Source organism: Pleurodeles waltl, chromosome 11, assembly GCF_031143425.1.
Source record: "Pleurodeles waltl isolate 20211129_DDA chromosome 11, aPleWal1.hap1.20221129, whole genome shotgun sequence".
NCBI classification, from domain to species: Eukaryota; Metazoa; Chordata; class Amphibia; order Caudata; family Salamandridae; genus Pleurodeles; species Pleurodeles waltl.
In genome coordinates, this window is record NC_090450.1 from 550867973 (window position 1) to 550940061 (window position 72089).

A 72089-nucleotide genomic window follows, 5' to 3' on the forward strand; every position below is an offset into this window, starting at 1 on the left:
AAAGCCATGTCAATGCTACATCTTCAAGATGGGTGGCAATTTCTGCCATTGAAGCAAATTCCCTTGTGGCATGTAGCTCAGTGTAAAAATCTACAAGAGTTGGTGCATTGATGTTCCCCATTGGGATCAGCAAGTTTCACAATGTGGTTAGGTCCCCATCCAGTCTTTAGCTGTTGGACCAAGTTGCAACCAGGGCAGCCCCGCTCCCTGTACGCTCATGCCACGCAGCAATAGGTTTGATAATAGAGCTCACTCTGGGTCATTTCATTATATTGTGTAGATTTCTCACTGATATGCGCTAATGTGGCTGGTTGGGGTCTGTTACCATAGTCACGCTCCAGTCTTCTAATCATGTCCTCTAGCTTGTTTAGTTGTGTACGAACCTCCCGTAGTACAACTGCTTGTGTGCTAATACAAATCCCTCTTATGTTGGCCTTAAGGGCTTCCCAGAGTAAGCCCATCTGGTCCACAGAACCTGTGTTTTTTATAAAAAATTTGATTATGTCTGTGTGTAGACTGCACGGAATGCCCAATTAAACAGTGACAATGGCTGGAATTTCCATGTGATTAGGTCAGAATAGTGTGTGGGGCTCGACACTGTTAATTGCACTGGTGTGTGGTCTGAGAGCATCATCTCCAGGTAGCAGATATTAATTGTCGAGGCATTCGCCTCACAAGTCGTCAGCCAATAGTCCAATTGAGACCATGAGTTATATACCAACAAGATAAATGTCCCTTTCCGTTTGTCAGGATTTCTGCCAGACTTCCATCAGGCCACATTCCTTAACACCTTTGTGCAGCGTTCCTGCAGTGTTTTTGCCATGCCAGTCAGTGTAGGGCGGTATACAGTAAAGGGTTCATACCCATGGCCATGTGAAAACAGATATCATCTAAATAATAATCAAAAACAATTCCCTCCACCCACTCCAGCAACCCAAACTTGCTGAAGACAGTCCCATTCTTGAAAAAAAACAGAAGGTTACAAAAGTGAATAACAGTAAATATTAGGAACATCAGTGTGAAAAAAAATGCTGCTCCCTGAATGTAGAGCAATTCTTTCATCTTTGTGACAGTGGGCAGAAAAACAGATGAAAAGTCTGCTCCCAGTGAGCTGGAGCAGTTTTTCTGTTCCTTCCTGTTGGGAATGGACTTACCCGTTTCCTCTCACTTGCTGGGAGATATTAAAGCTCCTGCCATGAGACAGCAAACAACTGTGTTCTGGGACATAGGGAGCGGGTCCTGGGGGTGACAGTCCACTCGGCCACTAATGGCTCCAGAAGGGAGGGCATGTAGCCCCCACCTTTGTTATTGCAGGGTATTCCCTGGGAAAGTGTTGGTCCCTGGGGCCAAACACAGCTCAGAAGGGTGGCAGCACCTCCCTTTTAAAAATGTGTCCAAGCCCCGGGGAGGTAGTAGTTTCCAGAGCCATAAATGTTCTGGGAGGGGGCCAGTGGCCAACTACCCCTTTTTGATCAATAGGTCTGGCCCTGGGAGAGGTGGTGGTCCCCTGGTCCATAAAGGGCCCTGGAGGGGTGTCCATGCAGCCAACCTCCCTTGATTTTTATTTTATTGGCCCTGCCCTGAGCAGGTAGAGGTCCCAGAGGATGTGGACGGCCTACGTAGCCATGGCTCTGGGAAAGTGGTCATCGGGGGGCTCATATTGGCCCTGGGGAGGGTGCCGGGTGCACCCTCTCCTCAAAATGCTTAGTAATGTATGCCCCTGAGACCTGACCCACCTGAGAGATCATATAGAAACAAGCACAGGAGACTGGGCTTGTTTTTTTTCCAGAGATCTGCCGATTCTTTGCGATTTTCATGAGAAATAAAACAAAAATGCTATTTGGCCCTGATGGGGTACCTTGAGGACCTCACCCCCAGGCCTAGGGGTCAGGGTATCCCTACACTGCCCCTTCTCTTTTTTTTTTTTTTTTTACTTTTTTTTGGGACTTAGCTAAGTCAGTGTCCCAAAATGGATGCTAAAACTTCCTGATTGAAGTGTCGGCAGCCACTCAGATATCAGCATGGGACTGCAGAAGATCTGCGTCCTTAGATATCTATATTTGTTCTTTAAATAGCTCAAAAACTACTGAACGGATTTACACCAAATAACAAAAAGAGATCTTTCTGGACCAACAATCTTTCTGCCACATTTGGTACAATTCTGTTCAGCTGTAGTCATGTTCAAAATCCCAATGAGAAATTGCATGGGGAAAACATGTTCTGGACCGCCCCTTTTCTCAGCCTCTGCTTGATTAATTACCCCAAAACCTTCAAGGCAGCAGCTGAAGTGAGTGGCAAATAAGTTTAGAAAATGTTATGGCGATTCATCAAACTGGGCCGAAGTTATTGACAAAACAAAAAATGCTTTGAATGGAATGGGCTCACAATTTTCACTCATTAGATGTGTTTCTTGGTGTCTGTGGCCCTCATTATGATGACGGTGGGATACCCTGCCATCAACCGCGTTGATGGTCGACAGAAGACAACCAGTGTGGTGAAGCCCCTGCTGGCCCTATAATGATGTCCCAGGTGGTACCGGCGGGTGGAAACAGTGTTTCCGCCCGCCGGCCCAGTGGGAAACAGGGCATTTACATTGATGCTGGCTCCAAATGTGGCAGTGCAGCGGGTGCAGCAGCACCCATTGCGCATTTCACTGCCTGTAATTCGGGCAGTGAAATGCACGACGAGCTGTGCATGGGGGCCCAGAGTCACCCATTCCCCCAGCCTTTCCCTGGCAGTATAAACCTCCAGGTAAAGGCTGGCGGAATGGGATTCATAATCCCCAAGGCAGCGCTGCTTGCACCCAGACCAGCACCACTTTCCTTTCACCCCTTACCACCACCATGTGTGCGCCATATTTAAAATACGGCCCACTATGGTGCAGGGTAGGGGGCAATAGCATCAGAATTTTTTACACTATTGATGTACTGTTCCGGGTTAGTGCCAAAGTTTTGGTGCTAACCCTGAACAGTACATTGGGCCCATTGTTACCAATGGCGTGCCTCCTTTTAATGCCTGTACTAAGCAAGCATTAAAAATACAGAAACAAATGGTGCAAATAAATCTTTTAGATTTCTTTGTGCCATTTGTTTATTCCCCCCCCTAATGGGAGAACACCCCCTTGCATACATTATGCCTAGCTCAGGCATAATGTGGCGCAAGAGATCACAAAGTGGTGCAATGCATGCATTACGCCACTTTGTAAATCTGGTCCAGCAATTTTGGCCTCGTTGGGCTACAGGGTAAAAAAAATTATGCTAATGTGGCGCAAAGAGGCGCTAGGCCCTCTTAAATCTGGGTCACAATGTTTTACCTGGTAAAATGTTTTACCTGTTTTTGAGGACAACTGTCCACTATAGAAGTTTGGCAAAGCCACAAACTTTTTATCTTCTTAGAGGTCTGTGGTGTGACGCTGATACAACTTCACCTGTGGAAACTTCTGCATAATCCTTGTATTAGCTCCGCATGGTTGAAACGCACATCTGCTTAGTACCCCAGTATGTAAATTAACAGGAGTATTATGACTTTTAACTTTTGCAAAGTGTCAAGACTTACATTGTATCCCATATACAACACTCTTAATAACTGTTGATGTTTGTACCCAAACCTACTTCTCCTATTAAAATCTGGAAATTATTCAGAAGACGCTGGATTATGGTTCATGTGTGAGAAATCTACCATCTACCTGGAAACCACAGGAGTCATGTAATAATAATTACTTTATTTCAGCCAAAAGCCATAAAAGCAATAGATCATAAAAATAAACACCAATATAGTAATAGTTTAAAACAATAATCTATATAGCTCATAAGGCATGAAACCTTTCAATTCCAGGGCCTTCTGTATATTGCAGGTATTTGAGTTCTCTCTCTACCATGCTCCTATTACCAATGCACAATACATTTTAGGATACTGTAGTGTAGTAAAGATAATAAACTCCCCTACACTTTAGAGCACATCAATATTTCTCACAATTTGAACAGTGATATTGATAGCTATGCTCCTAGATCATTCTCATAAAGCCTTCTAATTTCAAGGCCCTCTGTTTATTGCAAATGTGTAAGCTCTCTCTTTACTAAGTTTCTAGGCTCATATAACAATAAATCTTAAAATACTGTAATATAATAAAATTCATAAAATCCCATGCATTTTAAAACTCAATGCATATCAATAAATTTCATCGTTTTAAAAGGATCTAGATAACTATGGGTTTAAAACACTCTTATAAAATATTCCAATTCCGTGGCCCTCTATGCTTTACAAGTGTATGAGTCCCCACACTGCTAAAGTGCTAAAGTATAATATAATTCATTTGAGCCCATACATTTCAAAACACATCAATGAATACAAGATTTAGACAGTAATCAAGGGAGCTATGCTCTTTGACCATAGAAGGTTCACTTCTACAAGGAGTCAATGAGGGATCCATTTTAAGTCTAAGTTTCTATGCCCAATACAGGGACCTGGAGATCACAAATTTAATTATTTCTTGGGTTTCAGTTTTCATAACCCTCATAATCTCCCAGTAATGTCTTACACCCATAGCTCTACATAATGGCAGTATCTGTTTTTTACGAGGTCGCTTGTACAATGGGCAGAAGAAGAAAAAGTGCACTTCAGTCTCACTTTGGTAAGAACACTAGGGGCACTTGGTAGACATGTTTGAGGCCTTATCCCAATTGACCATATGAGATCTCAACGGCAGCACCCCAGATCTGAATTGAACATAAAGCCGCTTTACCTGGGCAGGAAATAATCTATCTAAGTAAGGTTCAAAGTGTGGTGTGCATTTGTGCAGTAAAAAAAGAGCCTATATACTCCCTTCCTTTTGATTGCTCCAGGACCGTATAGTTATGTATTGCCAGTATTCTTCTTTCAGTTTCTGGCTGAAACTTCTTCTGATTGAGCCAGGGTCATCCCACAATTCACCCATATTAAGTAGTTTGCTAAGGTTTCTAATATATTTTAGCCAGGGTGTTCATGTTTGGGGGTCCTGAGCTACTAATTCTGCAAGAGAAGTCCTATATGGGGAAAGATCCCCTGATGACCAAACCCAATCCAATACAGGGGAGGTTTCAAAGAAATTGTTTGCTGAATACTATTAAGCTTAATTCATACCTCAGAGGAAGAAGGGGTACACTCTGTGGAATGTTATAAAGTGCCCTAAAAAATGTGTTCTCCATTTGCTGCAGTGCGTTACTTTTTGAATTGCCCCATATTTCTGCCCCATAGATGGAAGCGGTCACAGCTGTGGCTTTATATACATTTAGTGCTGGTGACACCGGACCACCATCTAATGCCTTATATATTCTAGCTATGGCCATTGGTCTACAATAGAGTGTGGTCTTACTTTTCTCCAGCTGTGGCCCCATCCCAGTTTTTCAGAGAGCCTTACTCCTAGGTAGTCAAAGATTTCAACTTGTCCCAACCTGGCCTCACCTAATTTCATATTGCCTTTAAAGGATTGGTGTGAGTTTATGGCCATGAATTTGGACTTAGACGGATTGACCTCTTACCCTCTTTTTATTCAGAAATCAGTAAATGAGTCCAAATCCCTCTATAGGCCCATTGCTGTTCTTGATATAAAGAGTGTCATCTGCGAACATGAGTATTGGAATGGGTATGCCCGCAAGCTTAGGTGCATCATGCCTGCATTTTAATAGCCACTTCACTGCTCCATTTATGTAGAGACTGAACAGTGTTGGGGCAAGAACACATCCAGGAATCATATAATTATAGTAGTCCTGCAAGTGAGTCATTCTGCAATCACAAAGGTCTGGTGCTGCTGTGTGTACACATACATTTCTTTCCTATTCACTGCTGAAGGTTTCCAAAACAAATCTGTCTTTTCGTGTCCCTGAATTGTAACATGAGATGGAACCAAAGCAAAGGTCATTCATCTCTAAGAAACTGCGGCCAAAGGAAAATACAATTGTTATGCAGTTGAAATTGTAAAAACCATAAGGAATTTCTAACAAAGGACCAGATGTAGCAAAGGATTTGCGCGTCGCAAACGGCGAAAATGCCTCTTTGCTATGCAGAAATGCATATTGCGAGTTCCCTTCCTATTTGCGATTCGGAGTGGCATGCAATACCATTTGCGACCGCGTATGCGGTCGCAAAGGGTGTCGCAGTTACCATCCACTTCAAGTGGATGGTAACCCACTCGCAAATTGGAAGGGGTCCCCATGGGACCCCTTCCCCTTTGCGAATGGACCCAATACTATTTTTTCTGGGCAGGTAGTGGTCCAAGGGACCACTACCTGCCCTGAAAAAATACCGAAACTAAAGGTTTCGATTTTTTTTTAAAGTGCAGCTCGTTTTCCTTTAAGGAAAACGGGCTACACTTAAAAAAAATAACTGCTTTATTGAGAAAGCAGTCACGAACATGGAGGTCTGCTGACGACAGCAGGCCTCCATGTTTGCGAGTGCCTAGACTCGCTATGGGGCCGCAATTTGCGACCCACCTCATTAATATTAATGAGGTGGGTCATTGCGACCCCATAGCGAATCGTAGACGGTGTCTGAGACACCGTACTGCATACCAATTTGCGAGTTGGAAATTGCGAGTCGCATGGACTCGCAATTTGCAACTCGCAAATTTTCTTTTTGCTACATCTGGCCCAAAGTTCTTTAAAAGTAGAGAAAGAGAAAGGTAAGCATTACAGAAAGAACTACACTTTAATGAGATCATGAATACTGTTTCCAGGCTGAGATGACTATATTGTGGCAAAGGATGTGGAGTGAGGCTATGATTTTTCTGGGGTACAACCTGCAACTATATTCTAAGTCTGTGTTGAGAATCATAGCTCTTTGCCACTAGCTCAAAGGGAGACAATAGGGCACAAAAGTGCACAACAAACAAAAAAAAGGTGCTGTATAAGTCAATAGTTTTCGCTTTTGTATAGTTAAACATGTAACGTAAGCTTCTCTATCGCACATGCAGCTCAAGCTTCGATCACAAGCAGAAAAGGTACAGACAGATGTAGCACTAGTTTGCTTACGTATACCGAACAGGTGCACCACAGGCAGCATCGTCGGTTCAAGTTTTGTTTACCCACATAAAACAGGTACAACATCAGAGTAGCAAACGGTTGAACTTATATATATATACATACTTCATGCAGTATTTTCTATCCAATTCCTGCGAAGAAGCATTAGACCAGTCCAAGGCGTGTAATAACACTCATACCCCTAGCAGTGATATACAGTTGTTGACATGGCGCAGACCCATCAAAAATAGACTTCCTGCCTCCAAATCTAAAGAAAGAACTTGCACTGATTTGTGCATACTTCGCTCAGCCCTTTGGTTACGAGAAAATGACATCAGCATTCGTCCCGCTTTCTGTGTTTTCATTGTTCATCAGTAGACCCACTATGCCTTTCCTCTTAATGATTCCAGGGCTCAGAGCTCCACATGTTAGGGTTTTTTTTTACACCCCATCATCAAATGCAGTCATTGGATGCCAGTCACAGCATTTTATTGGTTATTGCTCACACCTTGCTGCAACTTTTATTTGTGGTCTTCGTGGCAATTGAGGGCAGACCTCCCAGTTTTGGAGCATTTGTTACAGCCAGCTTTGACATACATTGACCTTACTGATGGTAGGTCAAATAATGTATATAAGGCCTTTTCTTTCTTTGCAAAAAGTCGGTATCTACTCATTACCAGGGAGGTGAGATTTAGTACATTAGAATATGGATCAGTAATTAGACTAAAGAAAGAATACTCACAAATGGATAAACACTTCTTAAATACTAGTGAAAGAGGGTCGTAGGGAAAATGAAATTAAATACTTGGTGATAGAGAACAGCAATGCCACCCCATGAAAAAATGATGCACTAGGGAATTTGATATGCAAAGTACAAAAATACGTTCTCAACAAAGGCCCATGCAGTAGTATTAAACAAAGAACTAGACTGAGTCTCGTTGACCGAAATGTCATCTTGTTCACAACCATGAACATAAATACAATTTTTAGCACATTTGAGATAATGTCTATATAAAAATTGATTTTATATATGTTAGTGGACCACATTAGAGTATGACTGTAGGATTACATCACCTATGTGGCCATTGCATTTTATGTAAAGTTGACTAGAGATTCCCTCAATATGACAAGTCCTTTGTAGCGACTTGGTAAAGAAGAACTTCCTGCATATTTCCTTGGTGAAAGGGGAAGCTGGCCGTGCAGTATTCTATGCAGAGAAGATTAGTGATATCCTGAAAGCCATAGTTTTTTTTTCAGACCTTGTGCTATGGGAGTAGTGAATTCCGACCCCTATATATTTAAAGATCCTGTAAGTGCAGGGACTTTTGGTACTCCATGTAAACACGCATAAATAGGAGTCAGGCAGGAGATGTTCCCTTCCATATGTGCAAAGAGAAAAGGGAAATATCTAAGTAAATGCGCCTGTTACAACAAAAATAGATAAGATGGGATCCCCGGTTCTATGTCAGTATCTTTGGCTGTTAGGGAAGGTAATAGTGACAGGAAGACAAGAAAACTAGGAAAAATATTTCAGTGAAGATCCAGATTGGGAACTGAGGGCCACATGTAAAAAGGCTTTTAACGGTCGCAAACGGGTCTTTTGCGACCGCTAAAAAACATTTAGGGATGTGACCAATTACCGAATCGCAAAATAGGGTTTGGCATTCAGTATTAGGAAGGGGCATGTTAAGGGCGTCCCTTCCTAATAGTGACTCGCAGGGGGATATATGAATGTTTTCTGCCCGGAATGCGGTCACAAAACATTTGAAGCTTACAGGCAGCTTCAAGTTGGTGCTAACCCATTAAAAAATGGGAACGGGTACCCAAGGGATCCCTTCCCCTTTGTGAATGTTGGCGCAAACATTTTTTAAGAGTAGGCATTGGTCCCACAGGCATGTGCCCTTTATCCTAAAAAATATTTATTTTATTCAACAGTGATGTTTTATTTCTTTTATCTCATACACTTTTAACCTAGGAACTATTTTCATTCTACTTAGTAGGACATTCTTGTTATGTACTCTACTCAAGGCTGTACTCAATAGTGTTGTCAGTACAAAGTGCAACACCACAATCTTTGCCACTTCACGAGAAACATACATATTCTTATGTTAGGACAGTTTTCTCAGAACACCAGCTGTTGTATTATAAAACATCCCTCTGCCCCCATATGATAGAGGGAGAATTCAAGCCAGAAGAATTGCCACTGCATGTCGTCACTTCCCTGAAGCTGTCTGCTGAGACTTGACATCTTTCCTGCCTACATGGGAAAGGACTCTTACTAGACCAACAACCTTCTTTGCTACTACCACATTCAGTATGGGGGAGGATGTCTTCCTAAGGATCCTGATGGGTGGATTAGGACTAACAATGCTATGCTCTAGTAATAACTTAGTAATGTAGGTAGGAATTCCAATCCTTAGCATTCTGACACTATGGTGCGACTTTCCTTATGTTTCACTTTCCTTGTCACCGCATTGCTATTATTATGTTTTGTTATCCTAATCATTGTAGTACATGCCATTTTATCTAGAACGCAGAGGATTCAATAAAATGTAGTGACTCAATTTTTGCTTCTGTTTGTCTTTGCATGTGTGGGACTAATGTAACTGAGAGAAAAGGATGACATCTGTTAGACCATAATTTCCCTGAGAAATCAGAATGTCATGCGCACAGCTACCACAAATCACCATCACTTTCAGGTGCTGGTGAGGCACTGCTAGCTGGCCAGGAGGGTTAGGCCGACAGCTGTCAAACGGTGTGGAATTGGAATCAGTTCCCCACAATCTGGTGGTGCTGCAGCCCAAGTCCAGCAGTGTCATTGGTACAATGAGAGCCAGCACAACAGGTCCATGTAAGCCTAAGAATATGGGTCACTGTCAAACTCCATGGGTCATCATAGTGAACACGCACTGCAACACATGTGCCACACCTTCTTGAAAGTGAATCAAGATATGCTGTGTTTCACGCTTCCTTACCTTACCAAAAGAGAATGAGGTCACACACAGCTATGCAGGCTTACTTTACATTGCGCAACCAGCATGAGCGAGAGTCCTGTGCACCACAACGTTCAAGAAAGGAAGTTTCATACGGGGCTAGATCCATCAGTATGATCAGCATAATGTCAAGAAATTTAGAACATTACTGCCTCAAAGGCGTACTAGTCTGTGTCAGCATTGCACCACTATTGTTACACATCCATTAGCCAACTGAACAAAACTACACACAAAAGCCAGGAAAGGGGCAAACTGACACCCCTTGTGTGTCTCAAAAAAATGCATGCAAATCTGCATAGAGTGCTGCAATGCGTCACATCTCATTCAAAAATGCATTACACATGGGGAACATAGCCATTATCATGCACCCATCCATGTCTTTCAGGCAATAACTGATTAGACAAGGCCTGCAAACCAGGTGTTGCTCTTTAGCACCACATCACAGAGGATGGTGTGACCATGAGAGCAATACGTTTGAGACATTGTCATTGACTATTCACATGCGTGGTATTATGCAGCACACATAGGTAAAAGGAAACAACTTCATTTGTTATCTTTTGTGCATGAAGAGTTCCCTTCTTCCACATAAACAATTGTGCAAACGGGGCGTGGCCTGGCGCTCATGGAGTGAGCAGCATCGATAGGGAGCTTCTGCCCAAGACCTTCGGAAACAGCCCATCCTGACTGCTTTGCCTGCCGAATCATCGATGGTGCCTGGTGCCTGAGAGGGGCTGGGGTGCCGGGCTCGGGAGCCGGGAGACATACAGCCCCGGGAACGGAGGTATCGGGACTCGGAAAGTGGCAGCCAAGCCGAGGGCGCGCCACCTGACCCTAAAATGGCAGTCGCAATGCCCTGAGAGAAGATATCCCTCTTCAGATGAACTTGAGCAGCACAGGAGTCTGGGGAAGAGGTGAGACTGCCCCCAACACTGCTGAGGCTGAAGGCCCTCGAAGACAAAGGGAGCACAACAGGGAAACGGAGGCAGCGAAGAGCAAGGGCTGCCGGACCCCAAAATGGCGGCCGCACCGGGCGCCAGCATATGACTGCGGGCCTGAGCTAGTTGGAGAGGAGAGGCTGAGACTGATCGCAAGCTTAGACCAGAGGCGCACAACGCAACCAATTTAAAAGCATTCTCAAGACTTTGTCACTGAAAAGGGCCTTGGGGACCGCTGGGGCTGCGATGGAGAGAGGAGGGAGCAGCTGGTGCTTGGTCGAACTGAAGGGAGCTTGTGAGGCTTGCCCATCCCCTCACTCCCCCCCCCTTGGGATCATCAAGAAGATGGTGGACGCTGGAACATTGCCTTGGATCCGGGGGGGTGACTGGGGCTGAAACGGGAATCCGACTGAGAGAGAGCTCAGTGGTGTCTTACCTGAAGGCAGCAAGAAGAGGCGAACAGCGCTGCACCTTGAAATGATGGTGGTTTAGAGTAGCCAGAGACGCAGACTCAAACATAGCCCCCTCCTATCCAACTCAAGATGGGGAAGACTGGGAAGAAAAAGGACGTGGTAGGGGAGACAGCGACACAACAGAGCGGCGCACCGCTCATCCCAGTAGAAACATCGCGCATTGACGGGAGCAAAGGCTTACCTGAAAGCCCATCGTTAGCGGACATCATGCAGGCCATCACTAACTCCAGGGAAAGTCTCGAGACAAAGATCGATTCACTGGCGTTCGACCTGGGCCTGCTCCGAGAGGACCAGTGTCACCTAGCGGAGAGAGTAATGACGACAGAGAGGACGCTAGACGCCATCAGCCCTGAGCTGGCAGCGGCGGAGGTTCGAATAACTAAACTAGAGAAGCAAACGGAAATCCTTGTGGCTCGAGCCGAAGATGCGGAAAACAGATCCAGAAGAAACAATATACGTATAATAGGCCTTCCTGAAAAAGTTGGACAGAGCAATCTTCCTGAGTTCTTGGAACGCTGGATAGCCGAAGCTGTTGCGCTAGTGGGTCTTTTGCACTTTTTTGCACTAGAAAGGGCGCATAGGGTCCCTGCTAGGGCTCCCCCTCCGGGGGCCGCGCTGCGCACAGTAACAGCCCGATTACTGCATTACAAAGATCGAGATCACATACTGGCCCAGGCCAGAAAAACTGGAGAAATACGACTTGAAAACTCATTGATTCGTATCTTCCCTGATTTTTCCAGAGAGGTGCAGAGACGAAGGGCTACGTATTCGGAAATTAAGAAGCGCCTACAGCAATTGAATGTCTCCTACGCAATGCTCTTTCCTGCGACGCTGAGGGTAGCGGATGGCAGGGGAGCGCGATTCTTCCATACGCCACAGGAGGCGAGAGACTGGCTGGAGAACCGAGGAGACCCAGTGGATGAGAGAAGTACTCGGGAACCCAGACCCCATAGCAGACGCGGAACACAAAAGATCATAGACGAAGTACTGCGGCCCCCACTCAAGAGGAGGCGCAAGTAAAGAGAACCCAAGCTGCAGTGGCCTCCTTTAGCCAAGGGGGGGCAGCCCACGCTCGAACGGAACGACAAGAGGTACTAAAGGATCGGACTCCGATGCGCAGTCAGCAGGATCGAATGTGACAAGCCTGGAACTTCCAGAAGTGATACCAGGAACATCGGACTGCATTATATGACTGCCGGCCCCGGCTCCTGCACTCCGTGCTACATCCCTGCAATTTGAACTTCTAGTAACGCCTCGAAAATTACAACTTCTAGGACTTCAGAGGCAAGCAGTAACATATTTAAAGTAACCTTGGGCCCAGGGCTCGGCTTCTTGGCTGGCTCGGGAGATCTTACCTACATGCCCACCTTGAATTAACTTATGTTTGACACTGTTTGGATGGGGAAATGTTCCATCTCCTGTCCTGGGGAAGGGGAGTTGAGGGTGTTCTGGTTGTTTAACGAGGGAAATGTTTTCAGCTTTACCTGTGATAAGACAATTTCCAAGAAAAGCACTGGTCTAGGTCGCCTGGTTGAAGAGCGGTGGTATGGGGCGGGATGGACAACAGACTCCTACAATGGCCGAACCGCAGGGATATAAGATAATCTCATGGAATATCAGAGGGATGCATAATATGTCCAAATGGCATAAGGTATATTCCTATTTACGCAGAAGAGGGGCACACATAGCGATGTTGCAGGAGACCCACTTGACGGCCACTGAGGGTACAGCTCTTCAGACGAGGTGGAGGGGCCAGCTGTTTTACACTACTTTTTCGGCATACGCAAGGGGCACCCTCATATGGATTAGGGCGGGGGTTACACTCCAGGTCACTAACACGTTAATAGACCCTGATGGATGATACTTATTGGTCACTGGCCGATTGGGTGGATGGGACATAACACTGGTCAATGTCTATGCCCCTAACTCAGAACAAGGTGCATTTCTCAATAAACTATCAGCCACACTAGTGCCACACATACAGCACTCGGTATTGATTGGGGGGACTTCAATTGTGTAGCAAACCCTGACATAGACAGGTCCCACCCCCACTGAAGGAATCACTGGTTAATCTGCTCGCTAGAAGATTCACAGCCTGGCAGACAGAATGGCACCTGGTAGACATATGGAGAACTCTGAACCGGGGAACTAGGGAGTATTCCTATTAATCTGCTGCCCATGATCTTCATGTATGGCTAGACACCTTCCTAAGCGCCCCAGGGTGAGAATACAGGCGTGCAGCATGGAATATTTGGGGAAAACCATTTCCGATCATAACCCGCTCTTACTACACTTGACATGGGCTCGAGCTCTCACATGCATATCAGGGGCCAGATTACCAACTACTTTGAGGATAACGAGCCAACTGCCCCATCGCCGCAGATACTCTGGGAGGCATTTAAGGTAGTGGTGCGCGGTCGCTGCATGGGGGCTTCTATAGGCATTAGTTGAGTGATATTACAGCTGCAGAAAATGAACTCAGATCGCTAGAGAAACTCTTGCCGGATCAGCCGGAGCGACGAGGGAAGAGCAAGCGGCCAGAGAGAGAGTGGCAGAGTATACCGAAACAGTAAGATGCTTTGACTATAGCCAGTACACCGCAAGGGCCCATTCTGAAAGGGACAAAACAGAGGCCATGCTGGCATGGATAGTTAACCCTGCCAAGAGGGGGACACAAATAATGGAGATAACTACTCCAGGCGGTGAAAAGCTCTATTGTTAAGATGACATCAACTTGTATTTCCGCGACTATTACTCTGCCCTATACACTAGCATATCTCAAGGGGTGCAGGAGGAGATGCAAGATTTTCTGTTGGCACTGACCCCCCAGACTTGACCGAGGAGGAGCGGAAAACCCTGGGTGGGGATATCGAGGAATCGGAGATCGGAACTGCAATAGCTGGCTTAGCCCGCAGGAAGACCCCCGGAATGGATAGTCTACCCATTGAGTTCTATGCAGCTTAATCACAGACACTTACCCCTAGGCTGGCGAGGCTGTATAACGAAACACGAGCGGTCGGACGACTACCGAACTCGACACGAGAAGCATTAATAGTACTAATGATCAAGCCAGGCAAACCTCCTGATGAAGAAGGGGCGTATAGGCCCCTTTCCATGCTTAACACAGATTACAAAATACTGAGCTAGGTACTAGCAACAAGATTACTGCCATTCATGACAAGGCTGGTCCACCCGGATCAGGCGGGCGTTATCCATTCTAGGGGCACTGCCCAAAATGTTCGCCGGCTACTATCCCTTATGGAATCGGTGACCTCCACAGACCTAGGATCTGTGGTCCTTGCCATAGATACAGAAAAAGCATTCAATAGCCTGGAATGGGACTACCTATACAGGGTCCTAACTCATATGGGCCTTGGGGAAGGCTTTATTAAATGGACGTGATTGCTCTACACAGACCCCAGGGCTAGGGTTAGGACGGGAACATCTATCTCGCACAATACCCAATTGGCAGGGGCACCAGGCAGGGGTGCCCGCTGTCGCCCCTGCTGTTTGCTCTGGCGATGGAGCCGCTAGCGGCACAAGCCAGAACTGCTGCTTGGGGTATCGGGGTCTGAAAAGGGATGGCCAGTGACATGTGATCGCGCTCTATGCAGATGACCTCCTCTTATTCCTACAAAATACTGGCCCGGAAAGAGAGGGACGCAGACGCTACTAGCACGCTTCAGGCAGCTATCGGGGCTACGGGTCAACTGGCAAAAGTATTTCCTGTTCCCGATGGTGGTTGGGGCTGAGCCACTGACAGAGCTGGGCAGAGTGACATGGGAACCGTGGTGCATCACCTATCTGGGGGTGAGAATATTTCACTCCCAACCGGACATTCTAGATTGCAACATTGGAAGGCCAATGGGGGCACTGCGGTTGAGCGTTAGCTTTTGGGGCTCGCTCCAACTATCGGTGGCTGGACGGATCGCCCTCCTAAAGATGTGGCGGTACACCGACTGTGGTACTATTTAGCAGCATTACTGATCTGGGTGCCACGAGCCTTGTTCGGAGAATTGGATTTGGCGATGACTTCATTTATCTGGGGAGGGGCAGACGAAGAGTTGCACTGGCAACACTGAAAAGACCCCGCACGGGGGGGCCTGGCGGTACCCGATTTCGAGGCCTACTACCTAGCTGGGCAACTGCAGTGGTTAGCGAGATGGGTGGGGGACGGAGGATCTGGAGAAAATGTGGAAGGTCTGGAGGTTCCCCCTGCTGCAGAGCTGACTAGAATCCTTTTTAATACCACAGGCAGAGGACTGACGAGGTCTCTGGAGTCTTCTATTATACAAAAATGTTGAAGACGCTCCCTTCGAAGGGCGGGGCTACACACGCCGTACTCCCCTGACATGCCATTATACTGGCTTCACTGGCTGCCCGGGGTGGGAGAGAGGGGAGGCCTACTCTTGTGGGCAGAGACAGGAATCACGCGAATAGGGGAATTATTTAGTGAGGGCAATCTATTACCAACACGCAAAACAGCCTTAGTAATTATTTACTGACAACAGGCTGCATGAACAAGGCAGTCACAAGAATTTATAGGGCGATTAGGGTGGAAGAGGAGATCCCCCTGACAGACCTGAAACAGAAATGGGAGCATGATTTGGGGATGCAGATACCAGACCCAGACTGGGAACACATCCTGGAAAGAGCACCCAGGGTGTCCAGAAACGCTCAATTTCAGCTCCTACAGTTCTATGTTCTCCATAGGCCCTACCTCTCCCCACTCAGATTGCGAGACCACTTTGGTGTGAGGGAGGCAAAATGCCCCTGCTGCGACACAGGGGCTGCAGATCTTATCCATATGCTGTGGTCCTGCTCCCGGTTGGAATCCTATTGGGATGCGGTGGTAGGGGAGGTGGCTAATGATATTGAGACCGAGATTGCCCGCACACCAGCTAGATGTATCCTCCAATGGTTTCCTCACACTCCGAAGAACAAGGCCACTATCAGATTCCAGGACCTCAAGTTTATCCTAGCCAAAAGGGAGATAACGAGAAAGTGAAGCCTCCGGGGGGACCACGACTACGAGATTGGCAAAGACAGCTCAAGAAATGGGCAGAAAGTGAGGGAGCGGTGCTCTACACAGAGCTAAGGAGGGGTCAGGGGTCCCCAGAGATGAAAGAGGCTTGGGATCAGATAGTCATAGCACTGCGGGAGGAGCACTCAGACCCGAGTGGGAACGCCCCCACATAGCCCAACACACCTTCTAACCAATACCTCTACAGAGCTCAGGAGACACAGCGTCCAGCGCAGCTGGTGCGAACCAAAGAATAAAACAACTGGGAATCCCCCCCATGCCGTGCAAGTCAGAGGCGGACCAAATATGACCAGACAGACTATATCATTATCGCAGGTTGAAAGCTGAGGTGGGAGGGAGATGGTTAGCAACATGCAACACGAGCGGCATATACTCTCACCTGAAAAGCAATCTCTCAACTGACAGTAGCACTATGACCCTCATGATGACTGAATTACCCATACATCGGAAGAGCAAATGAGATCAGCTTGTCACTCACACTGGTCGCTGAACGATCAATACTAGAGAAGCAAATAGCAATAGACGAACGCTATTATTACCAGACAAGGAGGTTAATATTGGGAATGTCAATGGAACTGTCTAGAAGTGGGTCACTATAAGCATTGATTGCCGGAGAAATGTAACACCACAGCCAACCACGTTCATAAATAACTGTATTGTTTATTGCAGATCACTGTTAATAAAATTTGTTTGCAAAAAAAACACACAAAAAAACAATTGTGCAAACAACACAGACCCCCTTGTACTTGGCTGCAAGGCTACATGTGTTGGTGCCAGTCTGCCTACTCTGCATCAGCCCATGAAATGGGAGCTCGGTGTGCCATGCACAGTACAAAATGGAGGTGTTCTTAAAATAATGCTCCATGTAATACTTCAGTGTGCAGACACAAGGGAAATGAAAGTCTACCCAAACACTGGCCTTAGTTCAAATTGAATATATGTGCATTTTCAGAGTTAATACAGGATGCACCTCTTGTAAGCTGTGTGGTTAGTCGATTTTGAGAAATGGCTAACATAGTTAAAGGCTTATTTACAAGCCCCCTGCGCCTCTGGTACACCATAATTTGTGACGCAGTGGCAGTGCATTGTGCATGCCTATATCTAAGAGGCCAAGGAAAGGCAATCTGTATGGCTTTTCATGACCTTTACATACGGTGTAAGGCAACGCAGCACAAGTCAATGTGCTGCCTAACACTGTGTATGGAAGGCGTTCTATGAGCTTTGTGGTGGATGTTCCCAGGCAACACCCATGGCTTCTGATGCATCTCAAGATTTACAAGAAATTGTAAACCAGGGAATGTGTCACAATCTTCTGCCCACCCAAGTGAGGTGTAACAAGTTGAGATACCTGAATTTCTCCTTGTTTCTCCTCTTTCTATGTGTGATGCTTTCTGATTCTGAAGCACACATAGAAAGTGGACCAAGGGCCTCATTTACAAGGTTTTGGTGCAGGGCAGCGCTGCAAGGATTCTTGCTGTGCTGCCCTGCTTCAAAGGAAAAGGACAGGAATGTGCCATGTCTATGAGATACAGCACATTCCTGTCTTTTTCCCCTGTGCTGACACAATGGGCTGTCATGCGCCAAGACAGGCGCCCTTGCACCATGGTACAAGGGTGCCTCCATTGCAGGGATGATTGTTTTTGTGCAGGAAAAGACACCTTCCTGCACACAAACAATCACAAGAGGTGCGAGGGAAGAGTATGCTTTTTGAGCATTCCCGGGTTTCTTAAATCTTGAAATATTTCAAATGCAATAGGTGTTACGTGGGAACACCTACTGTAAAGCCCATTGCAAGCCTCCCTATCGCTGGGTGAGGCAATGCAGCAACTTGCACTGTGTTGCCTCAGTCCATATATATAAAGTAATGAAAAGCCACGAAAGGTGGCTTTACATGGCCTTCTAGATATGGCCCTCCAGGGTGCGCTGTCGGAACGTCACTAAAAGTGACATTCCAGCAGCTCACAGGGACTTGTAAATAAGCCCCATAGCCTCCATGGAATCTTTTTGTGTAGGAAGGTGTCCCTTCCTGCACAGGAATTATCCAGTCTGTGATGCAGGCATCCTTGCATTATGATGCAATGATGCCTGTGTCGGCGCTATGCAGCCCATTCTGCGCCAGTGCAGGGGGAGACTACAAAAATGCACTAAATCATGTAGATACATTGCATTTTGGCCCTTTTTTCTGTGGCGCACAGCTAGGTCGGTTGCTGTGCTGCCCTGTACTACAGGGCTCGTAGATAAGCCTCTTATTGTCTTTACAGTGATGCAATTACTCACACATATGTGCACTCTCAGCATGCACATGTCACTCATTCATATACACTAAGCACATCATCTCCATGCTTTACATGCATTTCAACACACTCTGAAAGATACATTTGCACCATTGCATCAAAGAAAATACACACATTTGTGTAATGTGTGAATTTTGTCAGCCAGCGCGTCATGCAGATGTGACACATCTCAGCAGATGTATCAGAATTACTACATGTTGCCTTGTCAGGCCTTGTGCAAAAATCACACATTTGTCTATGTATTCATTGGATGCATGAAAAAAACAACAATGCAGTAGCTGAAAACATGACAGGGTGAGAGTACAAAAATGCACTAACTCATGTAGTAGATACAGTGCATTTTGGCCCTTTTTCCTGTGGCGCACAGGTAGGTCAGTTGCTGTGCTACCCTGTACTACAGGGCTTGTAGATAAGCCTCTTATTGGCTTTACAGTGATGCAATTACTCACACATATGTGCACTCTCAGCATGCACATGTCACTTATTCAGATACACTAAGCATGTCATCTCCATGCTTTATATGCATTTCAACACATTCGGAAAGACACATTTGCACCATTGCATCAAAAAAAACACACACATTTGTGTAATGTGTGAATTTTTTCAGCCAGCGCGTCATGCAGATGAGACACATCTCAGCAGATGTATCAGAATTACTACATGTTGCCTTGTCAGGCCTTGTGCAAAAATCACACATTTGTCTATGTATTCATTGGATGCATGAAAAAAAAACAATGCAGTAGCTGAAAACATGACAGGGTGAGAGTACAAAAATGCACTAACTCATGTAGATACAGTGCATTTTGGCCCTTTTTCCTGTGGCGCACAGGTAGGTCAGTTGCTGTGCTACCCTGTACTACAGGGCTTGTAGATAAGCCTCTTATTGGCTTTACAGTGATGCAATTATTCAAACATATGTGCACTCTCAGCATGCACATGTCACTTATTCAGATACGCTAAGCATGTCATCTCCATGCTTTACATGCATTTCAACACATTCTGAAGACACTTTTGCACCATTGCATAAAAAAAAAACACATTTGCGCAATGTGTACATTTTTGATGCCAGCGCATCATGCAGAGGTGACGCATCTCAGCAGATGTATCAGAATTACTGCATGGTGCCCTGTCAGGCCTTGTGCAAACATCACACATTTGTCTATGTATTCATTGGATGCATGAAAAAAAAACAACGCAGTAGCTGAAAACATGACACACCCACCCAGGAAATGATGCAATGTCTCTGGCATGCTGTAAACCAGGAAGTGGGGAGTTAGTTTCACTTTGCCTCACAGTGTTTCTGTCTGTGCTTGGTTGAGGGTGTGTTTTGGCTGTGCTCTAGAGTGTCTTGGTGCCGCATTGCTAGTGTTGCAGTGTGCTGTCCTGGTACCGTCCGTAAAGGTTCATATTTTGTCTCGTAATTGTGTGATATATTGTTTTGTGCTGTGTATTGTTGGGTGTCTGTCTTTTGGGGTTTCATTGTACTTAAGGGTAGTTGTGGGTTTGTTGGGGTCATTAGGTAGTGTTGGGGTAATTTTCTTTTTGGGGAGGGCAATGTCTGGAAAGGGAAGGGCAGAGAATATGAATTTCCAGGAATTTGGAGGTTTCCTGTGCCTTCTGACACACTCTATGCCAAACATGATAACCAGTGGTGGACAGGTGATACAAGGCTACCCCACAAAGGAGCAGAAGAACTGGTGGGAGAAGATGTGCAACCACATGATTTGCATGTTCAACATTGAGTGGATGATCCACTAACTGAAACATTGCAGGGAGGGTGTGGTCAGCCGTGAGCATGACCTCTGAGCTACATTGCCATCTAAGTTGGTGGAGAAGTTGATAAGTACACATATTTGGTGATTACTTCCCTGTGTGTCATTTACCTGTAAATGAGTTGGGTTCCTAGTTTAAGTGCCCCACATATGTGTTTGCACAAAAGAATCAGGCTTCCACTAAACTATTGGTCACATTTACCATTTTCTTGCTCAGGGCAGTGCCACAAAGTTCTTGCTGTACTACCATGCTTCAAAATAAAAGGGGAGGAATGAGTAATATCTTTCACATATGAAGCATTTCTGTCCTTTTCCCCTGCACTAGCACACAGTGGGCTGGCATGTGCAAACCAGCCATCTTTGCACCATGGTGCACGTGTGTCTGCAGTGTTGACACAATTGTATTTGGGCAGACGGGATACTTTCCTGCACTAAGACATTCAATGGTGGTGTTTGCCTTTTCCAATATGTGCCTTCTAATGCAGCACAGTTACAGTACTAAAAACAACCAAAATAAATATTGATGATCCTCCTCGTTATGCCTCACCTGGGTAGGCACCCAGTGATGAGACCTTACATGATTCACATTGCCTGAGAGTCCTGAGATAAAGGTATGACTCCTTGATTGAAAGTATGGCTATGCTGTGGTTTGCACTGCTGCCTCACTCCATACCTCTGATTGCATGCAAAGCCACACAGAATGGCATGGCATTATCTCATAGACATGACTAAGAGGTCTGAGCCACTGGAGTGCTTCTTATAATTGACACTCCATTTGTTCATGCCTCATGTAGAGTAGTCCAGATGTGTGTTACAGGCTATATTAGACACATCTGAAAATAGCTCATACCTGCTGGTGTTCAATTTACAAAGTATCATCCTTGGGGCTGCACAGGACATATATGGAAAATCTCTGGTCCTATGCAGCACTGTCAGGTACTGATGTCAGCAAAGTTAAAAAACAAAGACTGCCACTTGTGATGTATATAGCAGAGTTATGGATATGTAAACATATTAGAAATGCACAGGATGCATTATCTTGCTGAGTGTCATATGTGAGTTCTTTAGGTGCCCACAGCCATGAAAGTCAGCTACTCTTGGGACATTTTGGAGTAGTGAGGTATTTCAACTGGTACCCCAATCTGGCCACCAGATGCATGTTGTGGCTCATACAATGTGTGTCAATTTCAATCTGCCTTTCCAATGTGTGTAATTAAGGCATATCAACTTTGAATTTTGATTCATTACAACCTTAAGACTTACTTAGCCAATGGCTATTCATATGTACTGTGCTTCACTTGCCCACAGTGTGTGTGTTCGGCAATCACAGTGCAATGTATCATGTTATGTCTGTAGTTGGACCCGAGCTGCACACAGTTGGTGAGATTGAAAACCTTAAGGACTCGGATATTACCAGTGAGTGTCATCCTGAAAGCTTATTGCATAGTGCAAGGATTGTGTGTGATATAGGATGCTGTGTGCAATGCCAGGTTAAATGTGCATCTCTAACACAAAGTAAACATATGTCATATGAAGGTTAGTTTTGAAAGCTACATTTAATTTGTTGTGTGTGCAGTTGCATCTGACTAATGTCAGAGTGAATATATTGCCAATCTCTGATGTACCACATGATAGTTGGACTGACATAGGACCACTGACCAAAAAGCCATAATCAGAGAAAACATATTTTAGTGGATTCTTGTGTGATCATGGCTGGGGGTGGTAACACTTCCAAATGCATGTCAGATGCACAATTCTAACCTAGTTGCTAACTTTGCATTCTCTGTCCAACTTGTTTGGTGAGTCCACATAGGAGGGGCTGGATGACACAACAGTAAGGATAGGAATTATATGGGCTAGCTGTAGCAGAACATGGAAAGCCAGACAGACTGCATTTATGTGTGCTAGTACAAATAGCCCTGCTGTATGCGCTACAAGTATGACACTAAAAGTGAGCTTCTGGATAGAGGGACTTTTCAATAAGCCCCTAAGTGTATCATATACAGGTGTTACCACTCCACACATGGTAAGGCATTCATTTGAAGGCCCCCTCGAGCTGTCTAATGCACCATACTCCATGGTGTACACATGAACATACCTTTGCCCTGTCTTCTTTTCTGAAATGCCAAGGTATGTCAGACCAAAGGCATGTCATGCAGCATAATCATCCAATATACTATTGCCCAATCCCCCTTCAGAATGTGTTGCACATAATACTCTTCATTAGTTTTACGAAATCAGGATCACACTTTGGACAGCATTTGCTATTTACATCACAAGATACCTGGGCAGATGTATTGTAGAGCATGTGCACACACACCCATCACAGGGATGTGATAAGTGCTGATGTGCAGCAAGGTGACATTGATACTTGACACATAAGTACAGATACTAGGCTGTGTATAGGGACACATGCTATTACACTGGCTGCATGTAATGATCACTGGCATGCTCCACAAAGGAATAACATCAGTTCACATAAGGGATGTTTCTGAACTCTTTGTGTAATGTGAGTTAGCTGTCTACCCTCTGGTCGGAGATCTCAGACCTGGCACATGTTAAGTCTATGTAGCAATGTGTCCAGACATGTGCCTTTGCCATATAAGGTACCCAATGTCATTACACAATATAGGTACTTTGTAGACAATGTTCATCTTACTTTGGCTGATGCCAATGTAATCCATGCCATTGCAGGATGCAGAAGGGACACTAATGATCAGTAATTATGACGTTTGCAATACCAGGATCACAGCACAGCATTTATACAAAGCATATTCTTTACATAAATTGTCGAACCTAGATGTGCCAGGATGATGCAATAACATTGGACAAACTTTGGTAAGCCCTGGCACTTTGACCTTAGTCAATTTGGTGAAAGGAATTAGCATGTGGATGTATGCTCACTATCACCTTTGAGTTCATTTTTAGGATTATGCCACATGTGATATCTGCAACAGAAATGAGGTTTCATGATGATCGACCCAGTTCCTAGTTACTGTTGGATTGACAGTTTTTCATTCTGCATCCAGAGATAACATGACCCCGGAGCAGAAGAGGGCACACTTCATCTGGGGTGAACTGTACACTCACACCCAGCTGGGAGGAAAGGCGTATAAGGCAATGGGCAGGGGATATTCAGAGGAGGTCGCCTCTGGGAAATGGCACATTATAACTGAGGCACCCACTAAAAAGGACAAGCCAACACAAGCCTAGGATGATGGTGCGGAGCTGGGTGGGTGAGCCGAACCAGTTACCAGACCACCAAAAGCCAACCCACAGGACCAGCATTGCCACCAGCCCCAAGACACCTTAGCTACTTTGAGCAGATGATTCTAAAGGACATTTCAGACCTAACAAACAGGGTAGTTGAGCTGGAAAACAAATTGACCACAGTGATCCAGCTATCACAGGAAATGAAGCAGGCTGTCCAGAGACATTACCCCACATGAGCCTCATGAACTTCTTCTGCCCTTCCCCTTGTATATAATTATTTTGGGTAATAATGTTTAATAATTTAGTGTAGGGTTAGTGTAGATGTAGTGTAGGTTTAGTACTTTATAGGTACTATTTTAGTGTGTAGGGGTTTTAGGGTTTTTGGATGGGGGTTGATGTGTTGTATGTGTTTAAAAAAAAATATCTTTAAAAAAACAATAAATATACACATATATATTTGTTTAGGCTTGTATGTGTAAGTAGTTTTTTTTGTCCAGGAGTAGTATATGTCATTTCTGTTTGTAGATGTGTATTAAGGTGGGTGTGGAGTTGATGTTTAGCCAGTCATGTTCTATGTTTAGAGTATGCTAAGTTAAGGTAAGGTAGTTTTAGATGTTTTTAGGATACGTTAGTGTAGGTCATATAGCATAGTTTAGAATAGGTATAGTTTATTTTCAGTTGGTTTAAGGTAGTGTAGTTAGGTATTTTGTTATTAGTCTCTGTTTAATCTTTACAGAAAATGTGTTTTAAATCAACATAAGATTCTACCTCATGGTTTCTGTGTAGGTGTTAGTGTATGGGCCTACGTAATGTTAACTGCATGCATTTGGATTTGGTAGCGTTGTTTTTTAGACGTGTGACTTGGTGAAATGCATATGGAAAAATATCTGTCAGGTTCGGCACAGAATGACCTTATGACTGAAAATTCGTGCTATGTAAGTCACACTGTTGCTGTGAAAGGGGAGACAGGCTTAACCATGTTTTGTCACTGTATTGCTCTGTGTCTGTGTGTCGTGCCACATGCGTTGTAGGTGCATTGATTGTAAACCATTGTCAACAGTCCATGCAGTCTGTGGTCAACCACTGTTTGACAGGACATTACACACTGAGACTTCCTTCATTTGCTTGTCACAGTAGCAGTGCAGTTTGTAGCCTAGTGTCCATGGATAGAGTCCCCACCACTGCTGTGACTTAATTCACCCTCTACATTGACAACATGTACATGTTGCACTTCATGCTTGGGACCTTGAGTGACTACAAGCTATTCTACAGACACATAGGTTTCACATGAGCAAATTCCCTCAGATGGTTGTGTTTTGTCCATAGCACCATTACACCTGTGTACCTTTGGTGAGTTTGTTTTACATTTTCCTCACACAATACACCAGGTTCAATTTACTACATACGCCTTCTGACATACAACACACAGATTTGATTCAGTGCATTTAATTACATGTGGAACATTGTTTAAATCACAGGCAAAGCAACAACCCAACACATTTTTTGCCATAGAATGTAGACATAAAAAGTGTCCAAAGGTGAACTCCTGCATGTGCCATGGGGAGTAGAGGAGTTGTTCAGTGATGAGAATGAACAAGTGTTCCAGTAGGGAAAGCCACATTGAGAGTACACACATGGGTGAGGTCAGCAAGTGGGACAACAAATTGAGATCATTATCAGTTGTGAAGTTTACTGGCATAGTCATAAGCAATGGGCAAAGCAGAAAGTGGCATCTTGGCACAGAAAATGGCTGCCAGACAGTTTTATGTTGGAAGCAGGTAAAGTCCACATCGTCCTCCTCTGATTTGTGTGTTGCTTCCCATGAGTGGGGTCTTGTAGGGGCTGGAGGTGAAAGCAAAGGAGGCACACACACTTCAGGGGCAGAAGACGTGGATTCCCAGTCTGCAGCAGCATTTCTCTGTGTCAACAGGTGAGGCAGCAGTGCACTGAGAAGGGCATGCTGGTTTGCCAAGATAGCACCAAGGTCACGGTGGTAGGCAGCCATAGAGGCGATGAATGTGTCATTCTTCTGCTCCATGGATTCCAGGATCTTACGTATAGCCCCCAGCTGTGTGGCATCCTCACTGGTGCCTCCTTCGCAGGGCAGTTGTTCATGCCTCTGCCTCATGTCACTAGCAATATCAGCCAGGGACTGTTGGAGTATAGGTGTCTTGTAATGCAGCTGACGTGTCATTAGTTTGACTGAGGCACCTATGGATTGCTTCTAAGGTGCCGTCATGGTCTCCATCCCCATACATACAACATCTAGCATCTCCTGCTTGACTCCTACCACCCAACATTGACATTTTACTTGGGGGTCCTCCGAGTCCAGGGCGGTGTTGCCGGTAGTGGTTGTTGTGTACTGGTTGGATCCTCTGGAGAACTCGCAACACTGTTGGCCCTTCATGCAACCATAGATGTTGTGTTAAGGGAGACTAATATTTCCCTGAAAGGGTCTTGATCAAGGGTCAGCAGGCTGTTATCCTCAGCTAGGTTGTCATTCAGGACAGGCAGCTGTTCAGGAGGTTTAGGCACATCCTCTGCAATGGGAGAGAACAATGTTAAGGGTGTCATTTATGAGATGTTGACATGGATAAACTGTTTGACAATCTGACTTGGTAATGTTTGTCTTTCGAAACAACATTTTTGTCTAGGATGTATGTCACACAGAATCTTGGAGTACAAGTTGCACTATAATTGCCTTTCAAATGATAGTATCTCTATATTACCATTACAACCACTGTGTGACCAGACCAACGTTTAGGCTCATGTCACATATTGCAATTTTTCTTTTTTCATTTTAATCAGATGCAGTTAAAAAGTACAAAATCAAACCAGACAGGAATATCAATTCATTAGCGCAACATTTTTCTCAAATCATGGAAAGGCGAACTGTAAACCATAATCCCCTTTTACATAGAATTAATAGAATCATAGTAAATGCATAACAGGGCACTACAAATACAAATCCTTCATTCCCAGTACTTCTAGATGTCAGACACTTTGTGAGTAGACCCCATGTATTTTGCATATATTATTTTGCACAGGTGAATGGTTTGCATATCATTCAACCTCTGGGATACTGAATGGACTTTGTTAGACTTCCAGTTTGGTAAACTTAATGACCTAGCAACAAACATGGAAATAAATACAAACAGGTGTTGTCTGACTGATACTCCCCCCTGGTGCCCTAAAATCCCAAACAGTGCCCCATGCTCCTCCTGAGAAACAGTGAGCTCAAGTCTTAGGCAAATTTCCCCAAATATGTTGCGCCAGAATGCCATTAAACACAATATGAAGCCAATTCCCATTCATGTTGTTACATCTGAAGAAATTGGATTCAGCCCCTAGGTAGAAATTTGTGAATTTTAACGGATCTAAGATACAATATCCACTTGCTAAAATAGAAGATTCTAAGCAGATTGGCCGCTCGCACTGCCTTGTAACTTAATCTATTAAAAAAATTCCATTGGGTCAAATTCAAATCGCACCCCGTCAAGGATTTGATAATGCAGAATATCTGCTATCAGCTCCTTACTTTTTAAGAGTGCAGGGGTCTGTACTTGTTCCCTGTGCCCTGCAGATTAGAGTAAAAAGGCCTGATTACGAGTTTGGCTGGCCGTGCACCACCATGGTTGTGAGGGCAGTCTGACCACCATCGGCTATGTGATCAGACCACTATATTAGGATGTTGACGTCCCAGAGAGCAAAGACCTCTGTGGTCCCACCGACACTGTCAGGCAGTGCAAACCACTGCAGTACTGAAGCAGGACAAACAGTTTGGCGGAGCCATTGTTTCCGCCAGACACATTATGATGTTGCACACAGCCAATGTGACCGTGGCGGTCCAATCACCATGTATCAGCAGGAGAAAACGGAGAGTATAAAGGGAGCAACTCACCTGTATAGACTTAAACGTCCTGTGCCACCTGGAGCCCGTCACACACGTCTTGCCACTGCTGCTGCTCATCGATGGAGCACAAAATCCACACCGCCGTGAACTCAACCAATGATAAGTACACACACGTACCTGTGTCAGGCAGCTCAAAAACATATTGTTGCGCTCTAATCCACATGATATGGGGGTTATGCAACTGGCAACAATTACACCTCACATTGTGTCCAAAGTTGGAGTCATTCACAAAGAATGTCACATTTACAGCCACAAAATGTCCCCTTTGGGCAGGTCACTGACACCGCACTGCAACACTCCACAAAAACACACGTCTGACCATCTCAGGCACAGGGACAATAAAACGCACACAACCTTGTGTCATACAACAGCAACATCACAGCAACATCACATGTAACCATTCAAATGGCACTCTCACATTACACAAATGCCGTGGACTTTCGTCATATTGAACACACATATGTATGGATGTGTCAGAGAACACAAACTCCCCTCCCATGAAACAACCCTGCAATGGACCCATACATCAACCATATTGCAACACAATGGAAGTATAATGGGATGTACAATGGTGTGAGATAAATCACTGCCAGGGAACCTCCACAGGAAGGGGTATCAAGTGGGCAGGCAGGCAGGCACCTCTGGGATCATCCTTGGATGGGGAGGGGTCGGACTTGGGATAGGTGGGTTTAGGTTTGGGAAGTAGGATCTTTTTTGTTTGAGGGGCGGGCTTCTTCTTTGGGAGGGAAAGGTATGGGTGCTTGCGGGGGCAGGTGTGACAGGGGAGGACTTTGATGTGGAAGGGATGGGTTGGGATGTGGGTGGTGGTCTCTTGGGTTTGGGAGGGAGGGTGGAGGGAACAAGTGAAAGGGCAAGTTCAAAAAGGGATTTGGAGGTTGAAAGAGTGGTTGTCTTGTGTGTGGGTGTAGATGGCATGGGTGTGTGAGGTAAGCTTCTGTTTGGGTGGTGTCTGTTGTTTGTGTGAGTGTGGGAGTTTGCTTATCTTGGGGGGCTGGGAGGTGCTGGGTGATGTAATGTGGTGGATATGTGTGTGGCTGTTGGGGTGGTGTCTTTGGGCATGGTATATGTGGTGTAAGTGGCGGAGGTTTGTGTATCTGTTGGGGTGATGTCTGCAGGTATGCTAGATGTGGTGGATATGTCTGTGAGTATTGTGGTGGTATCTGCAGGTTTGGTGGATGTGGTGGATGTGTCTGTTGTGCTGGTGTCTGGGTGGATGGTGGGTGTGGTGGATGTGTCATTGACTGTTGTGGTGGTGCCTGTGTATATGCAGATGTGGTGTGTGAGTCGGTAGGGATGTGGTGGTGTCTGGTGAAGTGGTGGCTGATGTATTTGTAGGTGTATGTTGAGTGCCTGCGTGCCGGTGTGTCTTGTGGTATTGGTGTTAATGTGTGCTGCTTGGGTGTGTTGAGATGGGTGTGTGTGGATGTGTCTGTGTGCTTGGGACAGGTAGGGGAATAGGGGATTTGGATTGGGAAGAGGGAGGTGGAGGAATGTAGGGGGTGACTGGCTGGCATCAGTGAGGAGGCCAGAGCCTGAAAAACTCTTGGTAGGCCAGACATGCACTATGAATGTCTTTCAGGAAAGCACTGGTCTGCTGAAGTTGGCTGGTCAACTCCTGGATGGAATTCACAATGGCAGTCTGCCCCTTAGATATACTCCTCAGGTGGTTAATACCTTCCTCACTTAGCACAGTAGAGGTAACAGGGGCTGGGGTGGAGGTGCCTCGGTAAAGGAGAAGTCCACCCTCTTGATGGTACAGAAGCAGGTCCTGATGGGTCTGCCACCACTAGGGAGTGGCAACTGGAGGAAGAATCCATTGATGACAACATCAATCATGTCTCTTCTGTATCACTCCCCTCACCCCGCTGGCCACTGGGTCCATACTAGTCAGTGGTGTAATGACTGGCGATACCATGGCTTGATGCTTCCCCTCTTGGTTGGTCCCTGTCTCCCTCGCTTCCCTGGGCTGATGCTGCAAATACAAAGAGGAAAGGGGTCACCAGGTGTTCCTATCACATTTTTCTTTTTTGTTTAAAGAGAAAGTTTATTGATAATCAATGCAATATTCAAAAACTATAAATACATTTGATGACATGAGTAAATAATAGAGTAACAGTTCAATTTCATGAAACTTATTTATTGCAAAACACAAAAGATATATTAATGCTTTGAAATGTTAGTAAATATGCATATATTAAGTATATAGGCATAGGAAATTATGAACAATATAAGTAAATACAATAAAATGTAAAGGAAAAACAGTTCATGGCATTTTAGAAACCTCTTCCTTCCTAGGAAAATGGTTACACGAAGAGTAAGCCAAAGAGTTTAGGTAATTTGTAACAGGTATCCACAACATATCTCTTTTAATAGCAAGGGATAAAGGAGAAACATAATCTGTATCCAGTCTATGATAATAACATTTAGCATACGACCAAGCTTGAAAGGATAATTTAGAAGAGTCCTTCCAATTTTTTTCATAATTTGTTGAAAAGCAACAGCCAATACTAAGGCCCTCATTAGGAACACATCGGTCGGTACCACGCCGCCTGCGGTGGCGGTAAAAACCGCCAACAGAGGAGCGGTCCGGACCACCAAATAATGAACCAAACGAAACACAGGCAACCAGAAAACCACCCACCGCCAGTAGAGGAGTGCCGACGACGATGGCAGAGTCCGCCCACAGCCCGAAGGAAAGGCCCAACCCGCCCATCAAATAATGAACCACCAGTCCGCCGCCAGTTCCAGGGCAGGAACCACTGCCACGCAAAGCCAGGCGGAAATGAACCAAATCCAATGAAACACTCACCGGAGGCCATCAGAACGCACCGAAGCTGACATGGATAGAGAGCTGCAGATCATGCCAGCCCTGGAGACTCCCACCTTTCTGGGTGAGTGTGTACGGGCAACTCGGTGGGGAGCAGAAGGGTGGGCGGTGATGGAATGGGGGTGGCGGAAGATGTCACTGTAATGGTGTGGCCACTAGGGTTCGCCACCGCCGGGGAGCCCCCATCGGAGGAGGTCTCGGAGTCACTACCTTCAGTGGTTGATGCCTCCCCGTGGAACTCCCCTCGCCCTCCCTCCCACTGGTCCCCTTGGCGTCGAATGTCTCTGCTTCCGAAGATCCGCGGGCCGCTGCTTCCACACTTGCCGGTGCCTCAGCTCCCTCGCCAGATGTTGCTGCTGTACCAAACCAACACAAGAGAACAGGGATGGGGAGACAAAGCAGGAGAGACACTTGTAAATAGCTGAATGGAGGTACATAGTGGCCAGACATACACCGACTCAGAAGACACACCCAACAGGCAGCACCGTTCACTATGGCCATGGCCATGCCCCTGACTACTGACCAGAATACTGCTCTACACCCATTCCCTGGACTACCTAAGGAGGCGACGTGTGGGAGACCTGACAAAGACACCCCTACACCCTTTGGGGACCATAATGCGCTTGACACCAGTCAGAGTCCCTGCCTCTCAGCAGCATGAACCCTAATGCACACACAGACATCCTTCCAGACTGAAGTTTGTGACATGAGTACTCACCCCCTTGAGACTGCTGTGCAGCCTTCAAGAGCCCATCCAGGTCTGGGTACGCCACTGCCAGGATACGTCGCATGAGGGGGGTCAGTGACCGACGGGCACCCCTTCCACGTTGGGAGGACTTCCCCAGCTGGGCTTCACAGATCTTACGCGCCCAGCGCTGCAGGTCCTCCCACCTCTTTTGGCAGTGGGTGCTCCACTGGTTGAAGACCCCCAGGGTCCGCACCTCCTTGGCGATGGCATGCCAAAGTGCCCTCTTCTGGTGGGCGCTGACCTAAAAGGGTGACACAGATGTGAAACACAGAGGTCAGGCACTTGCAAGATAGGTACAGCTGGCTATTTGTCCACTATGGGATTCTCAGACTTACAGGCCATACGCACGCAGCATGCCATGCACCACGGCCCATGCAGGCTCAGAGGTGCACACATATGTCCATTCAACACTATCCATCACACCCAAACAGTGACCCCCAAACCCATACTCACCTGTACCTCTGGCCATCTGTAGAGTTTTGCGTACAGGGGCAGGACCCCGCCCACTAGCCTCTCCTACTTCCCACATGAAGCACCTATGCATGTGACCATTCCGTAATATACCACACATGAAAACACTGTTCCCTCATTGAGGTGCAGATGTAGATCTGTCAAGAAGCAGTTAATGTTGAGTCACTACAATTAAATATGCAATGCACAATTGATGACAATGTGTGCCTATGTATATGTGTTCATCACACCTTTTTGATGCCCCTCGTAGGTACCGACCCATGTGGCGAGGAAGGGCACCATTGGTGTACAGACCACTTGTGGATATGAGGACAATGGTGGAGCGTCAGAACACGTGCAACAAATCAGGAACTTTGTGCTTTACTGGATCCTGCACTAACTCTGGGAAATTGTAATCAGCATGCCATCCCTACTGAAGTGCAGGTGCTCTCCGCACTCCATTTCCTAGCCACGGGCTAATTTCAAGTGAAAGTGGACATGGGTGCTGGATTTTCACAGCCAATGTTCAGCATGGTACTGACAAGATTTCTAAATGCATTTGTACAACAACTGCAGTCCTATGTGAAGTTTCCCCAAAGTACTGACCTCCCTGCTATCAAGTCAGAATTCAATGCCTTTGCCAACATACCCCATGTGATAGGTGCCATCGATGGCACCCACAAACCGATCATCCCCCCAAGAGTGAGTGAACAGGTGTACAGAAACAGGAAGAACTTTCATTCCATGAACATCCAATTGGTATGTTCTGCAGACCAGTACATCTCACATGTGAATGCCATGTTCCCAGGTTCAGGCCATGATTCCTTTCTGTTGAGGAACAGTAGTGTGCCACAGTGGATGGAACAACTCCAAGAGGACATAACTAAGTGGTAAGTGTGTCTGTCTACATATCTCTGGGGGTTCCCTGGCCTATGGGCCTGAAAAGGTGTGTAGAATAGTGGTGGCCTGCTGCTGCATGCTGCACAACGTGGCGGTGAGACATTCTATCCCCCTCTCGGAGGTGGAGGGTGCTGTATGTCCTGACCAGCTTCCTCGGAGAGGGGAGGAGAGTGATAGTGATGATGCGGAAGGGGAAGATTTCAATTCCAGGACCCAACTGATATAACTCTACTTTCAGTAACTGTGTGGGACTAAGGACTGACATTAGGGTTTGTGACACACACTGTCAGTGTGCTCAGTCATATGGAGGGGTTGATAATGATATGTGAAACATGGTCCAGGTCTGCATAATACAGATTGATATTTTCTGCATTTACACAGGACTCCCTTTGTGCAAAGATTTGACAATAAAGTGGTTATCAGCCAGTTGAATCCATACTTCACTTTGTTCACATTTTAACACACGGGACAGTGTTACAGGTGTGATGTGTGTTTTATTGGTTGCAGAGAGTGACAAGTGTTATTTACATTGATGGCAAGTCGTAGGGGGTGGGTGTCCTCAAAGCCAACATGCTGGCAAATGTTGTGGGTAGTATTGATGGGTCCATCTTTTCTTACATTAGTTCATATTTCCTCTTAGCAATGTGTGGTGGCTGATTGAGTGGGATGGTTGCTGTGCAGAGTGTTGCAGAGTTACTTCTTGAAGGGGGCCTTGTTCTTTGCTGGTGTTCCAGTGCCATATCTTGGCCTGAGTGTCCGTTTGGGTGCCTGCTGTAGGTCTTAAGGGGATGACATGGTAGGCCCTTGGGTTTCCTGTGAGGGAAGGTCCTGGGATGTTTCTGCTGAAGGTGTAATTTCATGGTGGGTGTCCGGTGCTGTAGTGGGGGCCTCCTGTCCTGTGTGGGTCTCAGACTGGGCTTGTACCAGCTGCAGCAGTGCTCCTGCTATGGTGGCCATTGTGGTGTTGTGCTGTTTCCACTGCACCATGGTCTGTTGGTGGTGTTCCTGCTGCATCCTCTGACTGTGCTCCAGGGTAGCACTATCTGTGCCAGCCTATCATGGGTATGCTGGTAGGCCCCCAATACCTCTGATATCACGTCCTGGCTGCTGCATCCATCCTGTGGCCTCCCCCCTGGCCCAATGACCCTTGCACTTGCCCTAGCCCCCTGTGCCTGTGTCCCCTGCACAGGTCTGGCAGTACCACTTGTACTGGGGCCCTCGCCTTCTTGCATGTTGGGAATGGGAGACTGTGGCCCCTGGACCTGTGTTCCACCAGTCTGTGGCCTGAATACACTGGTGCGGGGACGCTTGCCCTGGGCTGCTGGTCTTGACTGGGTGGTAGGGGTGACAGTGGTTTCCTAGGTGGGGCTGCTGCATGGTGACAGTCCAGGACTGTGTGAGGGGCCTGCCTGCTCATCAGTGTCCAGGGATCCTTCACCAGTGTCCTGTGAGTTGCCTCTGTCTCCCTGGGGGGCACTGGCACTCCTTCTCCCATCCGTTAGGGTGGCATGGGTGGTGGTGCCTGTTGGGGGACATAAACATGTCTGTTACAGCTGCATGAATGTTTGGGGTGAACAGGACTGGCCTATTTTGTGCTGGGGTTACTTTCAGTGGCCTTACATGGTGCCTTTGTGAGGTTGATACTGCATTTTGCTTCAACTGTGGGGTTGCATTGTGGTGGGGGGTATTGTTCCATTTTGGGTACTTGCAGAGGTAGGTGGATGTGCAGAGGTGGAGGGATGTGGGCCTGTTAGTATGTTTGTGGTCATGCAAGGGGGGTGGATTTAGTGGCTGTTGCCTGGGTGGGGTGTTGGCCCTGGTGGGTGTGGGTGGGGTGGGGTGGTTCATGCATTACAGGTATGGTGTATATGGGGTATATGTAGATGACTTACCCGAGTACATTCCTCCAGTGAGTCCAGTGAGTCCCTCAGGGTGCAGGATGCCCAGTACCCTTTCCTCCCAGTCTGTGTATTCTGGTGGTGTTGGTGGTGGTCCTCCCCCAGTCTTCTGGACTGCAATGTGGTGCCTTGATGCCATGCCCCTGACCTTCCCCCCAGGTCATTCCATCTCTTCTGGATGTCGTCCCTGGTGCGTGGATGGTGTCCCACTGCATTGACCCTGTTCACAATGGTCTGCCATAGCTCCATCTTCCTTGCGATGGGTGTGTGGTGCACCTCGGCCCGAATATATGTGGCTCCACCTTCAAGATCTCATTCACCATGGTCCTTAACTCCCTTTCTGTGAAGCGTGGATGTTGGGGGGGGGTGACATGGTGAGTGTGGTGAATGGTGTTGGGGCTGGGAACGCGGTGAGGGTGCCCTTCTGTGGGTCGGTGTGCGTCTTGTGTATGGTGGCGTTCGGTGTCTGCCTCTGGTGCTCTCCGTCTTTTCGGCCTGGTTTCGTTGCAAAGGATTGTGGGGTATCTCTAGGGGTGTTTTATGGGGTTATGGATGTGTGTCAGGTGTGTGGGTTGCACGCTTATCCAATGTGTGCACTTCTTGCTGTTCAGTCCACTTGCGGCCCGTGGCGGTCGGAACTGCCAATGGTCGTCCGGCCTCCACTGTCCGCCAAGGTGATTTGTGCATCATTATTTGGAGGGCAGGATGTGGGTGTGCTCGGCGGTGGCAGGGTGAGGAGGTCCGGGATTACCGCCAACAGGGTTATGACAGGGAGTGGTGGTCTGGTGATTTTTGGCAGGTTTGGGATTTTCGTTCATTTAATGGCAGGTTTCCATTCACTGCCAACGGCGGACTTCTGTTCACCGTCGCCACGACAGTCAGCGGTGTTTCCCGCCGTGTTCATAACGACCGCCTAAATCTAAGATTAAGATACTACTTTTGGGATAACGGGAACATTCATTTGCAAGGCTGCCTAAAAATATATTTGGAAAGCTTACGGTAACTTGAGTGTTAAAAATAGTATTAATTTGATTCCCTACATTAACCCAAAATTGAAATGTATATGGACAATCAAAAAGCATATGTTTAAGATCTGAGACCAGCCTATTACAAGACCAACAACAGGATGGAAGATTAGAATTTATTATATGTAAAGATGATGGTGTAATTAATAACCTACTATATATAAAAAATAAAATTTGAATTGCATTAGCTGCGCTTGAGGATTTTCATATTTTAATCGACACCTTATTCCATAACGAAGGTGCAAATGAAGTATTTAAATCTGTCTCCCACTGTATTTCTATTGCGGATTTAGGTCTGTCCTCAGGAAGGACTGTAATTGTTTGATAAATACGAGAATCCGATGAAGAAGTTGTGCCTGTACAAAAGAAAGTGGGGATTCACTTTCAAATAGTTGGTGTACCCATCTTAACCCCTTAAATGCCATGTTTTCCAGTAGATCGTTCTATTATTCAACTTGATATACTTATTATACCAAATCGAAGAATTTAGAAATTGTACTCTGACTCCATTGTATAGAGCAAAAATAGGCTGTAGAATTCTGCATGAATTTTTCTAAATCGGAAGGGAAATAGATGTTGGCTTATTTGACAAAGTTAATACCTCTGGAAATGTAAAAAAGAAAACAAATGACTTTTCAACTTCAACCCATAATGGTAAAATAATACAATCATCTTCATGCAATAAACAAGAAACTTGTTTAAGAGAAAAGGCCGAATGATAAGAGTGAAGATTTGGAAAGTTAACCCCTCCACAGATTTTAGGCCTCATTCATTTTAGTCGAGACATTCTGGGTCCTTATTATTCCATGAGAATTTGAGTAAAATATAATTCAGCTTCTTAAAATAAAGACATGGGATATTAATTGGAATATTTGATAGATAAAAGAGAATTACAGGAAGCAACATCATTTTAAGAGAGTCTAGTCTACCCCACCAGGATAAAAATAAAGGATTCCATTTAGAAATAAGAGAATCAAGAGTAGAAAACAGTTGTAATTTTTTTTACAGGAAATGGTATCCCAAATTATTTCATTTTATCATTGTTCCAGTGAAAATTTGAAGATTTGAAATCTTCAGGAAGACAGAATTTATTTAAAGGAAGTATTTCACACTTATCTGTACTTAACTTATACCCTGAAATAGAAGCAAACTTGTCTACTTTAAATAGAAAGGTAGGAAGTGAAGATTTCAGGTTTGATATAAAAAACAAGATATCATCAGCATATGCCGAAAAAGTTGTTTGCCTTTCCCCATATTGGAAACCAGGCAAACTTGGATTAGCTCTAAGTTTCAATAAAAAGGGATCCAATGCAAGAACAAATAAAAGTGGTGACAACGGACATCCCTGACGAACTCCTTTATAAAGCGAGAACGAGGGAGAGATGAGATCATTTTAGAAAAATAGCAGCTTTAGGAGAGGAATATAATAATAAGATTAGATTTATGAATTTAGTTCCAAAGCCAAACGATGGGGCTCGAAAAAAGAGCCAATTGACACGATCAAAAGCTTTTTCAGCATCTAGAGCAGAGGTCTTTAAACTGGGGGCGGGCCACCCTAGGGGGGCCTCAAGTGGTCCCAGGGGGGCCCAAGACTCTGGCCAAAAGAAGCATTCTACAGATAACAGGGCATTGTTTTAAGCAGACGCATGTCAGTGCATTTTTAAAAAGGTAGTGGTACTTAACTGCAATGTTTAAAAAGGTCTAGGAATAGTTAATCATTGACAACCTTATCAAATAATTGTGAAAAAATTCTGAGAGGGGGCCCAAAGATTTTTATTTTTTAAGTGGGGGGGAGCAGCATTAAAAAGTTTGGAGACCACTGATCTAGAGCAATTGCAGATGGAGAGTCTTTATACGCCACAGACTTACTTAAAATATTAAAACATAATCTTGTGTTGTCAGATAATAGATGACCTTTAATAAAATCAGACTGCTCTTTACCAATTAATTTAGGAAGAATCAATTCCAAACGCATTGTAATAATTTTAGCAAAAATTTTATAATCTAAATTAACTAAAGAAATAAGTCTATAATTCTTACAAAACTTTGGATCTTTGTTATCTTGTGGTATAAGAGCTATTAAAGCCTCTTGAAAAGAGCCTCCAGAAGATTTTGCATTGACAAAATTGGTAAAAGTTGAAATAATCTTGGAACCAATAGTTTAGAAAAATGTAAATACAATTCAATAGTAAAGCCATCTGGGCCTGGAGCTTTACCCTTCTTGATAAGATTTAGTGCATTTAGAATGTCTTTTATGGAAATATAATTCTCAAGAGCAGCAAATTCATGGGAGGGGAAGTACAGGTGGATTAATGGTAGACAAATATTGATCAATAAGATCCTGCGTGGGGTAAGATTCAGACGTATGTAATTGTGTGTAGAAATAAACAAACTCATCCAAAATTGCATTATTCTTAAGTAATACACAATTAGAAGAATTATAAATAGAATAAATCTTTGTTCAATCTTTCTCAATTTTAAGATAATTTGCTAGACGTTTTCCTGATTTGTTTTGGGCCCCATAGTACTTAGCACTAGATTTAAGAAGGTAATAATTAGCAATATTAGTCGAGTTTTTATTGAAAGTAAATTTAGCTCAAAGTAAATCATTAAGACAACTTGTAGACTTGGAAGAGTAATATCGATTTTCTAGATGTTTGATCCAATTCATCAAATGAAGTAATTTTTAGTGGCTGATTTCTTTTTATGGGCAATGTAGGAAATAATAAAATCCCTAGGTGCCGTTTTGAAAGCACCCCAAATGATTTGAACAGATAACTGAGGGATATCATTTTCTACAAAGAATTGTGTTGCAAACTTCTAAAAAAGTTGAGTAAAATTAGTATCAAGAAGTAAGGAATTCTTAAATCTCCATCTATTTCTTGGCTGATTGTGTGCAATAAGATCAAGATCCATACTCAGTGAACATGATCCAAGATTAATATAGAGCCAATTTCCAAACCCAAAACATGTTGAATGAGATGCTGTGAGAAAAATAAATAATCAATCCTCTACTGGGAAGAATGTACAGGGAAGAAAAAGGAATATTCCTGTAGTGTGGGGTTACACTATCTCCAAATATCCGTTAAAGCTCTTTGTTTAATCATAGAGGTAAATTGTTAAAATATGGTGGATGGTATAAATCTAGAATTGGATTTACTATCAATAAAAGTGTCCATAACCATATTACAATCTCTTCCAAAAATTAAATATTCATCTGAAAGAGTCATCATTTTAACTAATATTTCATTCCAGAAAGATTTATCAGGTTGGGTAGGAGCATAAACATTAAAGATAGTTAAAGGTACATTATTAATATACATCGAAACTATAACCTATCTACCCATCACATGATATTCTTGAGAAATATCAGAAATATTCAAAGCTTTATGTCACAGAATATTGACTCCTTTTCTCTTACCCGTGCCGGGAGCCGAAAAACCATGACCTACCAATTGCCTTTTAAGTTTGGCTACCTCAATATCCGATATATGAGTCTCTTGCAACGGGGCAATATCAGCTCTCAATTTTAAGATATGTGTTAAAAGTCTTTGATGCTTTATTAGGGATCCTAAACCTTTAACATTCCATGAAATAAATCTGATTGTCATTTAATATAAAGAGTATATATTATAGCCATGAATTCATGCAAGTAAACCAATTATTGTTGAAGACAAATTGAACCAAAGGAAATATTTTGCTGCATAGAAAAAGAAGAATATAACTATGAACAGGAGGAAACAGAAATAGAAAAAAACATAATACAATATAGAAAGAACCATTAAAAATACAGAAAAAAACAAAACAGAACAAGTAATAAAAACATACCTATGAGACAAAAACAGCATGAGGGTGGTGAAACCACAAAGGGAAGATGACACAACCTTCACTCCACAACTGCAGACACAGGAGGGAAGAGAGACCAGGCCACACAGGTTGCTACCACAAAAGACGGGTACTTTAATAAAGTAAAATCAAAAAAGAGAAGAAAATAGGGAAATTCAAAACCCTTAGAAAATATGTCACTCTTAAGGTGACATGAACCAGTAAAGGGCATAACCATTAAATAAGAAAGAAAACACAATATAATAGTCAAGTCTCTGTTACTTTAGAAGTATCCATTTTTTCCCCTCTACAAGAGTCAATAAATTGCTGAAGTAAAATTGGATCTTCATATGTTGTGGTCTTATGATTGTAAGTCACCTTGAACAAACATGGATGGAAGAGACCATATCGAGCATTAAGCGATTTTAATACCTGACGCATATCCAGAAACTTCTTTCGTTTGCCCGCCATCGGTTTAGCATAATCTGGAGCAAAGAAGAGATTGGAACCTAACTACATGATCCGACCTTTAGCTCTTGCTGTTCTGAGAACCTTTAGCAGGTCTACGTCCTCCAAAAAATAAAGTATTATTCCCCTTGGTTTATTTGATGTCGAAGCCATTTGGGAAGGATGACCAAATCTATGTGCTCTTTGTATTTTTAATGCAGGAGAAGTAGGAAGATCCAGAATTTTGGACAAAAACGATTGAAAGAAAGATACTGAGTCCAAACCTTCAATTCCTTCAGGTAGACCATAAATACGTAGATTATTTATTCGGTTCCGATTTTCGATATCCTCTGCCTGTTTCTTCAACATAACGACCTCAGCTTGTAGAGACCTAATAGATGCAACTGAGTCCTCAAGCACTTCCACTCTTCGTTCTACCTTAGAGACTCTATTCTCCACAAGAGACCATTTGTCATCCAAAATGTGTAGTTGTTTATTTGTATCTTCCATGTAAGGTTTAAGAGCTCTTATTTCCTCAAGAAGTAACTCCATAGAAATGGCATTGAAAACGTTAATAGGAGGTGGAGGATCCTTTTTAGCTCTCTTATTTGTGGATGTCGATACCGTAAAAGGAAGTTTGTACGATAGTTTATTAATAACAGTAGGGGGAGAAACAGGCATTGAGGGTGTAATGTCAAGATTAGTAGCACCTGTACTCTCCATAGTTGACAAAAGGGCGAATGGATCAGATCAAGGAATATTATCTGAACCTTTATTACTTTGTATTTTACTATTAGTCAATTGAAGGTTCCTAGATCTGCCCATAAGGAAGATATATAGGGGGTCATTATGACCCCAGTGGTTCGTGTAATAGTGGAGGTATTACTGCCAACAGGCTGGCGGTACATACCTCCACTATTATGACATTGGCGGTTTGGCAAAAGCCAAGTTAACACACCGACCGCCACAGCGGTAACGACTGCCGGGCTGGAGACTACAGTCTCCAGCCCGGCCACCGTCACCAGGCCGCCCATGGCATTTTGACCCCACCCACCGCCATGCTTTCCGTGGTTTCTGTACCACCACTGAAACCATGGGGGTAGGCACTATCAGTTCCAGGGAAGGGGTCTCCCCTGCCCCCTCCCTAGAGTCCTTCCCCACCCTCCCCTCCCCCTCACAACCCTCCCACATATACACACATGCATACACACTCATACACACACGCATACACACATTCACCCACACATGCAAACATTCATACACACTCACACCAACACTCACAAACATACATCCAGGCACAAACGCAATCACACGCCACAAAATGCATGTACAAACACACCCACTCATGCACACACGCATTACACATGCATGCACGCATTCAAACACAGTCACACACACCCTCACCCTCACATGCACACAACAGCCCCCACCCCATCTCCGGTCGGAGAACTCGACTTACCTGCTTGCAGGGGGTCCTCTGGCAGGAGACGGGATGCAGCGCTGTCACCAGCAAAACACCGCCAGGCCGTATCATGGAACATGATACAGTAGCCTTACCGCCATCCGCCGCCATGACCGTAGACAGAATTCTGCCAGCCTTCTGGGGGAATTCCGGCTACGGTCATTATTCCATGGACGGTCTGTAGCCACGGCAATGGTATGTTGGTGGCCGTTGCTTTGGCAGTAGGTGGCATTTGCCACCAACGTCATAATGAGGCCCATAGTTTTGCCCAATATGCAGTAAATCAAATATTGTATGAAGCGAGGTTCTACCTCAGAAAAAAGTTGCACAAAAGATTAAATAAAGTGGACATATTCCGGCAAAAAGCAGGATACGATAAGTAGAGAGCGTAAATAAACACTTTTAGGCCAGAAAGTGCAAAAAGAATATCTCAAGCACTGATGTAGAAAATATCAAAAGAAAATGTGAGGAGAAAACAAAAAACAAAATGGCAGTTGCAATCGATTCCTCAGATGACCGCCAATTAATTCAGTCAATTAGGGCATAAAAAGTAGCTTTCACAGCATTTTAAAGGGAATGATGCACTCCAGGCATATTTCCCTAACGTTTTGTCTGTACAACAATAATTAAAAATACCCTCGAAAATGGGCCGGCTCCCTCGTCTCCCGCCGCCATCACAGAGCTCAGAAAAAGGCGGCTATCTTCGTTCGGCACCAAGCCACGCCCCCATTCCTATCACACTTGAATAACAGCTGTGACTACATCAAAGTGCCCCCTTCATGTACCATACCATATGAATGCATGCCATCTCAACTGTAAACCGTTGCCTGCAGGAAAATCAGGATCTACAACTACTATTGCATGGCTGAAGTTGTGCAATTACAGTAACCAATGAACAATCAGGAGACCACATCATCTTCCATGCTTTGCCTCATGGAGCATACCTCAGTTGCATGTTATCATGCAATTGTAGGTCAATGCCAAGTTCATTCACACAGATCTCACACAAGGTCATGCAGACATCTATTTGTTACATACACAATAACACAACAATAAGAAATAATGATCCTAAAACCTGCCATGTGGATGACAGCAGTTAAGTAGCCTGGAGAAGGTGACATGGAAATACTTATGTCACACTGAAAACATATCAACAATGCACACTTCACCATGTGTAATCTGTCCTGATGGAGTCATTGAGGTTGTACTAATATTGCTCAGGTATGCTAGCCATTTGGCATGGAAATGTACACTGTAAACAAAAGTACAATTTGTCAGGGGGATATGTCAGTAAAATCTACAGCACAATGAATCAGCAAGCCCCAGGGAAATCACCATTAATGTCTGACACTCTTGCAATGACATATTCTGATTGCATAAGATCAGTAGTCCTTTGTAAGCTGGAGAGGCCCAGAGATGTGCCAGAACTTGTAGACGGCCCTCAACATGTTGCCCAATAGGAAGCTACCTCACTGTCTCCATTTTGGCCCTGCAAATCCAGATGGCTGTAGATGAATGTTTGTACCCAACCACATATGATTCCACAATAACTGCAAGTCACTCATGATGCATGTCAACAGTCAGTTAGCAAACCTTCCCCATTACACACGTGAAATTCACTTTTCCACATGATGCCACATCAATGACATGAAAACGTATATTGTGTGTAATAACGCTAGTCCTACCCGCCATGTCCCTCATTGCAACTGCCGCTGTACAAGCCACATGACATGCTATGCTATGACGGGTGAGGGTATGTATAAGCCAACAACCAATGGTGACTCACTTCTGTCTATGGCACGACATGAAATGTAGCCTCATTGCAAATGTCCTAGTCCAAACACATGTAGTCATGCACATATATGTGAGGGAATATAGAAATAATCCCATGAACACAGGTAGCCCATACATGAAACCACAGTGTACACATTTTATCAAAAGAGAAAGGGCAGCATGCTAACATGTAGGCAAAAGGAATGTTGGCAACAGTGATGGCACCTAAATCATGCCAATAGGTATTCCTCACTTATCTAGGGAAAGTTTTGATCTGTAGCTGACCCAAAGAACAAAGTAGGCTCTGTCACATGTATGATGACCATCTTCACATAACAGACAGTAGTGATGCACCAGCTCACATCACACACTAAAGACAAGTGACCTCTGGGGTCAGATGGCAATTTCCTCTTTTGACCATACACATGGCTGAGGACAGTGATCCATCACTTCTTTTTCTTTGGCCTGTAACACTGAGGAGTAGTGGTCTGTAGTGTACAATTTACAGCCACTACAATAACAATTATTACTTGATTGATCAATGTATGTAGCCATGTGTTGGCCCTGGAGAGTAAACTGTTTGTGGATTGGACACAGTTGTGCCCTAAGTCCCTGAGCCAATAGGCAAGGCACATCAGTTTGCATCACATTACATATCTACACAAATAATTACTCATCTACTGGGTCATACACAACTCACCCTAATCGTCAGGGGGAGATGTCAGAGCCTAACACAAACACTTTGCAATGTGACAGGCAGGAATTTGCATTATACTCACCCTCTTGTGCCTGCTGTGTTCCCGTCAAACGCCCATCAAGATCTGGGTATGCAACTGCCAGGATGCAGGCCATTAGAGGGGTCATGGTCTGAAGGGCACCCCGCCCATGTTGGGAAGACTGACCCAGCTAGACCTCCTCAATCTTCTGGGCCCAGTGTCTCAGGTCCTCCAACCTCCTATGACAGTGGGACCTCCGCTGGCTGTGGACTCCAGGGTCCACACATTCTGGGTGATGGCTCTCCATATTTCCTTCTTCTGATGGACGTTTACCTGTATGGATGCAAGCGAGAAATCAAGGGATTACAATCACAAGTTTTTTGCCCAAATGGTTGTGTCACACAGAGGTCAGAAATACCAAGCAAAACATGGTCAATTTGTCTACACACCACAAGTATAAAGCACACATGCCAATAAGTACAGGGACATGACTATACACTCTTGCATCAATCTGCAGACTAAACCACTACCCTGCTTAAATCGTACAATGACTACCCAAGCCACACATCAGGTAGCCCATGCTCTAGGAACATGTACTGTGATGTGCGCCACAATGATAAATTACACACCTATGTGGCTTCTGAAGGGTAAACTCCTTGGGCCTGACTGGACCAACACATTTACAATCTGTAAAAATGGCTCACTGCATACAGTTGTTACAGGCAACTTCCATAGTGTAGACTTCACCCTTACACTTGAGTGACAATGAAGGAGCTGGCATGATGGCTACAGAAAGTGTCTTACCTGTGCATGTGTGGACATGTGGCCTACCAGTACAGACTCACTGCCACTTCAGGGGGGCTTGTTGTGGTATATCCCTGTACAGCAGTACACGTCTTTGGACATATGTGTCTAAACTACAGAGATGGCATCCAAAATACAAAGGTATGTGTTAGACATATTGTCCAATTCCTGCTATATGACCAAGATACTGAGTCACATGTCATGGCCTCCAAGGAATCTACACTCTGCACTGTGGGTCTGTCATTTGTGCAATGAGCCTGTACAGGACAAATATGACTTCTGTGAAGGTGACAACAGAGCTATGGGAGTAAGGGACCTGTCATGAGTCAAAGACACACATTGACAATGATGCAAAATAAATATATATGGACTATTTCTGGAATTTACCTCAGTATCCCTTCCTAATCTAGTCAATGGACTGAGGCATTCAGAGCAAGTGTTGCAACTAGAGCCTCATATTGGCCACATGACAGGATCTGCTGGTGTACAAGGAGTGGTCATGGTGCCACAGTTGCATAGCCATAGTGGTCACATCATCAATGTGGCTTGTTGTTTGTGTGGCAACCTGATGGGCAGAGTGAGTCATGATATGACTTCCAGACGTCAGTTTGCCAAGGCAAGATGTGGGTTGAAAGATCTGTGGTACTATACACATTGCTTACAAGATTCTCAAATGACTCTGGCAAGATGCATACACAGCTCATGCTGCCATGAATTTACATATTGTCTGACATTTAGATCCAAAATAAACAAAGAAATGTCATTGGTTGGAAGGAAAGTCTCCTTGCCTATTATGTGCATCCAAAACAAAGAGGATCTAGGACCCATAGTAACATCACACAACACAATGTGAATGAACACAACATATAGTACTTCTCACCAATACCTGCATCATGTACATTCCAGTGATACCACACATACTGCAACAACAGGCACACAGGAAGTCTAACTGTAGGCTATGAGGAGGGAAAGGGTTGTGTTGAACAGAGTCAATTAAGCACACGAGGTACTTTCCTGCTCCTCTGGTGAGCCATAGGGCTGACCATACAGGGGAAGGACCTGATCCACAAGTATCTCCAGATCCTCTTGAGAGAAGGAAGGGGCCCCTTCACCTGCTGGATGTGGTGCTCCAAGAGGCAGCACACAGCAGCTCAAGTAGTGGAGATTTTGCTGGCAGCAGTTTTACGAGTCAAGAGACTGATTTTGCACAACATGGCAGTCACGTCCGCCACGTATGAGGTCATCACCGCTGACAGACACAGACATTGGGCCTTGACTGCACAGGCACCAACGTTAGCCTATGGCTCTGTTTATGGTGGTAGAACCGCCTACTGTGCAACTTCTGCCAGCAGTCACAGGCGGTTCCTAATGTCCAGTGGAGTAGGTCAGACATCCATCACTTTGGCTGTCCAAAATACTGTATGTGGCTTCGTAAAATGCATCACACCTAAAATATATGCGTTGGATCATCACAAACATCCTTATTCTGTCTCGTTATGTAGGTCCTGCTACACAATCACCAGTGTAGTGTGTTGCAGGGCACAGAAGGCAAATGATGGCTATGTATGGTCCACCACCGCTGACGGTATTTTTGGCGGTAGGAAAATACAGTCACATTTTGAAGTGCAATTGTGTAGCAGATAGTTGGGTTTCACCCGGATCCATGTTGTAGACGTGTTTACAACCATGGGGTCACATGTGACCCTTCTGTACTTGCCAGCTGGGATTCGTACCGTGTGTCATGTCTATCCAGTCAGTAATGCATTGTCACATTACATTATTGGCATGCATCATGTATGTTGCTGTAGACGCCAATGGCGGATGGTGATATTTGAAAGTTGTGGGGCGTAAAAGTTTGAGTATATCTTTTGTGTAGTGAGTGAAGTGAGCAAGCTTAATGGGCATACCTGTGGTCTAGGGTAGTTCCTCCTACCAAGACAAAATGAAAAAAGATTGATAAATGGTGTATTTGAAAGGAAATAAATTTAGTGAGAAAGCAAGGTTTAGAAAGCAGTGGGAATATATAGGGGGTGATTCTGACCGCGGCGGACGGCGGTCGCCGCCCGCCACGCGGTTCCTGCCGAAAGACCGCTCCGCGGTCAAAAGACCGCAGCGGTCATTCTGGCTTTCCCACTGGGCTGGCGGGCGACCGCCGAAAGTCCGCCCGCCAGCCCAGCGGGAAACACCCTTCCCACGAGGACGCCGGCTCAGAATTGAGCCGGCGGTGTGGGAAGGTGCGACGGGTGCAGTTGCACCCGTCGCAAATTTCAGTGTCTGCTAGGCAGACACTGAAATTCTTTTTGGGGCCCTCTTACGGGGGCCCCTGCAGTGCCCATGCCATTGGCATGGGCACTGCAGGGGCCCCCAGGGGCCCCGCGGCACCCCCTACCGCCATCCTGTTCCCGGCGGGAGAACCGCCAGGAACTGGATGGCGGTAGGGGGTGTCAGAATCCCCATGGCGGCGGAGCGCGCTCCGCCGCCATGGAGGATTCTCAAGGGCAGCGAAAAATCGTCGGGACACCGCCGACTTTCCGTTTCTGGCCGCGGCTGAACCGCCGCGGTCAGAATGCCCAGCGGTGCACCGCCAGCCTGTTGGCGGTGCTACCGCCGACCTCCGCCATGGCGGTAATTACCGCCAGGGTCAGAATGACCCCCATAGTCTTGAAATATTAAACACAATAAAAACTGCCCCATATCTTACTGCATTAATATGTTCACCCTTTACCTTAATGTGCGAATTCTACACTGCAACAACTTCAGGCCCTTTAAAGTCTGTGCTTACCCAGTGTCTTGAACTGCATGCAACATCAACTTTGGAAGAAAATGCTCTAACCAGGCATCAGGAAGCACCCACAGCCGTTGACTGCAATCAGTCATACAGAAATATGGGTAGAGAGGTGTTTAAGTGCGATGAAAAAAGTGGGGGCTCCCTACAAGGGAACATGCAAAATACCTTTCTGTGAATCCCATATTGTGCCACGTGGCCTGTTTTTTGTTTTCTGTCTGAGATGTTATGTATCCAGAAATATAACACAATAGCTGACGTACACCTAAAACCTGTCAGTACTGCTGACTTTGTCAATGGTTGTTAGCTGTATAAGATAAATGAGCAACAATTGTTTGCATAAATTATTGAGGCCGGTGGAAGGAGTGTGCTTCATGTTAGATATGTAAGCCCCTCCTCTTTCCTGTCCAGCACCCTCTTTTCACTCTCCCCTGAATGCACTTGCTCACATCTCCCTCATTTTACCACCCAAAACATACACTGCACTCATTCACATATAAGAACTTTATTTCTTTTTGCTTTTGCCTTATAAATATTTTGACCACTGTGCACCCCTTCACACACATTTACACTGAATTTAAATTGTAACTGAAATATATGACCATAGTTCTGTGTGCTTTGTAGAGACGTCAACCCACTGACGCACTTTGCTTTGCCTTCAGCGATAGCACCAGCACTCTTAATCAAAGCCCCTCATAAACACCTGGCACGATTCAAAGTATGCACTATGTAAAAGTAATAAAATGCACAAAAAGAAATACAAAAACAGAGCATGATGAAACAGCTAACTCTCTTGGCAAATGGAACATTAGGTAAAACATGTGAAATAAGAGAGTAACTAACTCGCTTTTTAACATTCATTGTTCACATATCAACACATGTTTTTGGCATTAATGCCAGGGGAATGACAATAGGGCCAGTTTTAACGCCATACAGCAGATAACTGTCTTTAATGTAAGCACATATTTTTCACTTTGTGCTTGACTCTGATATTTGGATCAATTTCACAAGGGAACAAGAAGCCTTCTTGTCTTTTGTAAAGGTTTTTTGGGGGAACAAATACATCAGCTCCACTTCTAAAAGAGCCAGGGATCTGCAGCTATGGCGTGGGGTGTCACAGTAGAGGAGGCTAATGTGACAAGGGGTCTCAGTATAATACAAATAACACAAGATTAGCATTATAACACTTACCATCACCGAAGCCAAGGCACCAAGTTAAATGTGTGTGCATCCACTCCTATTGCGTGAATGCTGGATGGCTGCCCCCATGCAGGGATGAAGACTTCAATGCCCGAAACCATGATGTTAAAAGCATCACTGGCCTATAGTGGATACTGCTATAGACCAAAATGGAAATGAAGGGCTTTAGAGCAGTAAGCCCTGTGTCACGTGTCACAGAAAATTGATTTACTACCTGGATTCTGACTCCTGCTTCAGAGCAAGTCGGCACAGGCAGCCTGGGACAGACAGACCAGACTTAAACGGATTGATTTGTTTACAGTTATGATTGTTATGATCATATCTCTGAACAAATCGATCTATTTAATATTTTTTACTTTCAGAGGGGCGCAGCCCCTCAGCCTTAAAGGAGAAACTGGCCCTGGTGGACACACTGACTAATGATAGAAATCATGTCTTACCACACATAGGTACTCTGGAAGAGGGAGGATGTGACATCCTCCTGTCTACAGTCCACTGACGGACCTTGAGACCATGGATGAAAGCCACATAATCCAGTTATACCGCCTGGATAGACAAACAATAGGGGACTTATGCCATCAATTGGAGCCAGATCTGATTTAGGCTAACAGTAATCCATATTGCATACTACCCATTGTACAAGCCATGTCAGTATTGCACTTCCTGGCCACAGGGTCCTTCCAAAAAAGAAGTTGCCCTATCCGCTCGTATGTCACAACCTATTTTCCATCTGGTGTTGAAGGATTTCCTCTCAGCAATGCTGAAAAACATTGACAGCTATATCAGGTTCCCCCAACATGAGGATTTGGTCAATGTGAAGACTGACTTTTATGTTTTTACTCACCTCTCACATGTGATGGAGTCCATTGATGGCACACATGTTGGCTTCATGCTACCGCAGGCCACAGAGCAAATCTATCACAACAGAAAGACCTTCAATCCCATCAACGTGCAAGTTGTGTGTTTGTTGGATCTCTACATCTCACATGTGTGAACCCATTCTCCTGGATCAGCTTAGGTTTCCTTCATAATGGTGAACAGCACCATACTGCAGCTAATGTCACAACTGCACTCAAACAGGGCCTGGCTGGTTGGTAAGTCATGTCTGTCCTCATTGTGTGTAAATAATGTATGGTGCTACAGTCATGAAGTGAGTGACTCATTGTTGCATCTATGTCCCATTCCTTCACAGAAGACTCAGCATATCCAAACTGTCCTTGGATATTGACACTGCTGAGGAATCCAACAACGCCAGGGGAAGTTCACTTCAATTAGGCCTGTGGAAGAACAAGGAGGAAAGTAGAGCAGGCTTTTGTGCTCATGAAGGCCAGATTCCACTGCCTGGACTGGACTGGGAAAGTGTGTCAGATCACTGTGGCATGCTGCATATTCCACAACATCGCTCTGCTGAGGAATATCCTGTACATCTCAGAGGATGGGGAGCCTGCAGTGCCACTGGGTAAGAATCCAGAAATACCTCCTGTAGATGACAGTGGTGAAGAGGAAGGAGCTGACTTGTGAGAAGATTTCATCCACAGGTACTTCTCATGAGTGTAAGTATGTTATGTGATGTCATGACTGTACAATGAATTGAAGTTGTGAGAATGTTTGGACTTGAGTGTTTTGGATACAGCTAGGGAGCTGATACTAATTAGACAAAGGCTGCTTGTTGAGATAACTTTTGAAACATTCCCACCTTGGGGATGTTGCTTTCTTTGAGTCAGTTTCCTTGCAATGTACTTTGTTTACCAGAAGCTTGCTATGTGAATTGTGTTATATGCATGGTTTCAAGCCTATACTCCTTGTTTTGCTCACTGTACAGGTACCTTCACCATGACATCTTCATGCAGGCATTTCAGAGTTGTGACATGGGCAGGTATTTGATGCTGTTCTGACATACAAAATGGACATGGATTGTTCCAGGTAATGTTGGTCACAGAGTTTGGGTTTATGAGACCTGTGCTAAAACAGCTTGCACAGTATTTGGGTGGAAGGTCATAAGTGCCCAATGAACTCGTTTTGTGTGATGTGGTGGGCCTAATGCATCATGTGTGTCATCGTGTTTTCATAAAAAATGTAGTCCTAGCTCACAACAAAGTCATTTTCCCTTCACATTGGCTAAACACTAATTTTGTATGATCTGTATGTAGCTGTATATGTGTTTCTTCATTGCAGGCCACATGCCTGTGTAGGGGCACTGACATATGTTTGTGTCATACTACCAGATGCATGGGCATTGGATTATGATGGCCCTGTGATCATTGACTGTTGTACTGCCATCTGTCTGTATTGTGGATTATGTGATGTTGGATTATTTTGGTGTGGTATGTGATAATGCTCAAGCTGATGACATCGGCCATGTCAATGTTTGCCTATTCTACAGGGCAATGTATGAAAAAACCCTTCCTTCTGTGGTCAGGGGGTCTGTAACTGTCAATATGTACATTTGCTTAGTATGAGTCCATCATTCATGATTTCCAGTGGTACAGACATATTGACAGCCTATGGTGGTCATTATGAACATGGCGAAAACAACCGCTGTGTTCATGCTGGCGGTCAAAACACTGACTGCTAGCGACCCCGGAACCCCCGCTGGACAGATAATGAACTTTTCTGTGGGCCGGCGGGCGGAAACATTGTTTCCGCCCGCCGGCTCACAGAAAGGCTCAGCCGGGACATTGACGGCGGCTCCACTCGGAGCTGCCGTCAATGCCTCTGTGCGGCAGGTGCAGTTGCACCCGTCGCACAGATCACTGCCCGGAAATCGGGCAATGACCTGCGTGACGGGGCTCTGCACCGGGGCCCCTGCACTGCCCATGCAAACTGCATGGGCAGTGCAGGGGCCCCCAGGGGTGCCCCGGGGCACCCCCTCCACCAGCCTTTTCCTGGTGGGATATCCTGCCAGGAAAAGGCTGTCGGGAAATTAAACATTATCCGCAGGGTAGCGCCACTACCCTGGCGGATGGTGTTTCAAGTCGCCACCAGGCTGCCTGATGGCGGGAGCCTGGCGGTGGGTGAGGGCTGCCGTTGGCGGCCCTCACCTTGTTCATAATATGGCGGTTTGGCCAAACCGCCAATATCGTAATGAGGGCCTATGTTCTGAGGAGTGTAATAAAAGTTTTAGTTTGAGCAGACAATTGTATGTATGGGTTATTGTGGGAGGGTTGTAATCCTGAGCTGTACACTGTGTACATGCAACATATCCCATCTTGAACAAGTAACTTGGATCATCATTTTATGCTTCACATGGTCTAGCATTACTACATGGCTAAATATGAAATCAAAATCAGCAGACAATGAGTAAGTGAAGGGTGATTTTATTGCGCAGCTATGACTCACAGAATATATATGTGACATGACTCAACAAAAACTTGAAATGTTTAAGGGGTCAGCCATGGTGAATGAACGCATTGGAGTTGATGCCACATCTTTGAGAGTCGTGAGTCCACAATACCCCTCCCATTGGAAATGGTTGGTGGTTCAGGATCAGTCCAGAGTAAATGTGTAACACACAAAGGAGATACTTAAGGAAAGGAGTTATTACTGGCAGTGGTGGATGTCTTGAATACAGTGTATAATGACCCTGTGCACTCAAAGTTAGTCTTATGAATCATGAATGAACATCCTTGTGAATGTACATGCGCTGAATGGGTTACAAAACCAGCCTATGTCCCTGGAAACATTTAAATCTACTTGAGAATCCAATCGGTAATCTAGAACCGAAAGGCACTGTTACTGGCCTGTAGGCTCAAACAAGAAAATAATTTATAAACAATCTTTAACAATATAACCATGTGATTTTCAACAAATATAAATCATTTATTCAAAAAGCTTTGAACAATCGTTGCCAGTGTATTATTGGCTAACATTAACCATTGTATGCAAAAGTGTTATTCCACTTGTCTTTCAACAAAATATCAAAAATCAGCAACGCGATCTTCTTGAAGGAACCCAATGCATTTCAGGCAGTATCACCCTTTGTCAGGGGTAACTGTAATAAGCACATAAAATGTAATCTTAACTGACAATATTTCACTGCAAAATTGTTTAACACAAACATACCTGGCACTGTATCATAATAGGTGAAAGCACACCTTTTATTATCATTCTGATGCCTCCAAACAAAAGGAGACCGGCAAACCATATTAAAAATATACCCAAAACTCCACCATACTTCGTGCTCACACCCCTGAGCATCAGTGAGACGCCACATGCTCCAATATAAACCACAGAATCCTAACTATCAGGATGCTGATGTCCCACATGTACTTGCATTGATTCTGGAGTAATACAGCCCTGCTGAGCACCTAACAAAAATCTACTTATAAAGTTGGTAATTTGAGAGAGGACACACGTGTAGTAATTCCTCAAGTAGGTTTTAATCGTTCAACGCCTCATCCATAAGCATTGTCATAAGATTTCAACTTCCTACCACGAGCCCTCTCGCAATCCATGTTCGCTGTGTTCTAAATTCAGTTCCCATAGCAAATGACTCCGTTCTTGGAATCATTTGCTGAAACATCACACATCTCCCTTCCACATTTAAACAAATACAAAAATTAACATATTTGAGAAATGATAAACTAAATTTCAAATGACAATAAAATAATACAGCATTTTACCCTTTATGCGATTTACACAGCAAGTCTCAATTTTATGCCTATTTTACACAGTATGCCATCTACACCGCAAGACTCCATTTTATGCCTATCTATTTAAGACATAATCCTTAAAATATTCAGGAGTAAATTTCTTCCTAATACTTCTCCTTTCTTCATACAAAGCTTCTATCACAAGCCTATCTTTAGACCCGACTGATCGTTCATTTCCCATGTTTTCACTTTCCTCTGAAGAAATCAAGCTTTCCTCAAACATCCCTTTCACAGGAACCACCCTTTTAAAATTCCATATTTTCCTATCTGACATTTTAACTGCATTTCTAAAAAGTTTGATAATCTTCAAAGGTCTAGTATATTTTGACCAATTCACACATCCAGCTGGAGCTTTGTTTTTCACTACATCACACACTTTTATCTCCATTTTGCAAACTTTCTTTCTTATGTCAAAATCCTGTTTTCTTTTAAGCAATAGATTTTCCTCTCTTCTCCTCCAGTCCACCTCATCCAGATTAAACTATTTGTTACCCAATCCATCCATCCTGGACACAACTTGGTATTGGGCAACCTTCTTCTGAAAAGTTCAAACTGTGATTTCCCAGTTGTCATGTGTGGAGAAAAACGATAGGCTGTTATCCTTCTTAGAAGCTCCTTTTTCCAACCTATACAATTTATCCATGCTAGTTGTATGCTCTCTTTTATGTATCTATTAAATCTTGCCACAGCACCATTTGTTTCAGGATGATAAACTGCAGATTTTTTGTGAATTATGCCACAACTTTCCAGATAATTCTCAATCTCCCCTGAACAAAATTGAGGTCCATTATCAGATAAAATACATTTAGGAAAGCCTTCTTTCCTAAAAATGTCTTCCAAAAATGTTTTCATGCTGAAAGAGGAAATATCTATCACATTTTTAACCTCAACCCACCTTGAATTCAAATCCATCAATACAATTAGATATGGAGTAGAATGCGCATTATGCAATGGACCCACAATATCGATTGCAACTTCATCCCATGGTTTGTTTAGTAACTTCCTACAAATCATAGGTACATTACGAGTTTTCAATATCTTGCCACTACTCGAACACTGAACACACTCTCGAACTACACGTTCAATCTCCAGATCCATTCCTGGCCACCAGAAGCTTGCTCTCAAACTTTCTTTCATTTTCACAATCCCAAGATGACCATCATGAGCTTGATTTATTATTTTCTTTCTCAAAGTAACCGGTGGAATTAACCTATTTCCTCTCAACAACATAGATCTATCCATTCACAATTCTTCTTTTATCGATTTCCAAACTTTTCCCAAATCAATGAAGTTCCCATTCTTCATTGCTTCAATAACTTTTCCCAATTCTGCATCATTCTTCAGAGCATCTCTCCATTCTTGCTCCGTTTTAGAACCAGAAGTCATTTCACTCACATTACTGTTGATTTCACACACATCTTCCTCCAGCACAAGTTTGTCACCACCTTCTCCAGTTTCATTACCATCAACTAATCTTGAAGGACAATCTGCACTCACATTCAACGCACCGGGTAAATATACAACTTTGAACTTGAACTCATGCAGTCCAATTATCCACCTTCTTATTCTGGCAGATATGCAATTCAAACCTTTGTTATCAAAAACTTCAACCAGAGGTTTATGATCAGACAATACCACAAAATCTGATCCCCAAATAAAATGTTTAATTTAAATTTTCTTGGAGCCCAGAAAATAGCTAAAGACTCCCTTTCAATTACCGAATAGTTTTTTTCTGCTCCACCTAAAATGTTTGATGCACACGCAATCAACATTTTCTTCCCTTTATCTTCTTGCATGAGCACAGCCCCCAAACCTTTTGCACTAGCATCTGTGACAAGAAACGTTTGTCTTCCAGGTTTAAATGCTTGAAAACATGGTGCACCTTCTAACTCCTCTTTATTTTCTTCACACTGCACATCCCACTTGAATTCTCTCCTTTTTTTAAAGCGAGTTCTCATGTTCACTGATTTTTCTGCCAAATTCTTTATATACCTGCCATAATACACAACCATCCCAAGAAATTAACTCAATTCTTCCTTGGTCCGAGGCGTTACCAAATTCTTAATGGTGTTAACTAAGTCTGGTTTGGGTCTAACTCCATCACCTGAGATCAGATGTCCCAAGTATTCAACCTCAGCCACACCAAATCGACACTTCTTTTTCTTGAGAGTGAGTCCCACCTGACTTAAACATTCTTTCAGTACTTTGCTTATAACACACTGAAATACTGATGCAGATGAAACAAGACCAAAAGGCGTTCTAAATTTAAATGCACCAAAAGGCGTTATAAAAGCAGTAAGTTCTTGCGAACCTTCTTCCAACTCCACCTGGTGGTACGCAGATGCTAAATCCACAGTGGAGAAATACTTCACCACACCTATCATGGAAACTATTTCTTCTATGTTCGGAAGGGGAAATTTGTCAACCACTATTTCCTTATTCAAAGCCCTAAGATCCACACAAAACCTAATGTCCCCATCACTCTTCTTTGCGACTACTATGGGAGCCAACCATTCTGTAGCTTCTACCTCTTAAATCACACCTGACATTTCTAGCCTCTTAAGTTCTGTCATCACTGACTCCTTAATGCCAAAGGAATCCTCCTCACTTTTGCTACAAGAGGTATAGCACCTTTCCTCAATCTGATTTTATGCTTGTTCCCTTTGAGACAACCCAAACTATCTGAGAATACCTCAGGGAATGTTTGTACAAATTTCCACTCGTAATCACCTACATCCTGAACTTGTACCTGTGGTTGTGCTTTTGGATTCAGTACAATGCCTAACAGCTTCTGATGAGTTCAACTTAGAAGATCATCACCTTAATTTGAGACATACATTTTCCTTACAAATGTCTCCCTTTTAATTCCAAATGTCCTTCAAAATATCCCAACATCTTAATAGGTTGCCCTCCATAACCTCCAGGACACGCATTCATCTCTTTTCATTTGAAACCATTTGCACATACAGCTTCGAAACTCTGTTTCAAAATAATTGACAACAGTAAACATGAATCAAAACGCATCAATACCCTGACCCCTTCTACAAGAACAACCTCACTGGGGTGTTCACTCCTATCTGTGTGCATGCCAACCTGAAAAACTACTTCTTGTGACACTTCCTTAACTTCTCTCAAAAAATTACTAGTGTTTCTTTTCTTTCTACTAAGGCAACACTTGTAAAAATGTCCTTTTTTCCCACACCCACTGCAAATCACAGTTAAGGCTGGACAATTACTTGCATTCGCTTTATGTCCACTATTACAACATTAAAAGCACTCACCCTTAAACTTGACCTGCTCCTCTTTTTTCCCACTCACAACTTTCTTGTTTTTCACCTCACATACTATCTCTTCAATTTTCCCAACTTCACCTGACTCTTTATTCTTCACTGCACTCAATTCCATGACACATTTCAACATGTGCTCAGCCCTCTTTGCCACCATGATAACCTCCTCCAAAGGTGGCTCGTCCTTCAACCACAACTCTTCTCTAATCTTGTCACTACTGCACTTCAACACAAACTGATCACAAATCCTTTCATCCACCATCGTTCCAAATTTGCACGAGGCTGCTAACTTCCTCAAGCTTGTTATGTACTCCTCCACAGACTCATCTTTCCCTTGCTCTCTTTTCCCAAAATAATATCTTTCCATAATCGTGCTAACTCTTGGCAAATAGTGTTTGTCTAACTTCAATACACATATTTCAAACTCATTTAAATTTCTCACATTATCTCTATACAACTCTGATCATTCTCTAACACTTCCTGTCCTTCCCCTCCAAGACAATGCATTAACAATGCATGCTTCCTTTCAGCACTCAGAGTTGGACCACACAATCTTGCATAGTGAATAAACATTTTTTTTCCATTTAACCCAAGGATTAACTGGTTCTCTGGGACTACTTAGGAAAAATGGAGGTGGAGTCACATTCTGCATTTTGGCTAATCTTCTAAACCACAGTACTGTGTATTTAAATACAAACTTCAACATTATGCTCGCAGAAGTGTAACAACCTAAATAATAATCCATAGTTGAGATAAACTTGTCACTGAATATTTCAAATTTCCACAGTTCTCCCAAAATGACAGAACGTGGCGTGCCTGTCACCATGTACTCCGGCGAGTTCTTCAAACTTCCATTCCAAATCAAAATTGTACCGAGGTCTAAAGATTCCTTGAAAACTCAGCAGAACAACAAAATAGTTCTTAATAAAGTTACTCACTCCTTTTTCTTTTTTTTATATATATGATCTCTATCTCCTTATTGGTTGCACGTTGTAAGCCAGAACTCTCACCATACCATTCTCAAAATTCATGACCGCCTCTTCCGTAGTTAGTGTGGATTTTGCCTATTCTGTTGCAATGCTACACCAACTTGTAATAAGTTGGCTGACACCAGTACATACTCCACAACAGATTGACTCTTTGCTTAAAGCTCCTCCTTGTGCGTAGAGCAGGTCCAGCAGTTGTTTTCCTCTGTGGGAATGTCAAATGTACCTGCCGTTTAAGGCCACCTGCCCCTTTAAGACCTCAGACAGCAACGGAGGGGTGGCCTCCAATACGATCCTCAGAACACGTACTCCTTGAAACCTGTTGACTTTGCCAAAACGAAACGGTAACGGAAACTACAGCAGCACAGACACAACGTGTCAAGCAATCCTGCACGTTAACCACTTAGTCAAAAACACTCCAGTTTCCGAACGATCGCTGTCAAAGAGAAATCATAAGATCCCTTTTTTTTATAACTAGCCTTTATACACACTACCGTGTGCTTGCGCCATGTTGAGGCATTAATCCACGCACCGCTCATCGCCAATGTAAAGTTGGTAATTTGAGAGAGGACACATGTATAGTAATTCCTCAAGTAGGTTTTAATCATTTAATGTCTCATCCATAAGCATCGTCATGAGATTTCAACTGCCCACCGCAAGCCCTCTCGCAATCCATGTTCCCTGTGTTCTAAATTTTGTTCCCATAGCAAATGACTCAGTTCTTGGAATCATTTGCTAAGAACATCACACTACTCACCTTTGAAAATCTTAAATCTTTTTTCAGAGTAACCCCGTAATATAAAGTGTTGCAGTGTAATCTAAAGAACATGTTTATTACAACTAACATGCTTCAATTTCTCACTGTGCATTGCTGAGAGGGAACAAGCGAATGCTGTAATCCAAGAAAGATAACCAAAAGATGCTAAGAAGCTAAATATGCTAGATAAAAGCTTCCAGTATATGAAACTAAACTACAGATCGCATCTGCGTTCATTCTAAGAGTTAAGCCTGGAGACCCCTCTCTCAGGCACCCAGCCACCCATTCAATGGAAGTTACACCGGAATACTTAGTAAAGAATCCAATGATCCAAAACATACCTGATGTATAAAAACAAAGATCACTATCAATTTCTAATTCCCCCTAAAGAAATTCAAACACTACAAACACATAAGAAATCAAGAAACACAGTACACAATTTATCTACTCAGGCAGTGTCTCTGTAGTGATTGTCTTTGGCCATTGCTGATGCAAAAACCTGTGCTAGACCACATACATGCTTTAAACCATGGCATAATACGTGATATGAAAACACATAAATGAAAGATCCCAACACTGAAACATCATGAATGTATGACCATGATGGTATACGTTTATAAAACCACTTGAAATGCAAAAGAGCGACCAACATAAAATTGAAACCTAAAAACCACAGAGCGCATACTCTGCCTGTGGATAACAAGACAATGTATAAAAAAGTTCTTATACATAATGCTGACAATAGTACACAATACGTTCAGTACTCATAGGTAATGTGATGAAACATTGCATTTGGAAATACTGGAAGATTTATGTCTATAAGAATACAAAACATTGATGACAATAAACACAGACTCAATGGAGTTGCATGGGTCCTCATCCCACGTAAGTATTCAGTTCTGATCGGTAATGTAATAAAAAAATAGATGAGGAAGTGCTGGAAGCTCAATGACTGAGAAATACATAAATAGGAAACATTGATGACAATAAGCACTGTCTCAATTGAGTTCTATGTGCCCACATCTAACATGAGCATACAGTTCTGATTGGTGATACAATGAAAAATACATTTGAAAGTACTGGTAGCTTATTGCCTGTAGAAATACATAGATAAATATGTAAATACGAAACATTGTCAACTGCTATATGAACCTTGATGCAGTGTATCATAAACCTTGATGCAATGCACTTACCAACAAATCCAAAAGCGTAGACCCGGTAAAATGATGTACAAAACACAGACTTGAGTACATTTCATGCGACAACCTTCAACTATTCCTTTTAATGTAATGTTTCACTTTCTAACTAAGGGACTACAGCAAAAGCTATGGTCCCCAAACCTCTGATGAATGTTGATAAGGTGACTGTATTCAACAGTGTGATGTTCACAAAAAACATAACATTCTAATTTATCATTCAAACCATGGGGGTGCAAACTATCCAAATGCTTTATCCAAAATGACTCTCTCTGTGCAAGCAATCTGTGCATGTCCATATCTGTCCTAGTAGTATGCTTTTCAATAATAGTAAAGCGAAGCTAAGCAATGTTATGACCATGATCCAACCAATGAACCCCCAGACCGGACTTACTGTTTTTAGTTCTAATCATGCTTTTGTGTTCTGTAATACGGACCTTAACTTTTCTTTCTGTCTTACCGACATACAATAAACCACAAGGACACTTAGGTCCTCATTATGACATCAGGGGTCTTTTACAAGGAATACTGAAGCCGCGGGCGCCAGATGAAGGCCAATGCTGGTGGTCTTCCGACCGCCATATTATGAGTACTGAAGGATTTCCGCCACAATTTGGGTGGAAATCCTTCATAAGTCGTGCTGGCGATTGGCAGCGCAGAGGCAGTTCCATAGCTGTCACCGCGACACCAAAAGGACTTCGCCGTATTATGACCAGTAATATGGTGTGGCGATGTCCTGATGGTGGGACGCTTCCAGCGGTGGAGGCTCTGGGTCCTGTTCCCTGGCAGAAGACCTCCTCGCTGGACAAGGTAAGTCAATCATCCGACAGGGGAGGGGGGTTGGAGAGTGGAAGGTGTTGTGTGTGCATGTGTGAGTGCGTGTATGTCTGTGTGTGTGAATGTAAGTGTGTATGTGTATGTGAATGTAAGTGTGTATGTGTGTGTGTATGCGTGTGTGATTGTTGAAATGAGTGCGTGTTGGTATGTTTGTGAATGCGTGTCTGTTGGTGTGAGGGAACGAGTGCATGTAGGCAAGTTGGTAAATGCATGTATGTATGCGTGTCGGTGAATGAGTGTATGTAAGCATGTTGGTGAATGTGTTTGCAGGGTGTGTGTGGGTGTGCGGGTATGCAGTGAAGGTGGTGCTGTCATGGAAGGGGGGCTGAGGGGTCAATGAATCGAAGGGGGTTTGGGGAAGTCATCTGCCGGTGACAGGAAAGGAATTTTCTGTTACCGGCAGCCTTTCCCCCAAGGTTTTCGTGGAGGTGCTACTGCTGCAGAAACGCTGGCGGATAGGTGACTCATAATACGGCCGGCGGTCTTCAGTGGACAGCCAGCCCACAGGTGCTGTCCTCTGGCTGTCCTACCACCCTGGCGACATCAGAGGAGATGTGGTGGTTTGGCAGAGGCCAAACCGCCACACTCGTAATGTGGCAGTCTTCACCCCAGCCCATCGGTGGTGAGACCGCCACCGCGGCCCTGGCGGTCTTTGGACTGCCATGGTCATAATGAGGGCCTTAATCACTTAGTGACGTAAACAAATAGGTTTACCTGTTTTAGGATAGGAAAAAGTATTGCCTACAATACATTACCACAGTGTATACAATTGTAACACTTTTGCATGCCCATGTGCTAAGTGTTGTGTACTAGTTGACCAAATGAGCCTTATTTTGCGACAGTAATGGCAAGCAAAATGACTACGGAGACGCTTCCTGAGTAGGTAAATGGTATCCTGTGTTTCTCTGTTTCTTATGTGTTTGTAGCATTATTAATTTCATTAGGGAGAGTTAGAAATTTATAGTAATCTTTGTTTTCCTACATCCAGTACATTTTGGACCACTGGATTCTTTACAAAGTTTTCCGGTATAACTTCCGTTGAATGGTAAGATGGGTCCCTGAGTGAGGCGTTTCTCTACATTAGTCAGTGAATAACTCTTAGAGTAAACCTGGGGCAAATCTGCGGTTTAATTTCATATACTGAGGCATTTGTTTGGCATATTTAGCTTCTTAACATCTTTTGGTTACCATTCTTGGATTACAGTATTCACTTGTTCCCTTTTAGAAATGCACGGTGTGAAAGTGAAGCATGTTAGTTAATATAAACATAGGCCCTGATTATACTATTTGATGCAAAACTGCCTTAATGCAGTTTTGGGTAAAAAAATGTAGCACTTACTAGCGCCATTTTTTAACGCTACCCGGAAGTCATATTTATACTATTACGCTGGGTGGCGCTAAAAATTAGTTAGAGTAATTTTTCCCAATCTTAACCATTGCGCCTTGTTGTAAGGCAAAATTACTTTAACGGAGGAAAAATGACTCTAATCCGTTTTACGACATGTAAACACGTCGCAAAACAGAAATGCACCATTTTTGCCCACAATAGCGTCAAATACGGACACTAACGGATAAAACAGTGCAAAGGAGAGGCAAAATGGACCCAGGAAGCCAGGAGAGTCCCCAGGGAGACCCCATTCAAACAGGAAACAACCAGGAGGACACAGACAACACCAAGGGGAGGAAGAAGAAAAAAAGAAAGTGTTGTTTCAGCACAGAGGAGCACAAAATACTGTTGAGAGAGGTGACAGAGCATCAAAATCAACTCTTCGTCACCTACAAATTGCCAAATGGAAGGAGAGAGGCTATTTGGCAGAAGATAGTGGATAAGATTAACAGTGTGGCAGAGGTCAGGAGAACTGTAACTGAGTTTAAGAAATGCTAGCGTGACTGCAAGCGAAGGACATGAGCTAAATTGGCAAGGAACAGGAAGGCAGCACTGCAAATTGGAGGTGGGAGTCCAGCACCACAAGAGGACTTGGATGAGATGGAGGGATGGTTGCAGCGGTCATCAGGAATCGCAGAACAGCACAGCGCAGGCTACCAGGAAACACCACAAATGCAGGGTAAGTTGCATGGGTTTAATTTATGCTAAAATGTCAAGTGTAAGAAGGGGGAGACACATAGGACCCACACAATGCATGTCAAAGGAGCGCAGAGGGACACAATGCACATTAAGCAAGTTACACCATGCTGACATAAGCTACACATGTACCTATGCCTTGGTAGTGCCATGCACCATAACACATATCCAACCTGGACATATGTTGAACACCAGTCCTAAATACCTACATATATATATGCAGCACATGGGATGAATGGCATGTATAATCACTGTGCCACTGGTTGTGTCCTCACGATATCCCATGCATATAGTCATATCAACACTACCAACACGATCAAGACCTCTGAGACTAGGTGGTCAGTCAATACCATTCCTGGGGTTACGTCATAGTGGTGTCCCTTGCAGAAACACCTTGCAGCTGCCTTGCCTCATTCCCCAAATGCATGTGTGCTGCATCTCACGGCACACACGTCATTGCAGCTGTCCCAACAGTATCCAAACATGTGCCGGTAGCACCACCTCACCACACTTTGACTACACATCCACGTGAGGCAGCCACCACTCCATCATGCAGTTAGGGTGCCCCCTGGGTGCAGGGAACAGTGACCTGAACAGGCACTGGGGAAATAGCAGGCTGGTCCTGTATTATCAGTAATATGCCACTACCAACACCAACAAAACTGCAGTAGTGTTGAACCACACATCTTTATGCTGAACTGAAATGTACCACTACAGAAAATATGTACCACAGATAGCAAACAGTAGGTCACAACAGTCACAGGCTGAGCCCACGTAACCTTGTCAGACACATGTGAATGGGGAAATAAACACACACATACAACACATGGAATATGACTCTGAACATAATTGCGTATAATTCCACATCTACGGATGGGGGATGGGGGATGGACAAGGCTGGTGTTGGTAAGACTGCCAGTGCAGTGTACCTTTTGTGGTTGCCAGTATGAGTCACACGTTGGGATGGCGGATGGAAATTTGTCTGCTCATGTTAGCTCTGTGGGGCACTTAGTAAACATTCTTGATGAATCAAATAGACTCAGTGCCAGTTTTGGGGTGCATTGGTTGTGACAGGACACGCTGCACTCAGCCCTGCAAATCTGGAAGTGGAAAGGGCAAAGGGCCAGGGCATGGGACCCCCTGCACTGCCAATGCCAAGTGCATAGGCTGTGCAGGGGCACCCAGGCCCACACCACACCACATCACCAACAACCTTTGCATGGAGGTTTCACCGCCATGCAAAGGCTGGTGGAAATGTGGAAGCAGACCTGGAGGGTAGTGTTGAATGTAATACTGGTCTGGTGTCACAGGACAGATGTCATTGCCAGTCCGTAAGCTGCTTGAAACCTGCCAGTGCCAAGCCATTGGCCCATGAGGCATTCCACATAGACCCTACCACCTGTGCTGTTGGGGGTGGTCAAATAGACAATGGCAATCAGGTGCCCATAGGACTGATGCATTTGAAATGAGGGACCAGTATGACTAGCTGTAGAATCATCTCAAACTAGTTTCAGGCCCTGACCTAAGTACAACTCCTGTTAACTGGCAATGTCGTTAGACTCATTTACCATCAGGCACTGTCACATACAGAATGAAGTACACAGACAAATTTCATACCCATGCTGGCTATCCCTGGGTCTAAAACTGTGTTTGTGTCAAATTAGCTGCACTGCCACTATGCTGCACTCATGTATCATAGTGCAAGGAGGGCTGCATTGAGGGGGAGGACATAGGTGTGTAGGAAGGCAAACACACGGGCACACCGAAGATGAAATTGAACTCTGCCTGGTCCATGAGTGCCATGCAATGTACCACACGTACACCAACAACAACATGAGGAGCCGTCAATGTTAACAAGGGCATAGGGTCCTGACAATGCCATCCCTGGGGTAGTGCAAGGTCTCAGCACTGCATGGGTGTATGTGAAACATGTAAGACTGGGACAGGGGAAAATTGCCATGTGTGGGCATGAGCACAGCAACACCCATTGCATGGCCTCACCATGCAAATGGATGCCTAGGGAGGGTTGACAATGACAAGATGGCGTCAAGCCACAAAAAGGCTAGACATCACACCTAGAAGATATGACGCAGCCAATTGCGCCAACTGGGCTTCCCTTCATGTGACACTCTGGTGGGCATAGGGCTGTAGAGTGCAGCCATGATGTACAGGAACAAAGTATTGGAACTAAGGGGTGTATTTATAGGCCCCTAGCGCCACAGGAGTGTCACTGTGGAGCTAAGCACTGCTCTGTATTTACAAGGTGGAGTTAAGCCCCTTTTTGTGGCTTAACATCACCTTGCAATTACAGCCCCTTCCCATGCAGCACTGTGTGTGGAAGGGGAGTGCAATGGGTGTTGCTGTGGGCATGCCACAGCAACACCCATTGCATTGTGATGCTGCCTCAGATTTATGAAATTTAGTAAACTTGAGGCAGTGTCAAAATCTAGAGCCACCCCCAGGGTTGACGTTAGCAGGGCTTGTGTCAACACCATGGCTGCGCGCACAGTCTAGGGCCCGTCTGATGCCAGAATCCGCACAATAATGCTTCCACCACACAGTCTTAGTCCAGAAACTGCCATTTGCAGAATCTAGTAGCTGCTGCAGCGAGCTATAATATGCACATTATCTTTATTTCATGGCATTGGTCCCAAGTATCTTTATAATAGCCATCTTGGGTGGGGCACTTTGGGTGTGGCACTTAGTGTGATGCACTTTGGGTGTGGCACATGGGGCGGGCACAATTCTATTTAATTGACCCCACCCAATTCTTACTGCTCACTATTCTGAGGATCTCGTTAGGACTGTTGCTTTTCTGTTTGAAGTCGGGTGTTTCCATGTTCCTGCTTGTTCACCTGGGATTTCCCCGTGTTGAGGCATTTGAAGCAGTGAGTTGCAGACACTCAGGGCGGTAAGACAGATGGTGGTTTCTAGCTTCCATCATCCGTTTTCTTCTTTGATAGACCTGTTTAAAGGTTGATATTAATTTTTGGGGGAGAAAGTAGTAATCTTTGGCAATCAGCTGTAAATATTTAAATTGATAACAAATTAAGCTAATGTTTTGCTGTTACAGCAATACCGCTTTCTTGCGGTCACTTTTCAACTTCAGCTGCTTCCTTTTGGAAGGACTCCATGCACCGGGAAATGGTCTCTCTTAGGGCAGACATGGCTGCCTACCACAGGGATGTTGCTGCTATACTAAGAATTCAGCAGCTTCTCCTTGCTGCAGTGATGCCATATGTAGTTCCACAGATGGCAGCTACCGGGAATTTGGAGTCGACATCTCCAACCACTGAAGTGTGTGTGTGGCCCCCTCTACCTCCTCACAACCACCATCAAGGGCAGAGGAGACACCACACACATCGGAAAATGAAGATGTGAAAAAGATTACCTTCACCCATAGGAGCTCCCGGTAGCACCAGCTCATGCCACATGGGCAGTCTTTTACTTTGTCCTGTGCTTGACATCATGCCAGTGTTAGCACAGTTGCAGATATGCGCTCTTCACCAACACACTATTGACCTTTCTGCTATGGACTGCAATTGTTTCTCACTTTTCAATTGACAATTTATGTTCCCCTGCACTGAAAGACACTTTACCCAAGCATGTCCCATGACATGTCCCTCAACCTTGGACTTGTATTGTGTCACAATTGGATGGGTTCGACTAATGGGGTCACAGACCTGGACATTGTAGATATTGCACTACGACACTTGTAAATAAACACCACCTACACAACCAGCATGTCTTTGTGTATTGTGACACATCTACTATGCTTAGGAATTGTGATGTGTGTAACATGCCTTTAGTCACAGAGTGTCAGTACAAGAGTGCAGGAATATGGGGACACATATCTACTCACAAGATACCTACATGATGAATGTCAATGCTGGTCTCATCCCCTACAAGCAATTTAATGAGTATGTCAAAAACGTTGGACACTTGTATGAGTCACCCACTACATACAGCAGGAATGGCTGTGAAAAAGCAATAACGTCAGCTGGGAGTACCAGTAGAACACATTGGTGTGAAACAGAGGTACTTAACCTAACCTGTAATTGGCACTGGTCAGTTTAGCAGTATAGATATGAAATGTAGGCTGTCAGATGTCCCACAGTGCCCAACATTCCAACACAGGACCCAAACAATGACAGCTGAATTACCACACCTACCTGTCCAATACATGGTTAACATAATCACCTCAAGTGGTGGTTACACTGGATGGCAGATGCACAGACAAGTAGATGTGTTGTAGCTGCTGATGTGACAGCTCAGTTGTAAGAAGATAATGAACATGTCAAGAGAGGGATCTGGAGGCAGGACAGAATCCCTAGACCAGCACACAATTTTCACTATATACCCATGGGAAGACCCTGAGACCCAAGCATATGACACATGAAGGAAGGGAGTACCCAAAGATTTTTAATTAGAATTAAACTAAACTAAAAAGAATGAACAACACCTAACCTATCCTAACTCTATATAACCAACAACTGACCCTAACCACCCTATGCTAAACTTATCTAACACCTTTAACAACACACTCTAACCATTGGTCCCCCCACCCCCCTTATATCACGAAACACATCCAGGACAACATATACTAAACTACACATATACTACCTATATCTAAACAAATATATATTTTGTTGGTATTTTTTAATATATATATATATATATATATATATATATATATATATATATATATATATATATACTGGAAGATGCAGGATCACAAGAAAACAACAGCCAGCCAGGGCAAAAATCTGGATCCCAAAGGATACAAAGAACCACAAGAAAATGTAATATCCAAGAAAGAAGTGATTCAAACAGATTATCTCATTAAAGAACAAAAATATATTTCTACTACAACGTTTCAGCTTCCGCCTTCCTCAGGTAGTACAAGATGGTTTGCTCAGTGGCTGCACAGCTGACACTGGTGGATTTTCAAAAAGCATCATGAGTGAAGATTCCAATTGGAATGTGGAATCAATGCAGTCCTGAGAACTCTTCAGATATGCAGAAATCAAGTGGTATTGTCAGTGATGTTCAGTCCATCTGGATGCAGAGATTTTAAACGGTACATCCAGAAATTTTCTCTGATGTCCAGTAGTTCTTCCTTTAAAACATGTTCCACAGGGAAAATCTTCAAATCTGATAGTAAATGGTCCACAAGGTTAAAATGGTTGGCTACAGGCTGGTCAAGTTTCTTGTTAATTATTGCCGATTTGTGGTTCCTGAATCGTGTACGGAGGTCATTCACAGTTTGACCTACATATTGTTTATTACAGCTTTGACGTTGGCACTGAATCACATAAATAATGCATCTAGAGCGACATGTAAGATGCTGTCTTATTCCATAGGTCCTTTTTGTAACAGGTTTTTTACAAGTGTCTTCATCGCTGCAGATGCGTCTTCATGTCACCCACGCCACACTAAACTCAGCATCATCTACAGCCAAGCACTCAGAATAAGACGCATCTGCAGCAATGAAGACACTTGTAAAGGCCATCTACAGGAGCTTGTTAGATTATTTAAAAAGCGAGTCTATCCTCTGCATATCATTCTGCAAACAATTGACAAGTCTTTGCAGTTACACAGGGAAGCACTTATTTGGAATAACAACAGAAGAAGCAAAAGTGACAGAATCCCTTTTGTGGTTGACTATCATCCATCAGCTCCCAACTACAGAAATATAATACAAACAACTTTTCCCTTACTATCTACTTGTGAAAAATTGCAAAAGCTTTTTCCAAAACCGCCAGTCATTGCTTACCGCAGAGCTCCCAATTTACGATCACTTATTGTGAGAGCTGAACTTAAGCAAGCTGTAACAAATGCAGGAGTTCATTGCTGTGATTCCAAAAGGTGCATCACATGTGAATACCTTTTACAAACATCATCAGTAACTAGCTCTGTTACAAAAAGGACCTATGGAATAAGACAGCATCTTACATGTCGCTCTAGATGCATTATTTATGTGATTCAGTGCCAACGTCAAAGCTGTAATAAACAATATGTAGGTCAAACTGTGAATGACCTCCGTACACGATTCAGGAACCACAAATCGGCAATAATTAACAAGAAACTTGACCAGCCTGTAGCCAACCATTTTAACCTTGTGGACCATTTACTATCAGATTTGAAGATTTTTCCTGTGGAACATGTTTTAAAGGAAGAACTACTGGACATCAGAGAAAATTTCTGGATGTACCGTTTAAAATCTCTGCATCCAGATGGACTGAACATCACTGACAATACCACTTGATTTCTGCATATCTGAAGAGTTCTCAGGACTGCATTGATTCCACATTCCAATTGGAATCTTCACTCATGATGCTTTTTGAAAATCCACCAGTGTCAGCTGTGCAGCCACTGAGCAAACCACCTTGTACTACCTGAGGAAGGCGGAAGCTGAAACGTTGTAGTAGAAATATATTTTTGTTCTTTAATGAGATCATCTGTTTGAGTCACTTCTTTCTTATATATATATATATAGATATATATATAATACAACACATAAATGCCCCAACATCACAACTCAACCACGCACCCACAAAGTAACATGTAAAAAGTAGAAAACCCACCCCAAACCTTCTTATCCTACCTAAACTATTAACCTTATCTAACCTGACACTAACCCCCTAAAACCCACTATGAAACATTTGAACAAATAAGGAAGGAGGGGACTGAACTGGGGGTGAGAGTCATTAAGCCAATTACAGATTGGCCCTCTTGAGTTTACTCTTGATGAACCTCCGTCTCTTGGTGTTCTTCTCCACCTCCTTCTCAAGACTCAAGACCAACTTTTTGAGGACCAGTGTCACATCCGTCTGTGGGTCCTTTATTGCATTCATGTCCATGGCAGCAGGTGGGGTGGGCTGTGGCACAGATGTTAAGGGTGTAGCAGCTGGGGCTGTTGTGATGGAGGCAGCTGTGCCCCCCTGCACATTTGTGGTGCTTAGTCCTCTTTGTGTGGACAGTGTGGGGCCCCCTTGGGTGAATGCCTGCCATTCCCTAGTAGATCGCTCCCTGCGATAGCAGCGTGCCATCCTCCAGAACCCAGATTTCACCGCCAGGATGTGCCTATAGCGGACTGCCCTCTTCTGATAAGCCCACAGTTCCTCATAGTTCATATTGGCAGCTGTTAAATTGAGACAGGACACCATCAGTGTCAGCATTGTGTGGAGTATGTACAGATTATTAGTTTACACTCTATATCTAATTGCACATGCACTCCAACTCACATCAATGATAAAACAATGGCCCTGATGAATGAAACTTCAATGCTTCCTTAGCATCATTTAATTGACACCAAAGCAACACACAACAAGATTAGGAACCAAACCAAATTAGGTATGCATTGATTTTGTGCCATGTGTAACAATGCAAAGGCAGCGTCAACTTCACAAAGATCAGGGCCACTATTCCTCATCATCTGTGTCAGTTTTCAACCATACATCACCAGTAACTTTAATCTGTTATTGGGAGTATGGGGTAAAGGTGGTAACCATAAGGGGTCACTGTTGATAGGTACACATGCAAGTCTGATCAAAATGACTGTCACCTACACTGTGACCATCACATCTACCTACAACTTTGTTGATCCTCACCCCCTGTGTCTCAGGAGGATGGCCATGCAATCCATCATCTCAACTATCCAGGTCATCCACCAAGGCATGCCCACTCATTCATGGAATAAGGGAGTGGACTATATGTTAGGAGGGCTTCCAACTAGGAAGCTGGTATCCATAGGTCTGTCACATCTACATTCATGTGTCCAGGTGTAGACACCCATCAATACCTGATCTGCCAGTACTATTCCTTAGACGCCCATATCCATGCCAGCACACGTCTTGCCTTGACCTGCATGCACGCCTATTACATTCCACATATGTGTCACGTAAATGGAGTACAAAATATGGAGCACCATGCTGGGGGACAATTGCCCACCCAGTCCTACATATACATTACAATACAGGGATGCACCAATTTGTGTTCAAAATGGTGCATCACTGTGTTGTGAAAATGACGGTGTGTCCCAGTGCCAATATTCTCATAGTGATGCCCTTCTAATTCACATATGGGCCTACATGTGGCTTATCACCTTGTTTACACGATGCTGCACATTGAGCACCACAAGCCTCACAAGATATGACTCTCTGCTTGTGCTTGGAGAACCCTTAAATGGGACACAATGTCACCATCCAACCTACTTTGATATCTGATCATCTGATAGCTCATCACTTCTAGCACTGTGTGCAACACACATGACTCACTCACACAAAAGCCTCAATCACTACACAGGGCAGACATAATCACACTTACTAGATACATCTGGGTCCTCAAATCTTGCCACTTCACCAATGGTGTAGGGGGTCAGGTCCACTTGTAAGATATGGATGGAAAACCATGCTTAGTGTCATATCACTGTCTCTACTAGTGGACAGCATATTACAGTGTGTACTATTTTAGAGGAGTGAACTAATAATCCAGGTTGAAGACAGTGCAACAGACACACCACTGCAAACTCACAATGACACTGACACTCAGGTGAGTGAAACCACACATCTGCACACTTACACTGGGCTTGAGACTCATGGAGTGCTACACCCTGCAACAACATATGTGGGCAATCTATAGAAGATGGAAATCGATGGTATGAGGGGGAGTTGGGTGGCAAGTACATGACATTACCCTGGTGCTCTTTAAGACAACTGACCTGTCCTGTAAGGCACCCAGAGGCACTTTGTGATGAACAAGCGGCTCAATTTTGTGTCTACAATTAACATGCATTGAGTAATCCATGATTGATGTGTCAAAGTTGTCTGATGGTATCAAATGCCCCATTGCCAGTGCCCCCTAAGGCAGGTATGCCCCCTTTGCTAACATAATGGCAGGGATCATGTGTGTGAAATTATGTCAATGTAGCACTCTATATGGATTGCCCTACTTTGTTGTCACAATCCAGTTACATATGGTATGATGGCGGTGTCTTGGCTTGTCATACATGACACTATGCTGGGGCAAAGGTGTTGCCATGGCCCCTGAAATATGTGGCTTAGTGATGGTTGTGCATGACTCACCAAACGGCTGACCTGTATTGGTAAAATGGTAGGACATGTGAACTCCATGTCTAGTCTGGCGCAGTTACACTTCATTCTGGTTGCAAGCAACCTGTCCACAAGCATTGCATGCAGCTCGCCAACACATCTGCTACTATCATTCAAGAGCAGTGAACAGTAAAAAGTATGCCAATGGGAGACTCACCAACAGGGCCACTGATCACAACACCAAGATGGTCAAGCAGATCATGCTGTCTGACCACCAGATCTACCCAGCGGTGCTTCAGCTGGTGGTCATTGTGGCTGCTGTGGAAGATCTTCAGGTGGTGGAGCTCCTTGCCCCAATACAGTCGCCTCGCCTCCATCTGGTAGCCCTGGATCACACGGCCCCACATGTCCAACATTAATGGCAGGTAGTGGGTTACCAGCCACGCGAAACCTCTCAGCTCCTCCCCCATCCTTGTCAACCTCCCCCTACCAGATATATCTATCAGGTACAGGTTGACAACAATAATGAATGTGAACAAAAAGAAAATAAAAGGAAATTTAAGGCCCAAAACAATTATCCCAACTACCCCAACTTAACAACTATTCCGGACAGACACCCCAAAGTACAAGTACAATGATAAATACAAAAAGCACACACATTTACAAACACTAGGACAAAGTACAGTCAAAAATACAAAAAACATAACAGGAGGAACACCTCAAGATAC